Raw genomic sequence first — 66,467 nt, 5'->3', positions numbered from 1 at the left:
GGCAGGCTATGGGGCGGGCTGTAGGGCAGGCTATGGGGCGGGCTGTAGGGCAGGCTATGGGGCGGGCTGTAGGACAGGCTATGGGGCGGGCTGTAGGGCAGGCTATGGGGCGGGCTGTAGGACAGGCTATGGGGCGGGCTGTAGGACAGGCTATGGGGCGGGCTGTAGGACAGGCTATGGGGCGGGCTGTAGGACAGGCTATGGGGCGGGCTGCCCGCGATGCGATGCTCACCTCCTGGGCAGTGCTTCCTCATGCGGCACTTCCGCGTCTCCAGCAGCGCGGGGCAGGCGGCTCCTTCCTCCCGGGCGGCCCCCGACACCTCCCGGACCCGCGTCTCCACGCCCCACTTGCAGCCGCAGGTCCGGCTCTCGTGGGTGCAGGGGCTCCACTCGCTCCAGGGGCCCGGCTCGCACGTTTCTGCGGGGGACAGGGGCGCAGAGCGGGGCCGGTGACCGCGCAGCACCGGGCATCACCCCAGGGACCACGGGGATGGGGTGCGGGTGCTCCTTACCTTGGCACTCGCGGGTGCCGGGCTGCACCGCGGTGCTGGGGGGGCACTGCCGAAAGCACTGGCCCTTGTGCAGGTAGAACTTGTCTTTGCACTTCATGCAGAAGTCTCTGCTGAAGCAGCTCTCGCAGCTCGGAGACCTGCACTCTGTGAGGAGGAGGGATGCTCAGCCGGGAGAGCCCGGAGCCCGCAGCCCCGGTGCCCACCAGGAACCCAGAGCCCTTTGGCAACCTGTGGGGTCTGGGATGGGAAAAGGGGAGGGAGCCCCATGGCCACCGGCTCTGTGCCACCATCCATCACCCCTCCCGGGGCACTGGGACCCGCAGCGGGGCACTGGGAGGACCCCGGGACCTACTCGTGCATCTGTTGACCTCCAGTCCCCGCACGCCGAAGTAGCCGGGGGGGCAGGTGTGGACGCACATCCCGAACTGGCGGATGCCGTCCCTCCAGATGAGCAGGAAGAGCCGGTGGTGGCAGGTGATGCAGCCGTTGTCCTCGGAGCACAGCACGCAGCCCGTGCAGTTCTCCAGCAGGCCGGCGCTCGCTGCGGGGACACACACACACACACGCATGGCATGGCCAAGGTGCCAGGGAGGGTCCCAGCCCCCTGCCATCCCCATGGGGGTGACAGCACTGTCCTGAGCCCCTGCAAACACCTCCCCAAATCCCTGCTGTTTGCCTGTCTGCCAGCATGGGAACGCGCAAATCCATTGCTCCCCACTACTTGGGCATCACCCCCTCCGACACCCCAAGATCCAGGGCTGAGGGTTCACCCACGCCCAGGCTAAGCCCTGTCCCTGCAGCACCAGCCATCCCCAGCCCGTGAGAAGCATCCTAATGGGAGCTAAACAACAGCTCTGGCAGTAGAAACATGCTCTGACCTGGATTAATTGGTTGATGCCTGTTAAGTGTCAGGGGACAAAGGGATTTTGGAAACACTCAAGAGGAGCCGAGATAAGGATCTGTCTGGTTGCTAAAGAGCCTCTGCCGCCTCCTTGGCTGCCTCTGCCGTGCTCCTGACCTGCGTGAGGGCAGCAGGCCCCACGGTGGGCTCTGCTCCCAGCGAGGACGGGTGCCAGCCCCCCCCCCCCCCCAAGCCCGCAGCCCCAGCAGAGCCCATGGAGATCCTGCCAACAGCTCCTCCTGGATCCCAGTGCCGGGGAAATGCGGCCCGGGGAGATGCTCCCGGCATGGATCCAGGTTGCAACTGGGGGCTACTAGCACCCGGGCTCTCTTTGCACCCCCAGGCTGGCTGGGCATCTCTGTAAGAGGCCTGCGAGCTCCTGCACGGGCGGCTGACATCTCTGCTGTGTTGGGAAGGGTTTGCTTGGCTCCAGCACCTTGAGGTCCTCTGGATGCTCCCGAGCAAAGGCTCCTGTTGCACAGCAGTAACAGAGCCAGTGCCAGACTCCATCTGCCAGCACATCTTGGAGCATCAAAATGTTTTTTTTTTTGCGCTTGGTAAAGGTCTAAGGAGGTGTCTGCCCTGGGCAGAGCCCAGAGCCTGCAGCTGGGACAGACAAGGGCTGATGCGGATCCCTGGATCCAAGCTCTAGATGGGACCTGCCCTGGATAACTCTGAGCCAAAGGAGCCAGACATGAGCTTCACCCCCGGGAGCGCTGCCCAGCACTGCTCCTCTCTGACCCCAGGAGCTGACAGCAGCAGGAGCCCCATGGCTGCGGTGCCAGGGCAGGCAGAGGTGGGCGCTGGGGAAGCCAGGAAAGATGCTGGGAGCTGCCTCAATGTCCCTGGCGCAAGCCCCTGGTGCAGTGGTGCCGTGTACCGGTCCCCAGTGAGGCTCACCCCTGTTCCCTCCCCGCAGCACAGGGGCCTGGACAGTGGCAGCGGCCACGAGGCTTCGTTAGTGCCGTGGCTGCTGGGAGCGCGCTAACGAAGCACCTTGGATCCATTAAGTTGTTATGGTCTCCGTTTCATATTTACCAAACGCTGACAACATTTGTGTTCCTGGCTGCAGCCGGAGCCGCTTCCCTGGAGACTTCCCAGGGATTTACGAGCTTCTTTCCCTTCCCTTGCTCTTTCTGAGGACTTTTTCTTTGCCGCTCTCTTTCCAGCCCCCATGTGGGGCAGGGGAGGTGGGAGCCCTCCCAGGCTTTAGAAATAGCCCCGGGATGCAGAGCTTGGGAAGGGTTGGCCAGACAGATCCTGCTCCTTGGCACCATGAGCATCACAGCTACCGGCATGGCACGTGCCACTGTGCCGGGAGCGACACCAGGGAGCTGCTGGATGGCTCTGCCGTATAATGGGATGTGCCACGCACCAAAAACAGGACTAGGGAAATTAGGGTTACCGCTGCCCATCAGTGCCTGCAGAGCCAGTGTGCCAGACATGAGGGACATCACCCATCACTGCCCAGCTCTGCTACCATGGGCTCTGTTGGCACTGCTTGGACCACCCCTCCAGGGCAGCAGAGCTCATGGAGGCAGCTCCTGTTTGCAGTGGGGTAGTGGTGGAGTGCTGCAGCATCCCCTCAGACCTTCCAGACCCTACAGACTGTGCCAGCCCTTCTGCATTGCTTATAGCAGGAGATAGAACGTGTGTTTGAGGTGCAGAGCCATGGTCAGACCCCTGCCGAGTCTCCCGTGCATCCCATAGCATGAGGCTGCTCAGCATCCTGAGCTCCCCTCAGTGCCAGTCAAGCCTCAGCCACTGGCAAGGAGACACGAGCCAGTGCCCAAAGGAGGGTGCGTGTGCCTTGGCACAGCCCTAGCACCAGCAGCAGTTCGGCTGGTGCAGGGGACAGGCAGTGCCTGCAGCGGCTCTCAGCATCCCCCTAAGAGATTTTACTCCCAATGCTTTAAGCAGAGAAATACCAGAAAATCGCCCAGTTCTGCTCTATCCCACCTGGGGCTTGCACAAGCAGCCCCTGTGCCAGTTTCCCCTCTCCCTTGCCCCGAGGGCAGGGCTGGCAATGCCATGGGACAGCACTTCGCCTTCTCCACATGCCTCTGCACCAGCCCCGTGCCATGCACCGGGAGGGGAAGCAGCCGGTGTCCAACGGGCCCCGAGGGGTTGGGTTGGGGAATGCAGATTCCCGGCTCCTTCCAGCTTCACACCTCCAGCACCGGCAGAGGAGGTCACTGCCTCCATTGTCCCCATGTACCTGAGCGGGACGATCCGGCCGCGCACGCACCGTACCTTGCTTCTTCCATCGGTTCTGCGTGAGCATTTCCATGGAGCTGATGAATAACAGCAACATGAATATTATCCACTGCATCTGGGCAGGAGGCGGTTCGGGCAGGGAAGGAATCAAAGCATCCAAGCGGCTGCGGGCTCGTCGCCTCCCTCCGGAGCCAGCCGAGGGGCGCTGGGAAGGAGGGAGCAGAGCGGCTCCGGGCTCACTCCATCCCACCGCGGGGCTGCCGCGCTTTAAGGGAGCGGGAGCCGGGTGGGCAGGGGCTCATGGCGGTGGGACAGCGCCGGCCGCTCCGGGGAGCTCTGCCTTTATACCCGCTGCCAGCCCCCCCTTCTCTATAATAACACCAAGACCCCCCCCTCCAGCAGCGACAGAGCCGCCTGCGGGCGAACCGGCTGCAGAGCCCGCGGCCGGGACCCGTCCCGCTGCCCCACCGCGCTCCGACTGTGCCGCTGCCATCCCAGAGCCAGACCCACGCCGGACCCCTGTGATTTGGGGGGGCGGAGCCAGGCTGTGACGCTGCCTGAGACAGCCCCCCCCCTTCCCCGGGCTGCTGAGCCTGGCCGGGAGCCGTGGTGGGGTCCGGCTCCTCCGGCTCTGGATCTGCTCTTTGCTGTCCCAGGGCTGCAGCTGACTCTGATTTATCCGAGTCAAGAACTCACTTCCCTCAGCTGCTGGAGATGAGCTGAGCCCAGCTGGGCTGAGTGGAGCTGAGCCCGGCTGAGCCACGCTAAGCCGAGCTGCACTGAGCCAAACTGAGCCGTTCTCAGCCCCCCCTTGTCCTTGCCCCATTCAGTGCTCCCCAAAACGCACCCCAGGGAGCTCTCAGTTTGCCCACGGGCTGCAGGACAGGAGGGGAAGGGGGCTTGTCTGCAGCGCCTTGGTCACCAGGTGAGCCCTGGGTGCCCGTCCTGGCAGCTCCATGTGCTCATCCCACCGTGCTGGCATGTGCCAGCCCCAGCGGCCGTGTGGGACAGGGAAATGAAAGGAGCAAGGATTGGATCCCAGCTTTTGGGGTAACCCCAGTGTTGCTCGAGCTGGGCTCAGGTGGCTCTGCCATTACACTGCACCCCATGGAGATGAGTTGGGTTTGGACCTTGGTCCTGATGGTTTCCAGGCAATCAACAGTTTCTGCTTCACTCGTGCAGGTTGCACTGGTTGAACTGGGATTTGCCCTCTACCCCCGTGAATTTCTCCCTCCATCTGCCCCAGCCTCCCTGAACATCTCCCTGCACTGCTCCCATCCAGCACCACCACGTTTCATTCCCAAGGAGTTAACGATTCAGACAACAAAGAAGCCGTTTCACCCCCTTTGGCCTGGCCATAGGAAACCAGCAGCAATAATGGTTGGGATCACTTTAGGTCTGTTTTTTTCTAATGCCAATGAATTGAAATACTCCAAATAAATGCCAAAGAAATTGAAAAAATACCCATAAAATGCAGGTTTCCAGCAGCTGGCTCAGCCTTACTTTCCATAAACAACCGAGCCCTCAACACAGCATTCCCATCATGGATCTGCATGGGCCTGGGGGATCTGTGGGCATGGGCATGGCGCTGCCATCCAGCACAGGAGCTGGGTACGGCAACGGCATTGGAGCTACTTGAGTATGGGCTGCAACGGTGCTTGTGGGTGACTGGCTCCCCAGGAGCTGCTTGGGAATTGTCCTTGTCAGACACGGAAGGGAAACGCAGTGCAAGGGAAGTGCCTTGGCCCCGGCTGCTGGAGCAGGCTTGTGGATGCTGGAGCAGGCTCTAATGAGGTTTCTCTCATTAGCGAGGGCTCCCCGGGGACAGCACGTGGCAGTGTGCTCACACTCATCACCGGCTTTGCCAGGATCCTGGATCCCTGCTGCTGGGTGCCGGGTGTCCCGGAGGGAGCAGGGAAACCCTCTCCTTCGGCTCTCTGTGACTGCTGCTCTGAAGACTGCAGTGGGAAGGAAGGGAGGATGTGCTGTCCGCTGAGTAATCCAGCGTGGATCCCCTCTGTTGTGCCAGGAAGTGCTCTGGGGAGCCCGGATTAATGCTGCCGGGGTGGCAACCACAGTGACTCAGGGTGATGCCGGGGAGCAGCCACAGCCAGCGCACAGGGAATGAAATGTTCCTCCTCTGCCTTCCAAAGCACCAGGAAGCAAGGGTCCAGGAAGATCGTTTGGAAAGTTTGTTTGACACTTGAGCATGCTTTCATCTCTGGAGAAATCTTGGTGATTCTCCAAGGCAGCACTGCCTGCTTCCCAGAGCACCACCCCAGGGGCTGCTTTTGGGATAACAGGGGCTCTGGGTGGGACAGCGTGGTCCTGGCAGGGCCACAGGTTAGTCAGGAATACTGGCACGGGGATGCTGGCAGAGGGATGCAGGCACAGGGATGCTGGCACAAGATGCTGGGGCAGGGATAGAGGCACCAGGGTTGCTGGCACAGGGATGCTGGCACTAGGGATGCTGGCACGGGGATGCAGGCACCAAGGGATGCTGGCACAGGGATACAGGCATAAGGATGCTCCTGCCCAAGGTAACAAAGTGAAAATGAAACAGTTGGAGGTGCCTGGAAGCAGGGGGAAGGAGGCAATGAGGGGCTGCGAGATGGATGGAGCCCCTGGATGAAGGCAGGGTTATCTCCCCACCTGCAATGAGCTTCCCATAGGCTGGATCAGCCGCTGGGAGGGAGATCTCCTCCGGAGCAGGGGCCCTCGTGCATCCAAGGGGTGAATGTGGGTTTGATCAGGGAGGGTTTGAGCGGATGGTAGTGGATAAGGAAGAAAAATATTTGGCATTCCTCTCCCATCATAACAGGGCCAGATGCTTGGACGGTGGCAGGCACTTCCCACAGGAATGGAGTCACAGCCGCTCCCTGCTCCGCAGAGGCCCTTTCCCTTGTGCTTATGAAATGCCGGCTCCACCTAACCCAGCACCGTGGTGCTTGCCAGCATCCCTGGTCACGGTGGCACTGATCGGACCCCCACCCGGGGCAGGCAGAGCCCGGAGCCCAGCGGATGCGCATGGAAACCTGCTGGGAGAGGCCGAGCTGCAGATTTACTGCCCATGTGGGAGCCAGGTGTGGTCGGGCGCTCCAGGAACAACTGGCCTGGCACAGCGTGGTAAGGGAGGAGAGCTCCAGTGATGCTGGTGCCACAGGAGATGCAGTGGGAAGCAGCTCCTGCCTGGCCAGAGCTGGTGGGAGCAGATGGGCTCTGTGTGGCCAGAGGCAGCTCCATCCTTGGTGACAGGATGCTGATGGCTCTCCCAGGCAGGAAGGATGGTGTAAGGATGGCTAAAAGAGGGGAAATGGAGATGAGCTCTTAGGCAGAAGCTCTTCCCTGTGAGGGTGCTGAGGCGCTGGCACAGGGTGCCCAGAGAAGCTGCGGCTGCCCCATCCCTGGCAGTGTTCAAGGCCAGGTTGGACACAGGGGCTTGGAGCAAGCTGCTCCAGTGGAAGGGGTCCCTGCCTGTGGCAGGGATTGGAGCTGGAGGAGCTTTCAGGTCCCTTCCACCCCAAACCAGCCTGCGGTTCTGCGGTTCTATGACACCAGACATCACACACTCATAGCACACTTGCTCTCCTCCTGCCTTCAGCCAGTCCTGGGCCTGCTGAGCCTGGTGCTCTCAGGCGGATGTGGCACCCCAGGAGCTTTAAGTCCTGCCTTACGGTTTAGGACGTGCCTCAAACCCACGCTCCATCCCTCAGGAGCACCGTTGCTCCCCTCCCGCGGCTCCTCTGGCTCGGCTCCGGCTTGGCCGCCGGTGCAGCCGCGCAGCCTCCGAGCGCTCCGGCTGCCAGAACAGAAGCAAAGCCCAAAGACAGATTTGGTGTCGAGCGGCGCCGGAGGCCGAGGGGCAGCGGGAGGAGGAGCCGGAGCCTGGAGCAGGAAGGGGCAGGCGAGCGGCGAGGTTCGGTGCCGAACCCGAGCTGGCGGCGCGTGCCAGGGGCGCGCAGTTCCAGTGTTTATTTGATCTCTTTCCTTGAGCCCCTTTTGAGGCAGAATATATTAAAATGGTTGGACTTTATATAATGGGAATAATTGAAACAATATTCCTGCTTCCCGGCTGCGGTTTGGTTCCAGCCGAGGGTGTCCGGGCCTCCTCGAGGTGCTGGGGCCGCCGCCTGTTCGCTGGTTATTGTTGACACATGTCAGAGCCGTTTCCGTACGGCTGCCGGAGCGGGAAGAGCAGGATCCATGCCCGGCAGCATCGCCCGGTGCCTCCGCTGGGATGGGGCCGGGTTCTGGCTGAGCCAGGGGTTCTTGGGCAGCGCTGGAAGGAAGATGGGAGATGAGGGTGGTGGGATGGGGTGAGGCCGGGGAGGAGAGAGGATGCACTCCTTGGCTGTGTGATCCATCGCGCCTTGGTGTTCACTGGAGAAGGTGGAAGAAGGAGATGGCCATGAAGGTTGAGGGTTGCTGGAGTTCTGTTCAATCCCTCCCCAGCGATGGGAAAAGTCGTGGCAGAAAGACCCCCAAGCCCAGCATCCTCGCCCCAAACACTTCTCCTTGCAGCCAGCTCCATCTGCATCCCACACGTGCCGCTGGAAGTGCCACCTCTGCGTGGACAAATGAGAGCACACACAGTGCTGACACGTCCCCAGCGCTGAGCCGGGCCATAAACCAGCTTCCTGCCCTGCCGCACCACAGCGTTTGTGGGGCAGCTGGTGGAGGTGAAACTAAAAGCTAAAGAAAGGATGGGGAGGTTTTCGGGGAACTGGGACACGTGTGAAATCCGTGTGGAAATCTCTTCCTGTAATTCCCGACAGCTACGTGAGGGCTCCGGGAGAGTTCCTTCGGGAAAAGGCAGGGATGTGGGCTGCACCGTGCAGGGTCAGGAGCCTGGGGCTTGGGGCAGTGGGACCAGGCTTCCAGGTGGCTGGAAACATGGAATTGCAGAGGGTTTCACTGCCAGGGAGCCGGGATTCCCCACTGGAGCTCCGAGACCCAGGCTGTGCCACTCTCCCGGCAAAGCCGGAGCATCGGCAACCTTGGAGCCCCCTCTTCTCTGCCAGGCAGAGCCATCCACTGCCTCCGGCTTTCCTAGCACTGGGAATCATGTGTCTGCTGCTGGAAGGGAGCAAGGCAGTGGTATTTTAGCAGCGGGCCCTCTCCTATTTTCCTAAGAATCATCCATGCCAAATTCCAATAGAATTTCTTTTAATATTTGCGCTATTTGAGGAAAGCGTTGGGAAAGACAGATGGAAGCGTGGCTCAGATGGACGATCCTGGCTCCACGTGAGGCAGTACTCAGAAATCCCGTCCTGTTTCAAATAACTTGAATGTGACTGCATGGTTCCCTCTCACATCATTCCCCAGGAGGGCAGAACCCTCTGACTCCAGTGCATGACTCTCACCGGCTGGAATTCAGCAGAACAAAGGCTTTGGGTAGGATCCTGGTCCTGGATGGGGACGTTCCCCCCCTGGCAGCCGCAGAGCCTCCATGGCTCCGGTACCCATGGCCCTGCATGTGTCTGGCTGCAGCCGTGGCTCCCGGTGCATGTGCCACTGGTGAGGGTGCCTTGAACACTGCTAGGGATGGGGCAGCCACAGCTTCTCTGGGCACCCTGTGCCTCAGCACCCTCACAGGGAAGAGCTTCTGCCTTAGATCTTGCTGGTCTCCACCACGGATCCTACTGAAATCAGACCCCTAACAGCAAATGGACCTGCTGCAGCAGGATGTGATTTGTACCACGACCGAAGCTGATGGTTCCTCTGTCCCTGCTCACCCTGGCCAAAGCTGCAGGGCTGTGCTCATGCTTTGGACAGCAAGCCAGAAGGAAACGGTGTGTCCTAAGGGCTGCCTATGAGCTAGTCCTTTGATGGACCCTTCTGCATGGGCACAGGAATGGGAAAGAACCCAGTGAATGTCCCCAGGCACAGAAGTGCATCCTGCCCCATCCACAGGAACCAGGCCTTTGGGTCTCCTATAGGCACATGGGTCCCTCCTCACCTTCCCAACCTCATGCTCCATCCTCACCCTACTGCCAGCTTCTGGTCCCCATATCCACCAGAACCAGGGCTTTGGGTCTCCTATGGGCACATGGGTCCCTCCTCACCCTCCCAACCTCATGCTCCATCCTTACCCCATTGCCAGCTCCTGGTCCCCATATCCACCAGGCACAGCCCCACATCCCTTCCCTCTGCCCAGCCCGGAGACATGGTGCTGCCAGGGCCCATGTGGACCATGGTGACCAGCCCGGCAGTGGCTGCCATCACCCCAGGGCTGGTGCCTGCCTGTGTCCCAGTGACTTTCAAGGCCTCTCAAGAATTAATACCAGGAGGGACACAACCATTAATATTGCTGAAGTGAAAATAAAGTGATAATTGCGTGGAGCTGGCATTGAGGGAACTCATTACCACCGCTTGCTGCTGACGTCCGGGAGCACCAGAAACCACCCTCCATCTGGAGTACACCATGGAGAAGAACAAGAAGGGAAGAGCAGAGCAGGAATTGGCAAGGGCAAACCTCTGTACTAACCGAACCCCAGGGGTCAGGAGCTGTCCTGTGGGGCTGCACAGGGCCAGCCCCAGGCTGTGTTTGCCATTAGAAGAGTTCAACCAGCGCAGAGGGGATGTGGTGCCCACAGGTTGCTTCCTCCATTGCAGGCAAAGCCGTGGAGAAAAATGTTCCCCTCTCCTTTTGCTGCTTTTTTTTCAGTGTTTTATATCCTGTTTATGTCACTGACAAATTGAATTTTCAGGAGCTGGAACAAGGACAGTCTGAGCTGTTTAAAATGCTGTCGGGTTGCGGGCAGCTCCCCTCTTGAAGTACACAGAGAGGTTCAGCTTTGCCATCACCACCAAACCACAGCAGCGGGAGAAAGAAGAGGTCAGGGTGGGCAAGTGGAGCAGGAGCACTGCCAGGGATGGTGCCAGTGGGACCAAAGCTACCCCGAGCCTCACACCAGCCCCAGAGCATCCCTGCTGCTACAGCCGAAGGAGGGATGCAGGGCTCAGTCCCCGGCCGGCCGCCCGTGCCCACAGCCGGGGATGGAGCTGCTGCGGCAACCTCTGGCTCATGGAAAGAATTCTTCCATGAATTTGAGCGGATTTGAGCAAAAAAAAACCCCAAAAACAATAGATTAAATGAAGGAAATTGATCAAAACAGAGATGGAAAAATGTATGATGTGCCGTGGAAGCAGCAAAAGTGCATTTCCAAATGTCCCCGGCCTGCACGCACCCCGGTGCTCTCCGCTCCCCACAGCATCTGGGGTATTCACAGCTCCTCACCCAAGGGGACAGCTCGGTCCCAGCAGGGAGGGGGCACTGACACGGTGCCTTCAGCTCAACTGCTCCATCCATCCCTGCTCTTCCGGGGCCACCCTCCTGGTGGTGAGGGTCCAGCACCATCCTGCAGGCGGAGGGTCCCTCCTGCCGTGCCCCAGCCTTGGCCATGCCAACAACCTTGAGTTCCAACCCAACCGACTGGACACAGCTGCGACCGCAGACAAACAGGATTTGATTTGCCTTTTGCTTTTACATCTTTCCTTCCAAACAAACAAAGAGAACTCACGTTTCCCGTCCATGTGAATGGCATTTGCAGGGACAGCGATGCTGGGGGGTCCTGTGGCCTGGAGAAGCCAAAGAGGTGACAAGGACCTGGAAGGGTCTGGCAGAGGTGACCTGGCCAAGGAGACTGAGCCCTTGTAAAGGCGGCGGCTCCCTAAGCCGGGATGCTGGGAAGGGGCAGGATGGCACAGCAGGAGCAGGGCTCAATCCAGGGTCTGGCTGCCTCAGCAAAGAGGTCGCGGCTTTTAGCCAAGGCTTCAGGAAGGAATTTCAGAAAGCTCTTGCTCTGGCCTCTCCTTTCCTGAGCTGATCAAGAGCTGGGCTCTGCTCCGCAATCCGCTCCCTTCCTGGGGCCAAGTCCTCCAGTGGGGTCAGAGGAGCTGAACTGAGCTGGACTGAGCTCCACTGGGGCTGTGGAGGGGGTCTGCAGGGGCAGAGGGATGTGGTGGGCAGAGAGATCACCAGGTCAGGACTTGCATCCCTTTATCCACACATACCCAAAGCCCTGCATCTCTGTGTTCCTGCTCCCTGCATCACTGTATTCCCACCTCCCTGCATCTCTGTGTTCCTGCTCCCTGCATCTCTGCATTCCCACCTCCCTGCATCTCTGTGTTCCTGCTCCCTGCATCACTGTATTCCCACCTCCCTGCATCTTTGTGTTCCTGCTCCCTGCATCTCTGCATTCCCACCTCCCTGCATCTCTGTGTTCCTGCTCCCTGCATTACTGTATTCCCACCTCCCTGCATCTCTGTTCCTGCTCCCTGCATCTCTGCATTCCCACCTCCCTGCATCCCAACACCCTAGCATCCTCATATCCCTGCTTCCCTGCATCCCTACGTCTCTGCCTCCCTGCAGCCCTGGAAGGCTGTGCTGTTCCTGACTTATCCAAACACCCTCTGCTCTTCTTTCCAGCTGGATGATGCTGCTGGTTCCCCGGTAGCATCCCACTGCACTGGACACCTTCCCTGTGTGCAGCCCAGGCATCTCCTTGCTCTCGCAGTTACGCATTCACTGAATCCTTCCTTTTCCTTGTTATTAATGGACAAATCCTGTCGCACAATTCCCTTCCACATCAGCTGCCTGTCGGCTCCCATCGAGCTGGAGGAGCCCAGCAGCTCCCACCCTCTGCTGCGCTGTGCCAAGGGGCACCAACCAGCCTCAGCTGCCGATCCCTGCGCCAGGACACAGCGGCTGCACCACGGCCCCTTCCCCAGGGCCCTGTGCATAAGGAAGGGGAGTCCTTGTCCCCGGTCCCTCGAGCCCTGGGATGCTGCTGCCCTGCTTTGAGCTTCCCACAGCCTCCAGCTCCATCCCTGCTGCCGCCGAGCACCCAGAGCCCCTTGGGTCCTGCAATTGCACCGCAACCTTCATCCAGCTCTCACCCAGACCTTCACCAGACGCTTGGCACAGCCCCAGCACCCTGCAGAGGGGAAGCCACATCAGAGGGAGCCGGGAGGCAGCGTGTGAGGGGTCCCGTGATGGCGGTGCCATGGGCATGGGCACGGCAACCCCCGAGGAGCGGTGGCAGGAAGCCATCGGGTGCCATCCCGGTCCTCATCCTCATCCCTAGCGCGGGGCCCTCCGGCAGGGGCAGCCGCCGGGTGGAGCGGAGCAGCAGTGTCCGTACACGGCCAGTTCCCAATCCGCAGCAGCCTGAGACAATGCCGATGACAGTGGTGGGAATAAAGAGATGAGAAATGTGTCTGCGATTTTAATGGGCTGGAAACAGCCAGCGCAGGGCACGGAGGGAGCCTCCCGGCCCCGCATTGCAGTGACGCCCGGCATCCCGGCAGGGAAAGGGGTCCCTAATGCTTCCAAGATGTGGAGCCGTTCGGGGGCCAGCCTGGCTTTCTGCGGCAGCCTCACCTCAGGGATAACTGGGAAGATCATCCCGTTAGAAACGGCTCGCAGGGGAGGGATGCTCCTGGGAGCACGTCCTTGGGCTTTCGCATCTGCACCAAGCAATTGCTCCGGGTTGCAAACACAGGCAGGGGGTTGGTGGAGCTCCACAGCCTCCTGCAAGGGATCTCTGCCCCGATCCATCACTGGGAGCAATGGAAAGGGAAAGGCTGGGCCGTGCGTCTGGTGGGGCAGTCCTGGGCTGGTGACAGGTCCTGCTTTGGCACCGGCTTTGGCACCAGCTCCTGCTTTGGCACTGGCTTTGGCACCAGCTCCTGGTGTGCAGCAGGACCAGGATGGAGCTGGAGGGGATGATCTGCGCCAGACCATCACTGGCGCCTGCGATAACAGAGGCGGCAGCGCCCGGTCCCCTTCCCAGGCCCTTTCTCCTTCATTCCCTGGGATTTTGTCCTACATAATTTTTTTTTCCTTAATTTAAAATTTTTCATAGCCTTTTAAACACTGCAAACATTTAATACAAAGGAAATTAAAAAACCCAGAGGAACGATTTGCAAAATCATTTCACAATCCGTACATATCCCTCAGCAAATTTAATTTGCAGGGAATAAAGAACAAAATATGACAATAAAGGGCTTCTAAATAGCCCCTAATGCTTTACATGTGTAAGTGCAACTGCGGCGCCTGTGTGCAGGCTCCCGGCAGAGGTGGGTGGTGTGGGGCTGGGAACCAGGTTCTGCCACCATCAGCTGGTACCACAGGAATCCCTGCTCCGCTGGGATGGCTTTTGCTGCCCTGAGAACACACCATGGACCCCAGGTGAGCCCCGCTGCCTCGTGTGCCAGCAGTTCCAGCTCCGGTGGCAATGCTGAGAGCGTGTCATAGGATCAGGGAATGGTTTGGGTCGGAAGGGACCTTAAAGCTCCTCCAGTCCCAACCCCTGCCACGGGCAGGGACCCCTTCCACTGGAGCAGCTTGCTCCAAGCCCCTGTGTCCAACCTGGCCTTGAGCACTGCCAGGGATGGGGCAGCCACAGCTTCTCTGGGCCCCCTGTGCCAGCGCCTCAGCACCCTCACAGGGAAGAGCTTCTGCCTCAGAGCTCAGCTCAGTCTCCCCTCTGGCAGGTTCAAGCCGTTCCCCTTGGCCTGTCCCTACAGGCCCTGGTCCAAAGCCCCTCTAAAGGTTTCACAGGAGCCACCAGCACCTTGAGGTCTCAGTGGCACAGGGATAAGGGGGTTCACTGCAGCCCCCCCCACCTTCCTGCTCCCCATCACCATCCAACCCCACAAGGGCATCTCCATCTCCACATGCTCCTTGTCCAGCCTGTGGCCCTGCCTCTCCCTCTTGGCTTTTTTCCCTTTCATTTAATAAACCTGGCACCTGGAGGAGACTTTTCCCATTAAACACCCGGCCCCACAGCAGTGACTTTCATCTTGGGTCTTAATTAACCCACTGGAAAAAAGTCAACTATTACCTACATGGGCATGTGCTACTGCAGGCAGTGGTGGCAGGAGGTGCTCGCCCGGCACCACGAGCACAGTCCTTGTGCCCTCTGGAAGGGTAAATGCCTGGAAGCACAGACTGCAACAGGAGAAAAACCCACCCTGTGATAGGAATTTGTTGCCTCCATCCCCTCCCCAGCAGAGCGTGGGGTCTCTGGGCTGCAGATCACTGCTATCTGTGCACCCCAATGGCTCTTTCCGGGCTGCATCCATGATGCTGAGGCATCGGTGGCCTCACAGCGAGCACTGGAGTGGAACTGTGGAGCTGGAGCAGGGCACAGGCCTGTTTTGGGGTGTAGGATGAGGCTGTGCAGGGTGCGTCACAGGGCAGAGCCCCCCCAACCCTTTGCTAGTGGGCAAATAGAGGATATCTGGGTGGGTTGCACCCAAATGCACCACAGCACTGCTCCAGAAGGATCTGGGCTCTCTCCTTCACCCAGACCCCCCATCCCAAATGGGTAACCACAGCCCAGCCCACCATGTCCAGACCCCCAACTCCCCCCTCGCCAGCCCCATGCAGCACATCAGGTTGGTTGCAAGGGGACTATTTGCCACCAGCTCCTCCGAAGGAAGGCGAGCGCCGGGCAGCCGATCCTCCCCGAGAACACTGCCTCATCCGATCCCTGCGTGCCTGCCACGGGCAGAAACACTGGGGAGCTGCAAGAGACCTCCAGAAACGAATGTACCGCCTGCAGCAGCGCCGGGGCAGCAGCCTGGGGGAAGCGCCTGCCGTGTGTCATGGGAGGAACTGCAGAGGAAAGAGCTGCGTGAGCGCAGAGGGAGCTGCACCGCGGGAGCAGGCTGGGCCATCCCTGCGGCTCCACCGGCTTCGTGCAGCAGCTCAAGTGCTCCAGGACAGGCTCGGGTTGGGACTGGCTCTGCATCCATGGGCGACGCCTCCTCCTCTCCCTCGTCCCGCGGAGGGGATGGTGCTCCCAGCCCAAGGATGCTGTGATGGGATCCCAGATGCGCTCTGCAGCCGAAGTGGCCCCGGGCATCTTGCGCTGTACCTGGAGCAGGGAGCTGCGCTTCATCCCGGCGGGCAGGGAGTGCAGGCAGCAGCTCACGGGCAGGGCGCTGCCGTCTGGGTGCTGGGGCGGCCCCGGCAGCCAGCTGGTCCCTGCTTTGATGTGGAGTCCCTCCGGCTCCGCACAATGCAACCGGCTCGGGCTGCAGACTGCGGCGGGGGTGAAGCAAGCGTGATTGATGGGCTTGTTTTGTTCCTCCACGCCTGCCCCGGACCGTTCACATCTGAGGTCCTCCAAGAGCAAAGGGGGGGACGGCAGCATCCACACAGGCTGCAGGGGTGGTGGTGGTCAGGGGCAATGGGTCCGGGGACCAGGTTTGAGCCCTCTGTGCCTCAGTCTCCCCTCACTCCTGCCCCTTAGGAAGGTGTTGATGCCTGGGTGAAACTTCATGAAACCCATGAAACTACCCCCTGTTGTTCCCAGTCACAGAATGGTTTGGGTTGGAAAGGACCCGAAGATCATCCAGTTCCGACCCCCTGCCATGAGCAGGGGCATCGCACTGGACATCCCCTGACCTAAGGCAGCAAACGGGAGAGCAGGAGCCCCGCCAAGGATGAAACTCGTTGGGACTCGAGGTTTTGACCTCCCAAATATTGCGTCCAGCTCCATGCAGCTGATGAGTCACGGCTGTGTTTGCGCACCGCGCTCCCTGCGAGCAAGGTTTCCACCGCAGAACTAACAGGCTTTTCTGGGAAGCACTGGGGTTCTGCGCTTCCTAATCATTTCAAACCCTACTGGCAGCCTCCCTCCAACAGGGATTATTCCTGCTCGGAGCAGCACTCGAGCGTGTTCGGATCCTGAAAGCGCTAATTGACTTTCCGTTTGGCCTCGCTGCTGGGAGCTTGCTCTTTTCGCAGCCCCGGTCCCTCCTCCTGCTACTGCAGTGAACCCGCCCGCATGTGGTTTGAATTTCTTTCCCAGAGAAAAACCCTCTTTCTCCTGCCTCGGTGTCATCTTTCCCTGGAATTAAATTTGGGAGAAATGAAGAGGAGGCCAAATGCTCATGGAGCGACTGCCTCCCCTCTCAAGGCAGTGGCAGCACCCCAACGCTTGTGAGGGGTGAAGCCCATTCCAGGAGCCACCGATGCTCTGTCCCACCAACGCATGGTGATTTCGGTCAGCCTCAGGTGGCTCCTCACGTGCCAGGAGCCCCAGGCTGCTCAGCAGAGCATGGAGGAAGCTGTCCCAGCTCCAGCTCTCCCTCTCCGCAGTGGGGGATCCCTTCTTTCCATGCGTCTGCGTGTTGGGAATGCGCTGCCTGCACAGAGCGGTGTGGGCAGCCCGGTAGGAAACACCAGGAGGAAACACCTCCAGCATCCAGTGCTGCTCACCCCGGGTGAAGCGGTGCTCGTGGAGTTTCACATCCATGGGGAAGGAGCAGCAGCGAGCTGAGGGGTGATGCTTTCCAACAGCAGCAGCCTGCAGCACCAGGGATTATCCATGGCCCCTCTCTGCCTTCCCTGCCTGCCCCAGGCCATCCAGCACGGCTCGGCACGGCGCTGAGCCGGTTGCCCCGTCCATGCTGGCTGCCATTCCCAGTATGGAGGGTTAGCGGGCTGCCAGCGGGGCGGGCGATTGGGAAATCTGTTTCCTCTTGTGCTCATTACAACACCGCAGTGGGCGCATCCACCGGGAGCAGTGAGGCAGCGGGAAAGTATGAAGGTCAGGGGAGGCTGTGGTTTGCGTGACGGAGGTGACCCCAGCTGAGGCATCCCTCTACCTGCTCCAAGCACCATCGCCCTCCCCTGGGACCTCTCCATGGGATACGTGGCCACACGGATCCTGTTCCTGGGCGAAAGAAGGAGGAAAAGAGCCACGTGCTGCTTCCCCTGTACTCCAATGGGTAGGAGGCTTGGTGCAAGAGCTGGGCACCCATCCCCGTGGACATGTGCAAGGCGCTGGGGCTCTGGTGGCCCTGGGGGCTTCCTCAGCTCCCACAGCATCACTCCTGCTCCGGCTTTGCTCCAGTAGTCCACAAAGAGGACACGGCTGCTCCAACGGCAGCACAAGGTGCCCGGCAGCCGACACGACACTCTTGCCTCACAGAATGAATGAGTTGCAATCCCCACCACCTCCCTAATGACTCGGCCACCGCATCCCAGCCAGGGCTGTGCCCTCCACTGCCTCCCACGTAGCTCGCAGGCCCCTGACTCCCATTGAGGGAGCTGCTTTCATGTGGCCACTGGGTTTCAACACCACCGAGCCACCGGGCGAGCGAGGCGCTGGAACCGGCGGGGAGCAGGCAGTGTGGGCAGTGGGGAGGCAGCTTTGATGCAGCAGCAGCCAGCGCCAGGGCTGCAGGCTCAGGTACAGCAGAGCCCGGCACCCAGGAGAGGCCACGGTGAGGGGATGTGTGGACACATCCTGCCTTACCCCGTGCTGTGCCTTCAGAGGCTCAGGCCAAAATTCACTGCTCTGTGGTCCGGGGCAGTCAGCACAATGTGGGGAAGCGAAGATGAATGAAGGGGTGGTGAGGGCTCAGGACAAGCTGGTGGTTGGATGGGAGCGTGTGGTGATGGGCGAGAGGGTGGGCAGCTTGGGTAGCGGGATGGCAGCAAGCTGGATGGCAAACAGGCTCAGTAAGCGCTTGGCACAGCTTCTGTGTGATTCCTGATGCCTCTCGCCCACGGAGGCTCCCGTGGTCGCCAATCCCAAACATCCACACGCTCCTGCACCTGCAGCAGCCCCGCGGGCAGGAGAAGCCCCTTTGCAGCGCTGGGATGCAGGATTTGGGGCCAGGTCATTCCCCCCCTCCAGGGCCGGGATGTGCCGGGAAAGGGAAACGGGGAACCGTGGATGCCGGCAAAGCTGCAACCGCAGCAGCCGGGAGCGAGCCCTGGGGCGGGCGCCCCGCGTTCCGCTGTGAATCACAAGCTCAGCGCCGGCGGAGCTGGGGCTGCGGCATTTCCTGCTGCTCCCATCGCACATCCCCGTCCGACGCCTCCCGGGCTGAAATCCCGGCCTTGGGAAAGCCAGCGGCACCCGGCGTGCTGCTCCCGGCGTGCTGCTCCCTGCCTGCTGCTCCCTGCCTGCTGCTCCCTGCCTGCTGCTCCCTGCCTCCTGCTCCCTGCCTGCTCATCCCTGCCTGCTGCTCCCTGCCTGCTCATCCCTGCCTCCTGCTCCCTGCCTCCTGATCCCTGCCTGCTCATCCCTGCCTGCTCATCCCTGCCTGCTCATCCCTGCCTCCTGATCCGGGACTGCTCATCCCTGCCTGCTCATCCCTGCCTCCTGATCCGGGACTGCTCATCCCTGCCTGCTCACCCCTGCCTCCTGATCCCTTCCTGCTCATCCCTGCCTGCTGCTCCCTGCCTGCACATCCCTTCCTGCTCATCCCTGCCTGCACATCCCTTCCTGCTCATCCCTGCCTGCTGCTCCCTGCCTGGCTCACTCCGGGTCCCAGCCGCGGCCACCTTCCGTGCTGCCATGGGGCTCTGCCAGGCTGCGGTTCAGCACCAGCGGCTGCTCGAGGGGGGAAACGGGAAGCGCGGCCGTGCGAGTTCATTAATTAACACGTAATGAAGTCAAGACGAGCATCCCCGAGGAGCCGCGTGGGGAAAGCGGCAGACGAGGACGGCGTTACCCAGCCCCAGCGTCCCGCCAGGCCTCTCAGCCTCCGGTGCAGGGAAATGAGCCCCCTTTCAGTGCAATTTAACACGATTTAGGGGTCACAACGCTGCAGCGCAGGGAAAGCAGCGGAAGGGAGGAAACGAACCTATCGCTGGGTGCTTTAGTCCTCATGGTCGCGGGGGGCAGGCTCGCTATGGCCGCACACGCCTTTATAACCTCCAACGCGTTTATAGCTGCGGAGCGAGAGCCGGGGCAGGAGGCAGAGAGCCCGAGCTCCACCGGGGCACCCCCGCTCGGCCCCGGGCCTTGCGCAGCGGACGGGGGCCCTCTAGTGAGGCCCGGCCCGGCCCGGCCCGGCTCCGCCCCGGCCCGCCCCGCTCGCTGCTGCCGCCCGGGCCCGGCGCGGCCATGGCGGGGCTGGAGTTGCTCTACGCCTCGGCCAGAGCCGCCATCTCCAGCCCGCAGGACGCGCTGCTCTGCGGCGTCCACTGGGAGCTGGTCCGGCACGGCTACCGCTGCCTCGGCGCCGGCGACCAGGTAGGGCCGCCCTCCGCTGGGTAGGCCGCGGATGATCCCCGGCCTTTCCTAACGCTGTTCGCCGGCGCCGCGCGGCGGCCGCTGCCGGGGTGGGGGGGGCGTGCGGTGCCGCGGGTGCCGGGAGTACCCGGGCCCCGTGCGGGGTCTGAGGGGCTTCAGTGCTGCTGGGGGCTGAGGGGGTCCCGGTGCTGGAGGTCCTGGAGGTGATGGGGTCAGGGTGGTGCTGGGGCGAGCTTGGTGCTGGGGGGGGAGCCCCATAACCAAAAGGGGGTTCAGTGCAGAGCTGGGGAGGGAATGTGGTACCTGGTGGGGTCCCAGTGCTGGGGGGGGGGTGGTGTCCACCTGCAGTGTGGTGCAGGGTCCTTGTTGCCTTTTCCTGCTCAGCAAAGGTTGGTTCTGTTCCAGCACAGGGAGGCTGGCAGGAAGGCAGGGCCAGCGCATAGGAAACAAAGGCCTGTTCCTGCTGTTAAAACCTGGTGGGCTCTGAAAGATCCCCTCCTGGATCTCTCTGTGCAGCCAAACCAGACCCTCCCTGCCCTGCCCTGTGCTGGGCGCATGGGCAGGGTCCCAGCAGCTCCTGTGTTCTATTGCAGCCAGGTCCTGATGAAAGGAAGTCGGAGCTGTTGCCCGCTGGCTGGGAAGCCAACAAGGAGCTGTATACCCTGCGCTACAAGTCCACGGACGATGCCCGTGAGCTGCTGCTGAAAGCCATCATGGTGGAGGACAGCATGATCCTCAACGCCATGGTGAGCACCCGCACCGGGCCCTGCGGGTTCGGGCTCCTTGGGGAGCAGCGGCTGCAAACAACAGCAGGGTCTGTTCCCGTCATTGTTATTTGCTGTCCCTTGCAGTGGTGTTTGTCCCTTGGGAGGGAGCAGACGCACAGGGTGTTAGGGCTTGATGGTGCAGCAGCGGACGTGGCGCAGTGTGATGCTGGTCAGGCACATCAGGGCAGCGATGCGGTTTGCCTTGCCCAGGAGCTGCTCCTTTTCTGCCCCTTTCCCAGCCCAGGACTCATTCCCAGCTCTGCCAAGCTGCTGACTCTGTGCTTTCCCTGTCTTTTGCTAGGACAAAGGTTCTCAGAAGGTGGCAGATGTGACCTTGGCGGTGGCCGACTACATCGACCCAGAGCACCTGGAGGATTTCCACAGGTAATCTCCCTTCCCTGGTACTGTCTGCAGGAGAAAAGTCCCACAGCGTGGGGAGGGGGGGCAGAGGTAGGGTTAGGAGGAGCCTGGAGGGCTTCTCTCCCCAGTACAAACCCAGGGGCAGGCTGGCCAGCCCTGCAGTGCAGCCAGAGCTCCTTCACTGCCTCCCTCTGTGCTGCTGGCAGGGACAGTGGGACCATGGGCCAGCCCAGCCCAGCTCTTTTGTTTCCGGAGCACTACCAAGCTGTCCTGCCTCCTCCCTGCAGGGTGTACAGGAACACGGAGGAGCTGAGGACAAGGATTGCTTCGGGCATCATCGCTCCCCTCGGGGCCCCCGCAGAAAAGGCCAAGAAGGAGCCTGAGAAGAAGGATCCTGACTCACCGCGGGGTTACGACCCCCTCAGGATCCCTCCCCATCGCCCAGCAGGAATGAGAGCCCCGACCCGGTGAGTGAGGCTGCTGATGGTCCTGTGTTAGGTGGGACATGGTCCTGGCGCAGCTCTGCAGGCCGCCCCTCCGCTCCCTGTTCTGCACATGTGGGGTGAGGAGCATCCAGCTGTTTTCAGCCTTGTTGGCTGAATGCTCCCCCCGCAAGTTGTAGTGAAGTCACAGACACTGGGGTGGCTCTGCCATCTCCTGGGGACCATCCATGGCTTCTTCCTTGCGTGTCAGCTCCTGCTGCTTTAACCCCAGTGCTGTGTGCTGGTTCTCAGGGTGCGGGATGCTGCTTGGGGGGAGGCCTGGGCAGACAGGCTGGAGCTGGGTACGGCTCTGAAACCACAGTATTGGCACATAGGATTGGCAAGGCGAGGTGACAGCTGGCTGCAGGCTCACTGCCCGCTGGCCTCGCGCTCCTGGAAGCAGGACTGGCATTGTGCTTCCAGATGGGATGAGCTGGAGAGCCTGACCTCAGCGCAGCCCAGCCCGGGGAGCCCCTGGCGTGGAAATTCCCAGTGTCCACAGACAGCTGCAGCCTGGAGAAGTGGGAACAGCAGGGCCCCTTCAGCTCAAGCTTCCCACAAGCCTGCCACGCACACCCAGCTGCACCCTGGAGCAGGGAATGCTGTGTCCAGGGCGCGGGGTGGCTCCCAGCGCCTGCTCACGCAGGGTCTTGCTGGTTCCAGTCCCTCCACTAAAGGTCTTGTTGTGTTCTGTGTTTCAGGCCTTCCCCCTTGAGCCCCTTTGCTGTTGGTGGGGAAGATCTGGACCCTTTAGGGTGAGTATGGTTGGGTGAGGTTGTGCTTTGGGTGCCTGGGGAGCTCTGCCCTTGGGGTTTGGAGCCCTCTGGCACAGCTGAAGTCCGCCTGGCTCAGGCATCTGGTGAATTGTCTCTTCAGTGCAGATGGTGATGGGGCAGTTGCTGAGTACAAATTGCAAGGGACCAATTGACGGTTGCTAAAGCTCAATATGGTTCTAATATCGTAATAAGATCCCGTCCCTTGCATGCATGATAGGTTGCAGTCTGTGTCTGTTTAATAATCAGCTTGTATTCATTTAACACGCAGTAATTCCTCCAGTAAATCAAAGCTGAATGCATCATTAAGGGAATGTAAGCCCCTAATTTAAAATGGTACCAGCTGCTGTGTCTACAGCCCAGCAGTCTGGAGAAGGGGAGGCTTAAAGCTGAGCCCACAGGTCCTGATTGTGAGCCTCCTGGCTCTCTGAGGCACTGCACTTCACAGACACATCCCTCAGTCTCTGGTTTGCTCAGGCAAGGAGAGCCTCTCATCTTCCATTCCAGTTAAAAGCACAGAAGCCAGACAAAAAGACAGCCCTTGGAGTTGCTGCAGTGTGTCCCATGGCCCAGGGGTGTCCTTGGAACCCCTCTCCTGTGGGAATGGCATTTTTCCCCTCTTGCAAGACTTGGTTTTCCATGGGTTTGGCTGGGAAGAGCCAGCTGAAAACATCCTGCCTGGAAGGAGAGGCCTGGAGCCTGGGTGGCTGCAGGGAAACCTGAGAGCACAGGGAGGGGGGGTCGGGGGGTGTTTCCCTGCTTCTCTCGCTGCCTCCAGCCCCTCCTCAGAAGTTTTGGTGTAAATAGAAGCAGATTTGGGCACTGGCACCTGCCAGCGCCGCGCTGGAGACCCAGACTGCAGGCAGAGGCTGGTGGGGCCGGGCTGGCCCGGGGGTGCTCTGGGCAGCCAGCCTGGCCTAATGGAACTCATTAGCACCATTGTTAATGACTTGTATGATGGCAGCGGCGTCCAGAGGCTCCAGCTGAGCTTGCACAAAGCCAGCCGTGAGGAATGGCACTCCCAGCATGGGGCAGCTCCGAGCAGACACCGTGGGCAGCAAATGACTTCCAGGCAGCGCTTTGGAGGAGCCCTGGCTCTTGCGACACCGAGCAGGGCAGGATGCGCTGCTCCCCCTGGAGAGCAGAGCGGGCACGGGCACGGGCACATGGGCCAGCAGCAAGGCCTGCAGGGCCGGCACTTCCCATAGGGAACGGTCAGCAGTTCCCCAGGACTCTCCAGCCGTTGCTGATGCCCCAGATGGTTCCTTGCAGGAACTGGGGGGGGAGAGGGAAGCTACCTCACTGCTTCTCTGAGTGTTTTGGCATTGGCTGTGAGGGCTGTTGTTGGCATCTGGGCTTTGGGGTACTCCGGCACCATGGACCTGGGTGTTTGGTGGTACCTTGGCTTGGGTACACGCTCTGCAGACAGACTCCCAGCTTAGTGTGATGATGATGATGATGAGGATTTGCATCCTGCCACTGTCCCAGTGTTGTGGTGTTGTGCAGGCGCATCTGCAAGGCTGTGATAACCCCGGGCAGGAGCAGGGTAGGATGTATTTAGGTCCATGCCTGTCACAGACAGCAGCCTCTGTGGCCCTTGTTGCAGTGGGTTAGGGCTGTTTTCCTTCCCACATGCCATGTGTCAGCTTAACCCCGTGTTGCTGTGCTCAGCATTCCTGCAGCAGAGCTTTGGCACAGGGACACGCTTTGCTCCTATCTCACCGGTGCCCATCTCATCTCTTTCTCTGCCTTTCCTCTCCCCAGACGTCAGAGTGGGGGAATGATCATGGATCCTCTCCGGTCTGGCTTCCCACAGCCCGGCATTGACCCATCATCAGGCATCCCAGGCCGGCTCCCCCCAGGGGCAGTCCCACCCGGAGCCAGATTCGATCCCTTCGGCCCGTTAGGGGCTGGCAGATCCGGGTAGGTACTTGGCTATGCCTGGCATCCCCATCCTGCTCTCTGGGCTGCCCTGGAGCTCCTGGCTCATCCCTGGTGCTGTGGGACCAAGCTCTCACTCTGCTCTGCATTTCTTTCCAGACCAGATCCCGACCACCTTCCCCCTCCAGGCTATGATGACATGTTCATGTGAGGGGTCACCCCTTGGCTCCTCATGGCCGTGGCCAGAGCAGGCTCCTGGGAGGCCGGGGCACTTCCTCCAACTCGCTCCCTGTTTGGTGGATCTTCTCAGCAGCGTTTCCCTTCTCCCCATTTGGAGCTACATTCCCGTGTGTCAGAGCAGCCATAAAGGTTTCCCTGTGTGCAGAACAGAGGAGGAGGCAGTAGATCCATTGCTTTCCCTGCTCCTCACAGGGTGTCCAGCTGAAGCAGTGCTGCCAGCGCTGGGTGCAGTGCTTGAGAAGGGCCTGGGTGCTGTGGGGCTTCTGCTGCTGCTCCTCTGGGGGGGCACTGCTTTTGCTGCTGTGAGTCAGTGCTGAGGGGGGAGCTGGCTTCTTGCTCTGGGGGAGCTGCAGTGGCTTTGCTGAAGGTGGGTTCTCCATGCAGAGATGGTTTCTCTCTTGCTCTATCCAAGTGAAAGGTAAAGCCTGAGCCGTGGGGCTGAGATCAGCTTCCATGTGGCCGTGCCCACAGGTTTCAAAAGAACAAAGCCTTTAGTGTACATGAGAGGAGATAGAATTCCTGGCCCAGAATTGCTCCCTCTCCCCCTACAGCCATGTTTTCCATTCCTGGCATGCAGGTGAAGCCCCCACTGGGCACCACACAGGGCTGGGATAGGAGCAGGAGTGCTCGGTACCCACACAAGTGGCCAGACCCAGTGCTGGTTCTCTTGGCACAGCAGAGCTGAGCCCAGCATCGGGCTGGGTTCTTGCTGGCAACACACCCAGGGGCTCGCTCAGCTGCAGGATTTGCTTTGCAGAAGAGGTTTTAGAGACCATTTCCTCACCAGCAGTCCCATCGTGAGGGGCTGGTGCAGCTCTGCCTGGCTGAGCTCTGCCAGGCAGCTCGTGGAGAAGGGGGGAGCTCTGGGAGGCTCAGGCTCCTCCATGTAGAACCCTCCCCCAGGTCAGCTCAGTTTGGGGCTGCAGCCCTCGGGTTCATGCAGTTTCTTGTGTTTGATCTCTTGTAAGGATGCTCATGAGGCAGAAATAAAAAGCACCAATACACGTGTCAGCTTGTCCCAGTGCTGTGCCCAGCCTGGGCCTGCCCTCCCAGCAGGTTGGGAACCTGCTTTGTGCCTCCCCCTGAGCAGCAGAGCTTTGCCAGGGTGATGTGACTGTGTGAAGAATACAAACTGGAGCCCAGCCCAGCCCAGCCTTGGCTCTGCTGAGCTCCGTGTGGTACCTGCCTCTCTGGGGTGTTGGATGCTGTCACACGCTGTGCTCGGCCGTGCTGGCAGGGATAGAAGGGGAAGTGATCCCTTTGTTGGTCTCTTCTCTTCCCAAAGGCATTTTCCCTTTTACAACCCCTTTGCCTACAAATGCAGCTTCTAAAGCTGTTAATGGCGTGTGCAGCCCTGGGCTGGGCACAGGAGCAGGGAGGACGGGCTGTAGAAATAAGGCACTGAGGGACGCTGGAGCATCCCTTGCATCTACCCAGGGCTTGTGCATGGACCCCTGTTCACAGAAGCTGGTTTTGAGCCCAGTCCCGGCCCTGCTGCACATCCTTGGGGTCTTCAGTGCCCAGCTCAACCCACAGATGGGCAGCAGGCAATGCCCATGACCAGAGCTTGGGTGGGAATGGAAGAGAGACCCAGTGCTCGCTGAGGGCATCGCTCCTGCACATCCCCTCTGGCGTGTGGGGCAGCCTGACCCATCCAATGCTTTGCCCACCCCCAACCTCGTTCAGAGAGGCTTGGGGCGAGGAAACAGCTTTGGCCTTATCAGGGGGCTCCTCTCAGCAGGAGGCGGCTGCTCTCTGCCTGCATTCATCATGTTCTGCCACCTCTGAGGCGGCAGCGGCTCTGATGGGGCCAATTAGAGCAGGCAGAGCGGGGAGCGGCTGCACGGGGCTGATAAACAGCCCTTTGTCTGCAGCCTCGGCCCCAGCGGGGCCCTGATGTGCAGCTGCGGGGCCAGGTGGGGAAGGAGAGGGGCTTCGAGGGGGTAAGTGCCTGGCATTGAGCTGAGCTTGGCATTGAGCTGTGCCCGCTCCAGTGCCTGAGCCTCAGGGCTCCCAGTGCTGCTGCATCCGCTCTCAGGAGAGGGTGGATGTAAGGAGGTGAGGATCCTGCTCTCTGGACCAGAGGGCAGTGGGAACAAGACTGTCCCTGCAACTGGCTCAGCTCACACCAAAAGGCCACTGTGGAGCTGCCCAGAGCATGGCAGAGGTGGCTCTTAGGAGCCCTTGATCCCAAACTAGTTCCTTGCTCCGTTGCAGGGCTGGACACAGACTTCATTCCCCTGCTGTAGGCTCGTACCGTGATGGCTGCAAGGGCCCCATATCCTGGCAGCAGCAGGGACCCTGGCACGGCTGCTGCTAACCCAAGTGGCAGCGGCATTAGCATGCAGGGGAGCACATCCAGCAGCACACACCTCCAGTTATTACTATGGGGAGCACGAGGAGCGGCTGGGGCTGTGTGTGTGCTCCTGGCACAGGCACAAGCCTCCCTCCTCCCGCAGCCCCGGAGAGGCACTTCCAATGTCACGTTTGAAGAAAGACATTGGATTATTGGGAATGGCTTGGGATCCCCGGAGAGCCCTTCAGGCCATCTGCCAGCCCGGCCCGGCGCTCCCAACCGCAGAGCCCTGGAGCTGCTCATTGCCCACAGATGATGCTCCATCCCCGGGATCCTGTGTACCGGAACTGTGTGGATTGCACAGATGGAAAACAAAGCAGCTCCCATTGTACGGGACTGGGAAAGGCGCTGGGATGTTCCCTCTTTGCTCACCAGGGCACAAGCAGAGATAACCCAAACCCCTGGAGCTGAGTGGGGGGACAAGGATATGCTGCGGCCACCCGCCTGCCCTTGTGCTGTACCCCATGGCTGGTGCAGTGGCATTGCCAGCCTGGTGCCTCTCACTGTGGCCATGCTGCCCATCCCCATGGTGTCAGGGTGACCTGTGCCTGCTCTTCCCCAGGGCCCTTCCTGCCTCCTCTGGCAAAACCAGCTTCTCCCAGAGGATCCTGAAGTGGCAAGTATGGGGTTGAGGCACTGTCCCATCAGGGACACTTCTGGGGTACCTTGGAGCTGCCTCTGATGCACCCACCTTATTCCATGGGTGGGTGCAGCCCCGGATGCCCCCGCACTGAGAGGCTGGTGATCCTCATCCCACCCAGGCTGTGCAGCATCAACCTGCTTTTCCCAGCTGGATTTTTCCCACCATCCTGGAGTATATGTGATTGCTTCCTAAATACCCCCCATGCACATGAACCATCACGGGGCAGTGCCTCAAGCTGACTACACTGCTCTTCCCCAGCCACAAAGGGCTGGCCAGGCCAGTGCAGGGAGGATGCACATCGCAGCATCCGTGTCACACCACCGCAGCCACCCTCCCATTCATCCCAGGGGATCTCTCTGCAAAATCACGTCCCAGTTCTGGAGTCTTGATGGGGAACTTCTTTAATGGCACTCCTCGACACAGCTCATTCCCCTTAAACACATCTCCGTCAGCCCAGAGGCTTCCCCCAGGCCTGCAGCTCCTCGAGGGACAGCGCAGCGATGGCAGCTCCCTCCCGCAGCGTGTCCTGAGCGGCCTCCTGCTCTGATCCCTGGGAGCATCTCTTGTGCTCAGCAGCTGTAACCTCTGCCGAGGCTCAGCCTTGCCCCCTGCAGAGACCCTAACACCTTACATGAAGTGACAACATTGAGGGTTTCTCCATCTAACGGCTTTATTGTCTACTCCAGGCTCACAAGAGAGGTGCAGGAGGGAGTTCTGCCTTCCCAGGGCAGCCTCCTGCTGAACACAGGGCTCCCTGGGCAGACTCTGCACAAGAGCCTTCCTCCCCTTCCTCTCCTTCATCCCCTTCCTCACTCCTGTGTCCCCATGCCCCAGGATCACCCCTTAGTGACAACCACGATGGCCTTTGCTCCCCCTGCTCTGCTTGGGCTCTTTATTCGATGCTCCAGCTCTGCTCAAGGGTCCATGGGGAAAGGGGAACACTGGAGCACAGCCACCCACAGCTCACCCCATACATGCCTTAATCCCAGGGAAAGGTGCCTGGGTGCCAGGGCTGCGGGCGTGAGGCTGAGACGGTTTTGCAGGACCCCCCAATAAATGAGGAGCATGGATGGGTGATGTGATGGGGAGAGGGACGTGGGGCCCTTCACTGCAACAGGAGGAATCAGATGTGAAAACATGGGGCAGAGAATGATCCCCCTGACGTAAACCTGGCCCAGACAATTGCACCGCACATAACAGCACCTTTCCCCTCGTGTTGGGCTGCTGGAGAGGTTTGTCTCCACCTGGAAACGTTTGAAGTGAGTAATCTATGGGCTGGATGAAACCCGCGGCTCAGGACAGACACCCCCTTTCGCGGGCCTGCATTTCCTATGGGATAATCATTTCCCTTTCACAGCAACCCGCTCGGGCTGATTTTGCTTTCCACAGAACATTGTGCTTTAATGATGCTTCATGTTTAATTCCCGAGATGCATTTTCCCCTTCACGCTGCAGACAATGGCCCTTGTGATCGGCACAAAGGCTCCTGAATGGGAACAGAACCACCACATCGCTTCCAGGCAGTGGGAATTGTCCTCTCTCCCCCAGGCAGAGCGCTGTGATTTTGAGGAGGCCGTCCTGGGGCTGCTGGTGGGAGTGGGATGCTGGGCACGGTGTGTCTGTGTGTCCTGGCCTTCATCCCACCCTCCGGAATGGGAGGGTGATGGGGTGCTGGTGGTCGCACTTGCTGCCTCCTCTTCTCCTGCCCAGCGCGGTGCAAGCGCCAAATCCACACCACAGAGTTCACAGGAAACTATTGCTAAAAAAGGTCACTGATGGCGGAAAATGGGAAGCTCCATCCCAGAGAGGAGCAGCCAGCGCTGCCCTGGATGCCGGGAAGGAGCCACCTGCGGCTCTGGCTTTGTGTCCAGCCCGTGACCAGCCACGGCACTGAAATCCCACAGGTATCTCGCAGGTGCCGTTGTGCCGATGCTGGTGAGCAGGACCCCATCCAGGAAGGTGCTGGGGAGGCGAGTGGGGTGTCCAAAGGCCACATTGCCAGTGCTGGTGGTGGGGCCATGCACCCAAAACCGCATCGCTCCGATGCTGCCAAGGGGATCCCCGTCCAAGGAGGGTCCGGGAGGTGAGGAAGGCGGCCGGGTGCGGGTGAAGCCTCACCGGAGGGCATCGGGATCGGGGAGCCCCGCTCCTGCCTGCGGCTGGGGGTCCCCGGGGAGCGCCGGGTGCTAAGAGCCCGGCCCCTCGGGGGGCTGCTGCGCGGGGCTGAGCTGTGTCTCCAGCAGCGCCCGCGTCCCCTCGGCCGACACCCGCCGCAGCCGCAGCCGCACGGAGCCGTAGGTGCCCCCGGTGCGACGGGCGGCCCGTGCGCGGCGGCGGGCGGCGGCGGCGGCCAGCAGCAGGGCTGCGAGCAGCAGCCCCCCCAGCGCCAGCAGCGCCAGCCCGGCCACGGTGCAGCGGTCGAGGCGGGCCCGCAGCCGCGCCGCCCGCTCCTCCAGCCGCTCCATCTGCCGCGCCGGTACCGCCGGGTCCGGCCGCGCCGCCCGCGGCACGGCCCCCGCCAGCACCACCAGCGCCGCGCCGCCCAGCGCGCAGCACAGAGCCAGCGCCAGCCCCGGGCCCGCCGGGCCCCCCCCCGCCGCCGCCGCCGCCGCCTCGCCCGGGCTCCGCAGCTCCGCCGCCCGCGGGGCCGCCATGGAGCCGCCGCCGGCCTGCGCGGGCTGAGGTGAGCGGCGGAGCCGCACCGCGATGCTCCTCGGAGCCGGCTGCAAACCGACTCCCGGCCCGCGTTGTTCCCCCCCCCTCCCCCGGGACCCCGCTCCCCCCCCCCCCCGGAACCGGAGCCGGGACACCAGACCCGGCTGCCAACCCACCCGCGGGTCCCCAAACGGCGCTGCCCACCGGATACGGGTCCCTGCTCGCCGCACCCGGGTCTCAGCACCGCGCTGCTCCCCTTCCCTGGACCCGGCACCTGCCTCCCCGAACCGGATCGTCCCTCCCTCGGTCTCTCCCTCCCCGAACCGGGCTCCCACCGAGCAGCCCACCGCCCCGAACCGGGCACCCCGTGTCCCTGGGACCCGCTTCCCTCCTCGCCGGTTGCCCGGAGCGCTCCCAACCTCCCCGGTACCCGCACCCGCCGCTCCCCGCACCGAGCCCCGCTCCCGCTCCTCCGGTCCCGCCTGGCTCTGCCCTCCCCGCCGGTGCCCCCCCCCGCCCCGTGCCGGGCTGCCTACCCCCGGTGCCGGCGCCGCCGGTGCCCCGAGCTGCCGGTCCCCAGGGCTCGCTCCGCCGCCGCCCGCACACGCACACACACACACACACACACACGTACAACGGGCTGCCCCGGGGGGCACTCACACACACACACGCCCGCGGTACCGGCACCGGCTGTGCACACCCTGCCCGCGACAAAGGCACCCCCCGACAGCACCGGGACCCTCCGTGGGGTCCTCGGGGTGGGGGGGATGCGTGGGGAGGGCACGGATGGAGGGGATGGAGCAGCAAGGTGGGCTTTGCATAGGGGAGACCATGGGATGCTCCCAGTGGTGCTGGGTCGGCGCTCCACGACCAGCTGTCCCCACTGGGGACCAAGGGCAGAGCTGGGGACACTGGGACCGTGTCCTGAGCTCCCCCAGCCCTGAATGCAGCAGGGAGAGGTCCAGCCCAGCCAGGAGTCCCTTCAAGGAGCCAGCCTGCCCCAAATCCCTGGGGATCCAGGGCTTGACCTGGGCTTGGACTGTGCATGAGACACTCCAGAGCAGCCCATGGAGGTGCTGGCTGCCCAGAGCCATCCCCACTGTCCCACCATAGTCCCACAGCACAGAGCCCCCATCACCCCACCTCTCACCAACACTGTTTATTCCATTTCTCACACAGCACCGGTGTTGGTACCCGCGGCTCCCAACCCACACCGGACCCAGCCCAAGCCCCACAGCACCCGCTGGCAGCAGCACGTTCTGAGCTGGTTTGTTACCAGGACGTGCTATTCCCACCTTTGGAGCGGTGCCTGCAGATGGTAGATGTAAACCCTGAGAGATTGCTGCTGAGAGCTGTCAGGAAGATTTGTCCATCACATTGACGGCCCCTTCAGCACATTCAGGAGCCTACAGCGCCTTCACAAGCTCACCCGCTATTACCTGGGGTGATGCTGGTGCTGGGTGATGAGCTCGGGGTGCAGGGGGGACCAACCCTCAATGCCTCCAGTCCCTGCACTGCAGCAGGGTAGGGGGCTGTGGGGTGGGCTGGGGTCTCCCATCACCTTGTGCCATGGCAGGGCAGGGATACACGGGATTTGGTTAGTTCTGAACTTGGCAGCGCAGGCTGTGTGTGCTGCTCCCATCCCCTCCCGCTGCCCTGGGTGGAAAGGCGGATGCTTCCCAGCACAGCATCCCTAGGGATGCATCCAGAAGTGGGCCGAGAAAAAAGCAGAATTAAAAATAACTGTGAGTGCATCCCGACACGTTAACCACATTCCGAGATGCTTTGGTGCCAGCCCACTCCGCGGGAAGGCAGGAGATGCTTGCAGACAAGTAGGTCACGGGACACAGATTGTCCCAAATCAGCAGGAAAAGATGGATCTGGAGCAGGCGGGCACATGCATGTGAACACAGAGTGTGCCGGCACTGGGACTACCTATGGCATCACCAAAACCCCTGGGAACAAGAGGAACCCTGCTTAGGGGGCTGTTCCTGCATCCTGATCCCACTTGAGAGGATGCCTGCGATGGATGAAGTGAAGGGATGCATCCTACACATGTTGTTGCCTCTGGGTCCCACATGGGAGAGGGGTGATGACCTCCATCCCAAAGCTTTCCCCAGCCCATTCCTGATCCGGCTGGGGGCTGGCAAAGGCTGCTCCACCCCCAGGGCTCTGGCACGGAGGGAAGGAGAGATGGAGACAACCAAGATTTATGCTGCCAGTGCAGGAGCAAAGAGGAGGGAGAGAGCCAAGGTCAGAGACAGTGCTGCCAAAATTCACAATGAATCTGCAGGAGCCCTGGAGGGGAGAGACTGAGGGCTTGGAAAGACATGGGAACAGGACAGAGGGAGGGAGCCTGGGAAATGGAGCAGTGTGGGGCTGCTGTGCCACTGCTTGGCCAAAAGGATTAAATGGGGATGTGAGAGCCAGCAAATGGGAGCCTCCTACTATGTAAGGACAGTGGGAGCAGGAATGGAAGGGCTCTGGATGTGGCTCCATCCCTTCAGGCCCCTCCAGCACACCCCTATGCAGCACAGCGCAGTTCTGGGGTGTACACGGCTGCTGGTGGTGGTGACCCCGATCCAGCCCCACCATGGGGTGAGGTCTCATTCCTGCCTCCTCAGCACTCACAGCATCCCAAGCAGAGCGAACGCCCGCAGCCAGCACGGCTCAAGGTGACTCAGAGGTCGGGAGCAAGCAGCGGGCAATGCGGGAGCCAGGACCGGAGGGGGCACGGGCAGGCAGTGAGGACCGGAGGGGGCACGGGCAGGCAGTGAGGACCGGAGGGGACACGGGAAGGCACTGAGGACCGGAGGGGGCACGGGAAGGCAGTGAGGACCGGAGGAGCCGGGCTCATTGTGACCTCCCCTCCTGACACTGCTGGTCCCTGCTTGCCTCCCGCTGATCCCAGCTGCAGCTGCCCTGGGAGCAGGCTCAAATCTTCCCTGGTGCTAATTGGGATCTGGTTATCATCACCTAACACCAGCCCGCTGGGAGAAGCCCAGTGCCTCTCGGTACAGCAGCAGTAGCTGCTGCTGCGCTGTGGCTCGGGAGCACCGGGATCCTCACTGCTCTGCCTGAATGGAAAACAAAGCGCAGAGGGGTGAGGAGCCGGTGATGCTCTGGCTGGTGCCATGTAAGTGTGCCGACAGGCTCAGCGGTGGCTGTGACTGATGCAGGCGGGTGGCCGCGCACCTTCACCCTCCTCCCTCTGCACAGAATCGGGTCCGAAGCTCTTCTATTTCCTTTTTTTTTCCTTCCGCAAGCGTGCCTGGAGCCTCTCAGGAGCTGCTCACCCGCAGGGACGGAGTTGGGGTGGTGCTTCCCAAGGGAGCCTTTGAAAGCGCAAGGGGGAAAGAGGCTGGGAGGAGGAAAAAGAGGAGGAAGAGGGTGAAAAAGAGGGAGTGGTGGTGAAGGGAAAAGAGGAGGAGGGAAAGGGTGGAATTGAAGATGGAGGAGGAAAAGGAGGTGGAGGAGGCGATGCAGGTGCCGGTGCTAACTCAGGTGCCCTTCGCTCCCAAGGAGGCGAGCAGCACCCCGCTCCCGCCGATGGGTGCGCGCTCCCTGTGACCGGCAGCGGGAGCGGGGCTCGTTCCCAGCAGCGTTCCCTTGGGAGCGCCGCCGGGGCCGGGGCTGTGACGAGGCGGGCGCCGTGGAGCGGCTCCGGTTGGGTCCGGGCGCACGGAGCGGGTCCCCGGGAGGGTCCCGTCCCCCGCCCCGCTCCCAGGGCGCGCTCCCGCCGCAGCGCGCGTTTTAACCCCCCCCCCCGCTGCCTGGTTTTGGCGAGAGCGCGCAGGAGCCCCTCAGGCCTGAGGAGGGGCGGACACGGCGGACCCTCAGCACCCATAAACCCACCCCAACCCCCCCGGTACCCGTTGGGTGCCCTCAGCACCCATAAACCCACCCCAACCCCCCCGGTACCCGTTGGGTCCCCTCAGCACCCATAAACCCACCCCAACCCCCCCGGTACCCGTTGGGTCCCCTCAGCGCCCATAAACCAACCCCCCCCCCCCGGCACCCGTTGGGTCCCCTTAGCGCCCATAAACCAACCTCCCCCCCCGGTACCCGTTGGGTCCCCTCAGCACCCATAAACCAACCCCCCCCCCCCGGCACCCGTTGGGTCCCCTTAGCGCCCATAAACCAACCCCCCCCCCCCCCGGCACCCGTTGGGTCCCCTCAGCACCCATAAACCCACCCCCAACCCCCCCGGTACCCGTTGGGTCCCCTTAGCGCCCATAAACCAACCTCCCCCCCCGGCACCCGTTGGGTCCCCTCAGCGCCCATAAACCCACCCCCAACCCTTTGTGCCCGCTGGGTCCCCTCAGGTCCCCTCCATTTCCTCAGTGCCCGGTGAGCTCCCTCCATCCCCTCAGGATCCGCTGCCCCATTCCCTCAGAACCCGCCCGTCCCCATCCCCTCAGATACCCCCCCCCCAATCCCCTCAGGATCCCACCAAATCCCCCCCTTGTCCTGATAAATCTCTCCCATCCCCTCACCCCCCCCTTAGATCCCCATTGTCCCCTCAGCACGCAGCTGAGGTGACCTCCGTCCCTCAGGGCCTGCTGAACCCCCTCATCCCCTCAGGGCCTGGCTGGATCCCCCCCATCCCCTCAGGATCCCATCAAACCCCCTTGCCCTGGCCTTTAGGATCCCCCCAAACCCCCCTCAGTGTCCCATTAAATCCCCTCTGTGGCCGCGGCAGGGGCTGCCCTCAGCCCGGGCGCCATGTTCTACATGCACTTGCTGGTGAACAAGCGCGGGCCCTTGGCCAAGATCTGGCTGGCGGCGCACTGGGAGAAGAAGCTCACCAAAGCTCACATCTTTGAGTGCAACCTGGAGGCTACTGTGGAGAAGATCCTCTCGCCAAAGGTGGGGCTGGTCGACCCGGGAAGCTGTGGGGCAGAGGGGTCCATCTGCCGAGGGAGCGGGGCTCGTCACCTCAGGGTGAACCCGTGGCTGTTCCGAAGCCAGCGTGAGGGAAACTGGGGGCGTTTTGTTTAGCTCTCGTTCGAATAAACCCCTGTGACAGGGCAGATATGTGAATAGTGATGGTGCAGCATAGGATCAGGGAATGGTTTGGGTTGGAAAGGACCTGAAGATCATCCAGTTCCAACCCCCTGCCATGGGCAGGGACACCTCACACTAAACCATGGCACCCAAGGCTCTGTCCAACCTGGCCTTGAACACTGCCAGGGATGGAGCATTCACAACCTCCCTGGGCAACCCATTCCAGTGCCTCAGCACCCTCACAGGAAGGAATTTCCTCCTTAGATCCAATCTAAACTTCCCCTGTTTCAAGTTTGAACCCGTTACCCCTTGTCCTGTCACTGCAGTCCCTAATGAAGAGTCCCTCCCCAGCATCCCTATAGGCCCCCTTCAGATACTGGAAGCTGCTCTGAGGTCTCCACGCAGCTTCTCTTCTCCAGGCTGAACAGCCCCAACTTCCTCAGCCTGTCTCCATACAGGAGGTGCTCCAGCCCCTGAGCATCCTCGTGACTGTATGGCAGCTCTGTGAACATTGAGGCTGCAGTAATGCAGTTATGTGAATATTGAAGTGCAGTCACCTTCCTGGAGGGCTGTGGCACACATTTAATGTGCAGCGTAAGCCAGGGTTACCGCGGTGCATTCAGATGGGCTTCTTCACACAGGGACACAGCTCCGGGGCCTGCTCTGTGGGCACCAGGGCTGAGGGGTGTGGGGCAGCACAAGCCCATCACTGCAGTGTGGTAGCCACGTGTAGGACAGCATTTGGGAATGGTGGTGTTTGTGCCTCAGAAAGATGGAGGAGTCGGGTGCTGGCTCATAGCAGGGGGCTCATAAAGAGCCGTGACATGGTACATGGCCCTTTGAGCAGAATGAGTCTGCTGATCTTGTCAAAAGTCATTTATTATTTCTCATAACCACTTTCAGTGGACTTCTTCCAGGTCCCCCATTATAAGCAGGTAAGTACATAATTCAGCATACATAGTGCTTATGAGAGGCCCTATGACCCATCCAGGAGGCTGAAGTCCTCCCCACCTCCCAGATAAGGTGTGACTCAAGCAAACAGATGCAGGTAATCGAGGACCTGTGACTCAGCCCTCGGCCTCTCCATTGCAACCACATCCAAGGGAACGGTGAGGAATGCTTTGCATGGTCACCAGTCAATGGCCCAGGAGATCCAAAGCTTTCAGCTGGTGCAAGCAGACTTTTATTGTTATGTTTTCCCCTATGAAAACAGCTGCTCGATATCTGGCAGCCTGAATCCCACTGTCCTGCGTGGGTTACCATTAACGGAGTGCTGTTAAATTGATATTATATGGAAGTGTTTTCCAAGAGGTATTAGAGGAATGGCCCCTATTTTCCCTTGTCCTGCCTCACAGCAGCACCACCACCCTGAGTGCGCTTGATGCAGGAAGACTTTGCATAAATAAGGGCATATTATGGCCTTTATTTGCATAAATAAGGGCATAGGTATGGTGTCTGCTCAGTTAAATAACCCAAGTGTCAAATACTGGTTTGTGCGCAGCTGCTTGTTGTCTCGGGGTGTGTTACACTCTTTGTTGGCAATTAGTTGAGATGATTTAGATAAAGGAAGAGCTTCAGTTCAGGCCTCACGCTCTGGCACAGCAACCTTTAGCAACAGAGGCAGCTAGAGGTTTCCAGGCTCTGTTTATGGTCCTCTACATCAGCACAAAGCCTTGTTGAATTTCAGAGCTCTGTACTGGTGTCTGATACTGGAACTCTGTCACTGCTGTGTCACAGCTCCATTTGAATGGGAAAACATTTCCGTTTTAATGGTTTTGCCCCAAATCCTACCTCCTGGACAACCTTTTTAAACCATCACAGTTTACAATAGCTCTGCGGACCTCTGGACACTTACTCCTCGGAGTGGTGCGGATTTACCACAGGAAAGCCAAGTACCTCATGGCAGACTGCAGTGAAGCTCTGACAAAAATGAAGACAGCCTTTCGCCCGGGTACGTACAGAGCTCTGCATCTTTCACCCGTGTCCTTTACAGCTCTCATTTTCAAAGGTAATTGTGGGTATTCCTGTTAAATACACATTATTGACCCCAAACCTACCAGTGGCCTACTGCTGATGTTTAATTTAATGCCGTTTCAGGTCTTTCACTCCCTTAAAAGAAGCAATATCTTAAGTGGTCTTATTAGGAGAAGCTTCAATTCGGCCTCCATTGTTGGCTAATTGATTTTAATTTCCGATGACACCAGCAGCATTCTAACCGAGTGTTAGTGCCAGACCTGACAGTGGGTTTTGAACCCTACCCATGAAGCCAGCCAGGAGGGAGCAGACACAGCTGGATCCTTTCCCAGCTGGCTCGATGTTTGTCATTCTTAGGCAGCAAACGAGGAGGCACTGTTGTCTAATAAAAGGCTAACAACAGGACATCAGCATCTATTGTGAGCCCTAATGTGCTTTGTGACCTGGTCTGTTTGCAAATGCCTACCCTACATTATTCTCAAGGACAGGATCATAGGATTGAAGAATTATTTAGGTTGGAAAAGACCTTTGAAATCATTGAGTCCAACTGTTAACCCAGCCCTGCCAAGGCCTCTAAGCACCACATCTACATGTCTTTTAAATACCTCCAGGGTTGGTGACTCTACCACTGCCCTCAGCAGCCTGTTCCAGCGCTTGACAACCCTTTGTGAAGCTTTTTTTCCCCCTTAATATCCAGTCTAAACCTCTCCTGGTGCAGCTTGAGGCTGTTTCCTCCTGTACTATTGCTTGTTACTGCCCAGGGATGCTGTCATTCTCCATCAGAAACAGTCAGAAGTGATCTGACTTAGGAGCTAACCTTGTTCTGAGCAAAAGATTGCATTAAATGACCTTTGGAAATCCCTTCTCACCTGAATTGTTCCTAGATCCTTCCATTAGTGAGTATTTGCACTCTCACTTCATAATTATTTGATGCTGAAGAGCAGTTCTGCAGGCACTGGAGAGGGAAAGAAAACACAATAATTCATCTGGAGTGGTGTGGAAGACTCCAGGCTAAATGTCAGCTGTGAGGATCTTCCAGGGACTTCAAGTAGCTGTTAATAAACCCCATATATTTACTTTATCTCATGTCTTGTAGCAGCAGACTCTGCTGTATCTGTAAAAGAATATAGTGTCTAAAATATATGTAAAGGAAGGATTTTACCTCCACTTTGGAGTCCTGTTGACACAGGGCCTAAGCTTTGCCCTTCTGTTATTAGAAGAGCAGCAGTCCTTCCTGACAGGTTTATAGTTCCAATACACATATGTGGGAGAGCATTACTTTTACCTTATTGATGCTTACTTTGTGCTGATGTCTGTTCTAGGCCTTGTTGACCTTCCCAAGCAGAACTTTGAGGCTACTTATCAAGCCATTACACTACCTGAAGAGTTTCATGATTTTGAAACACCGCTACCTGACGTAAAGTAAATGCTTCCCTCGGTTTTATTCACTATCTTCAGAAGTAAAAGATACCCTCATGTTATCTGACCGAGATTCAGGTGGAATTGTTTGGCTTTGATACCTGGATTCTCCTAAATGCTGAGTCAGCTTTGTGAGGCTGCAGTTGAGCCCCTCAAAGTCTGTTTAATCGACAGCCCTTTACAATGAAATAACGCATGAACTTAAGAGTTCAGGGTTTCAGATTGCCAGAGTGAAGCCTGCAAACCACTCTCTGACCTCAAGAGAAGGTAGTGTAAATCCTGTTGTAAGAGCAAGGGAGCTCTGGTGAGTAACCTCACCACGTTGTACTGCTCCCTTGTGTAACTGCATTTAATTTCTGGCTCTTTGGGGCTGGTGTGTTCTATGAGCAGCAGTCAGCTTGGCTCCTGATGAAAAGCCAGCACATTTCATTGGCTTTCCTGACACAAATCAGCATTAATGTAGAAACACTGATAGAAAACAGGAGGCCAAGACATGTTGCGATAGCTCTGCTGCCCCCAGAGGTCTGGGATAACGGATTTCTCCTGAGGCTTCCTCTCTACCCCCTCATGAATGCAATTTAATGGGGTCTGTTTAGGATTCCCCAGCTGCCTCCTGGCCAGGGCAGGGTCAGTCCCCACTGTGTGATGTACACTGGAGGCTGCACAGAGCTCTGGCCAGCCCAGGTGGTGGCCTCCTGCTTGCTTGGAGGTACCACTGCTAAAAAACACCCAGCACTTGGCTTCCAAATGCTTATTTTTAGCTTTTAGAGGAAATTTAAAGCTGGGAAATTTCTCCATAAAACCCTAACTGGCTCGACTGCAAATAGCCTTGGGGAAAAAATGTTCTCTCCTTGAGGATCAGCCAGGGTGCTTCCAATGCCACGGAAAACAAGCTGTCTTTGGGGGTTTATGATAAAACATCAGATTGGTGGCTGTTTAGAAGGAAGTTTTCACATTCCAGCCTGATGCTCAGTGCCTCTCAGGTCTCCTTTTATTCTGTGTGATGTTTTTTCCATCAGTGCCATTGACGTTGCTGAACACTTCACCTTGAACCAGAGCAGGCCTGAGGACATCACGCTTGCAGAGGATTACGAGAGCAATTTATTTCTTTGTGACAGAAACTTGGGTGAGAGAAGTTGAGAAATCAGGAATATTTCCTAAGGAAAAGTGTGCTTATGCAAAATTTGGTCCAGCCTATGTCCTTTCCACACGTGAAAAGCTGTTCTTTGTGCTGATTGCTCTGTCATACTGTTATATGCTTAAATTTTTTGTGTAGTAACTCCACCTAAGTAGTATAATGTGATAGCAGAGAATCACTCTGCTTTTTACTGAATTAGCTGCAGGTTGCTTTTTGTTCCGTTTGAGGCATTGGGGCAACTTCCAACCTTTTAAAAATTATGTGAAACGTTAGGAACTGGATAGATACGTGTTTCAAAGATCCCTGAAGATGAAGCATGGAATATCCTGTGTTTCTTCAGATGGCAAACCAGAAGCCCTGAGGAAACAAAGCTTCTTTGATGGCAGCATCTTAACAAGCAGCAACAGTCTTGTCGTGGATTGCTCCATGAGTGTGAAAGGGTCTGCTCTGCGAGAGGAGACCTTCTGTTTTGAGTATGACTGCTTTGGAGACGAGGAGGATGCTGCAGATATGATAGGTAGGTTTGACACAGATAAACAGGATCAGTTTCTTTCCAAACATTTTTATTCTGGCAGGAAAACAAACAGGACAGAGTGAAAGCGATTGCTTTCAAAGAGAAGTTCTGTTGTTTCCTTGTTGAATTCATGCTTCCTTTGCATTCTACTTTGCACTGAATCTGATGTACAACTGACATGAGAATCCATGCCAGACATTGCCAAATAAGAACTTTTTAAAGGTTATATTTCAGGCTTTTAGAATTAAAGGCTTTCCAGTTATAGTTAATGTTGAACCATTTAGTTCATGTTTTTGAAGGTGAAGCACTGCAGCAATTTTATCCTTATTGTAAGAGCAAAGGCAGCAAAGGAGCTTCTACATCTTTATGGCTTAGAGTAGTTACATAAACCTCTTTAGATTTATACCTTTTAAACAATATCAATATAATACTTTTCAGAGCAACAGTGGCAACTCAAAGTGAAGAGTAACCATCTCCTCTTTGCACCCCTGAAAGCCACCATTCCACTGTGGGAGCTGAGCGGGTTTTGTTTGCTGAGGATTAGCCTTAAATAAGTCACATAAGTTTGTATCAGGCTATTTCATGGCTGCTAAGGCTTTGAATGATTAAAACGATGTGTTTTATACATAAGAAATCCTGTTGAGGGACGAGAACACAGGCCTGGGTCAAGACATTCTTGGTATGGAGGAAGAAAACCCTTTGTCCCAAGAGCCACTGGAGAACAGCACAGCCGGTGAGTCTGCAGCTCTTCATCCACCTGCTGCCTCCACAGCAGGAGATCACTTCTGGAGGGGAAGGGAAACTGCCCGAGGGTTTGCTGCAACTTTGAACTTCACCTATGAGTATTTCTGGCTTCGTATTTCAACAAGTGACACTTCAGTCAGATCATCCGGTTGTTGTTTGTCTTCTTTTGGTTTGAGACCGAGACGTTGATTTCTGAAGTGTTTCTGGAAATCTTTTGATGTCTTAAATCCTTCTACCCCCCCCCCCCCCCCCCCCCCCAGTTTCTTTAACTGTGCAATTACAGACAAAATCATGGTTCTTTAATTCTGATCTTCTTTGTCTGATATCATTCTGTGGTATGAGAGAAGAAACTTTACAAGATGGAATAATTTCTTAACTTTTGGGTTACTTTCTGGGTTTTCTTATAGTTGAGTCCTGCTGTGCAGACACCACCAATAAGGAAGTCAGTCACCTAGTGAGTGAAACCACACTTGCGTTGAAAGAAGATGATGGATTTGTGCTTGAGCCACTTGATGCTGCAGGTCAGAACGTGACCGGTTTCTTGCTGAATGTTTGCATCAACAAGTTCGTGTTGACACTATTATTTAGCATTCTGGAATTCTCCAGCCTGCCAAAACAATATTGGCCATATAACCAATCCCTGGCTTTCTTTCCTGTTTACTACACACATCTTAATCCAGCTGCTAAAGGATTAAACTGACAAATACAGATATTCATTAGGAGGTAATGAAACCTGGTGAGGACATCAGCAGTTCTTGGAATAATTAACTTCCTGATGGATTAGAGAGAGATTATTCAGTCCTGGTGGCATATCATGTGTCCTCATTAAGGTCTCATGTTCCTGGTTCTTTAGTGCTATAGTCATATGTCTTCTGCCATTAAACGTGTGGAGTTCCTGTACAGGAATACAAGGAGTATATGTACGAATACCTTTGAGGAAGTGGCCCATGTGCTTGTACTTTGGTTTTCAAGTCTGTGTGATGTTTTGGGAGGTCGTCAGCCTGTCCGTTTGAGTCCAGTGCCTCTTCCATACCTGAGGGTTCTGTGAATAGGCATTATTTAGACCTTCTCTCTTTTAGCTGTCACCCAGAGGAAGAAGAATAGAAGGAAGAGGAAGTTGTTTGTGGATGTAGACAAGGAACTCACCTGCTATGCCATGTACAACCAACTGAACAACTGCACAGACATCATGGCCACCTTGGACCTCGCCCCCCCAACCAAAAAAACAATGCTGTGGAAGAAATCCGGAGGTGTGGATAAACTCCTGTCCCACACGACACAGCTGCTGCTTCCTGCTAAGCTGCAAATGGTAAAGAGTCTTGTATCACCAGTTAGGTTAGGAGCTCACCCTGAGAGGTTTTTCAGGCTTGGGTTGCTGTGAACTCCTTCCCATGTGTGCGGCACCACTCAAGTCCTGTTTTGCAGTACAGTTGGGTTGGATACGTGATGGTTATTTCCGTGCTCTCAACTGGAGCAGTTGCTCCGTTAGGAAGCCCATCTGTAGAGCTCAGGGCTTTCATCTCCAGCTCCCCATCACCAAGTGAAAGATGACAAAAAACCCATGAGAAGCTGACATTCCATTTCATAGTCGTACAATCACAGAATGGTTTGGGTTGCAAAGGACCTTAAAGATCAAAGCCTCTCCTGTCCTCACGTAGTATCTGTCAGATTGTTCAAAGAAGCTGGTAGTAAGTTTAGAGCTGGTGATAAGATAAAGAAGAGCTAAAGGTGATAATGAGAGGCCTGGTATAAGCCATGTGCAACAGCCTTACTGCAGTGCCTTGTGCTGTGTGGCTTGGTGAGGGCAGGGCAGCAGGGGCTGCAGGCCAGCAGCAGCACTGCAGGTTCACAGCAGCACAGCTTCACCACTCAGAGTCCAGGGACAGAACTACAGCTCACTCTCCCAGGGATGAATGTTACCCCCACACACAGAGCTGCAGATGTTTCTTTCTTTCGTCCTTCCTTACTGGCTGGCTTCAAGGAAAACCGATCCAAGCTGTCCCTAAGATGTTTCTTCATGGAGTTCACTGCAGTGTTGAAGCTGCAGAAAGCTATTATTAAAAAACAAATACAAACATCCAGGTTTTCAGAACGACCTGATTCAAATACCTAAATTCTGGGTTGCAATAACTGATCCACAGCTCAGCTTGATACCTTTGTGTTGGTACTTGCAAATAGTGTGATGTGGTGCTCTGAACGCAAACCAGTGCAAATAATTGCTTGCAGGTCCTTGCAACATGCTTCAAGAGTCACGGATTTAAGATGAGAAGGAAGGAAATACAGAGGGAGTCTGAAACGGAGGAAACAAGAAAAGAGCAAGAGACCACAGGTAATGTTCTAACTCTGCTGTTGCAGAATTAGCTGTTAGAAAATACTCCCTGTTTTAACTAATGTTTAAGAGAATGGGCGCTATTGTACAAAGCAAAGGCCAAAAAAAGTTTAATGTGGAGGAAATTGGCTATTAATTTATTTTTTGTTTTTATAAGTACTTTGTTGTTCTTTTGTTCCTTAGCTCGGAAATTAAAGTCAAGTCTTTTTCTTCCTTGTGCCATAAGGAGGTATTTTTGGATTCACTTTTGCTTCCTGAATTGTCTACCACACAGCAAATTTGTTTTAAAAAAGAACAAAAGCTTCCCACTTCTTCTGAGTTTAACCAAACCACCCTCCAGATTTCCAAATTCATGTCAATAACATGTATTTGTAACTTGAAGACAGCGGTTGGGTTAATACCAAGCGAGAGGAAATGTCCTATTTCAGATGTGTGGAGGTGATGTATCTGCTTTCACCCCTTTGCTCTGCTAGAAATACAATCTGGGTGTCTGCCTCCGTTCATCGGCACAACCACCTCCTGCAGTCCCTAAAGGTCAACTTCTAGGAAAGGGAAAACTCTCTTGCCAGGTTCTTCTTCTTCCATGGTCTGATTGGGAAGATTTATTCTGTGTTTAGTCCTTCTGGCTCTTGCTCTCAAATATTGCTAATGAGGGTGTGACTGTTGGGTTTCAATGTATTTTTAAGGACAGAGATTGCCAGGAATTGCCTCTTAAACCTTGTTTTTTCATTAATACAGAGATGCTGATAGTAGAAGAGCCAAGTTTCCTGCAGGAGTCAGCTCATTCAGACACTGAGAGAAAAATTAGACATGATTCGTTTATGTTGCCATCAGAGGATAACAGAAATGTAACTGATGATCACTGTGGTGAAACTATAATGAGCAGTTTCCATAAGTTTTAGACACCTAAATGCATTTCTTGGTGGTGTTTTATGCCAGGGTTCCATTCAAAGAATGTGAAGAAGTTCCTACTACTTGTTTGAAGACATGCTAGAGGCAGCTGATAGCTTATTTAGAGGCATAAAAGTTGAAATGTGAAATGTGAAATACAGCCTCTATACTGCAGAGACCAATCTAATCCTTTTTATAAAGGATAAAACTTACCTCTTGTGTCTCATATTGAGGAAATAAGCAACAACAAATCGCCTCTTTCTGCTGTCTTTACTCAGGCTGAGGTACAAGGGCATTCCTTAGGGACTATGAGGCTTGTTAAAGTTGGAAAAGCATGACAAAATTGGATCTAACTGTAGCAGAACACGTAGGGTCTGTGCCTGAAGCAAGCCTGCGGGTGCAGATCAGCTGTAGGATAAACACTAAAGCAAAGTCCTTTCCTAGTGGGATGTAGTAAAAATGGGGACCATTCCATCATCTTGGCAAACATTTCTTGTAATACATTATTGGAGCAGGATTGTGTTGTTGGGATTTGCACTGTACCCATGAGCTGCAACTCCTGTTGATCACTCTCTGTTCTGACAGCAGGGTGCAGTGGTTTTGTCTGAGAGCTCCTCACTGGTGACCAGCATCCTGGGCCAAGAGGCTGAAACGCAGCAAGTTGAGCTAACAAACGTATGTGTGCCCCAGGCTGATTGCTCTGGCCCGTGTCACGCTCTGTTCTTTCTCAGATAGATTAAAATAGCAGTGATGCCATCATGGCCTTGTTTGGCTGCACTCACATCACCTTTAGCCTTCAGAAGTTAAGCCTGAAGCCTAAACCCAGCTTTTTGAGCAGCTTTTTTGGCCCTGACCACAAATGCTGTCACAACCCAGGCATGCAGAGCGGGGCCATCTCCGCAGTGCTACCATGCACCTGAGCTCCTTGGTAGCAGAAAGAACGCAGTTAGCATTCCTTTCTGTTCCACAAAGCCTTGTGTGACCACAGAGGTGTCAGAGGTTCCAGATATCCTGAGTATGACCACCAAAATGCCCAGTTCCAGCTAGGGTTTTCAGTTAGAACTCTTGTCCTTGTTATCATACACATGCTACCTAACCTTCTCTTCTATTTCCTCTCAAGGAGCTCACAAGGAACAGGAAAGACAGTGAAGAAATCAGATGGAACAAAAGAACTCTCCAGTTCCTAAAAGCCTTACAGGTACCAGTGCTGGATTTTATAATTAGATGCCAAACCCTGGGGTTGATTTCAGTTGGACCCTGTCAGAAATCTCTTCCTTATGGAATCCCACACTGGTCTGGGTTGGAAGGGACCTTAAAGGTTCCAACTCCCTGACACAGGCAGGAGCACCTTCCACTAGGGCAGGTTGCCCCAGGCCCTGTCCAACCTGCCCTTGAACACTTGACCCCATTACTGCTGCTGTGTTTCCTTGGGTATTTACTTGGGAAACCAGGATTCTGAGTGCCTGACATGGTCCAACAGAAGTGTCAGACTATCTCCTCCTTGTAGAATCAAGGAATCGTGGAACGGTTTGGGTTTGAAGAGGGACCTTTCATAGAAGTATAGCCATATAACCCCAAGAAATAACACCACTTGCTTAGCTGAGGCACTGCTTGCCTGTGACAGAGGTGATACCCAGCACCCGGAGAACAGGCAGTGATGAGTTCTATTGGTTTGGATGCTGAAAACCATTTCAGATGTGCTTCACCTGAAAAGCCAGCCTGACTATCCCGCTTCCCTCCCGCAGCACCTGAAGAGATCCGGGGTGAGCTCCTTCAGTTTCCGGGATCTCAGTCGGAAAAACAACCGGAAAGAGGCCGCAGCCAAGTTTTACATCCTGCTGGTGCTGAAGAAGCAGTCGATTGTGGAGCTCAGGCAGAGCGTTCCCTTCACCGACATCACAGCCACCACCGGCCCTATGTTTGATGCTCACTGACCTCGGGTCAGAGCCAGATAAGCCACCAAAACTCAATCTGATTGGTGACTGATTGATTGATTGGTGATTTTCCAGCAGATGGATTCCTGGGGGAAAATGACTGAATGTCTTGTTAAACCATGGAGCCACCTCTGAACTGCCGCCTCACAGGCGTGTGCCGTGTGCCATGATGTGCCACCATGGTTACCAACATGTTCCCTAGCTTGGTTAGTTTTAATATAGCTGGTTTGGTGACAAGCAGTTACTTATTCTGTTAATAAAATACATTAGGGAAGGATTTATGTTGTGAGGGATTTTAGGAAAAGCCCTTAAAAATCCTTTCTGGGAGACAGGATTTGAACTAACACACGTGTTAATTCTCACGCCATCGGTAAGAGAAATCTGCTGACCTCCCTGTATCCAAAATCCATCTATTTGCAATGATTCCTTCCAGAGAAGGGCCGGTGTTTGCTATTTCAAGGCCCAGTGAGGCAGTGCCTCCAGTGTTGTTTCCATGTGTTCAGGCAGGGAGAGGTTACCCAGTCCATGAGAGAGTCGCATAAGCATCAGGACAAACCCTCTCCTCTGCAAATCCTCCAATTTCACGTTCCGTGGAGCATGTTCACTTAAGGATGAACCCTTTGATTTATGTGTAGCCCTATTTAAAAATGGCTGTTAAAGGAAACCTTGTCGTTCTTTGCAGTTGCATCTAATTTAGGATGAGTTTTAACACTTGTACTGCCATGTGGTGGTGTTTTCCAGGCACACTGAACCCGTGCAGGTGGCTGTGGGTACATCCCCTCCTGTTACCATGAAATCAATAAAAACCCGAACATGACATCTCCTGTGCTCCTTGGTGTTTGTGCTCAAAGTTCAAACTGGGATCTCCTTCTCAGAGTCAGTGTTTTGGGGGATTTTCTTACAATTTGGAAGGATGGAGGATGTTGGTGTCCAGGTGGTCCCGGTGTATTTGTGAAGAGCCTGTGCTGGGCCTGGGGCTGGGGCTGTTCCACCTGGATTCTTACTTCTATTTGATAAAATAAGCAGTAAGAAGCCTTTGCTTGCCATGGCTTTACCTCTCTGGCTGTAAGGGAGGGAAAAACAACCCTGTTTGGTAAAATTCTTCCCATTTACTGCAAGAGAAATGGCATTTTCCTTTTCTGATGGGAACGGGAGCGCTGCTCTCCAGAAGTGTCAGGCCAAGACTGTGCTTGAGGGTGGCGTGCTCCCCTCTCCTCTTTTGGGACTAGTTTGACTTGGGAATCAGGTACCAACCTGGGCTCAGGGAAGGGTTTGGTTCCCTAAATCTGACTCTCAGTGAGTGCATGGCCAAAGGAGGAGCAAAAACCTCCCCCCTGTTCCCCTGCACCAGCCCCAATCCCCACCAGCAGTGTCCAGTGAGCCCCTGTGACACAGAGGGAGGGGAGGGAAGGAGAAATCCTGTTATTCTCACCCCAAAGCCATCCGAAATGACTCTGCATCTCCCACCGGCATCGCTGCCACGTGGTAAGAGCAGCTCCAGTGGCAGCAGAGGCGATAACACATTCATTTTCCTTTCAGGGAGAGCAGCTCTGTGCTGGATTCACCAGGAAAGAGGGAAACAAAAGGAGGCTGGAGGCGGGCAGGAAGAGATGAGAGGCAGGAGACGTGTACATGGAAACGAGTCGGTGTGTCGGAATAAATGAGGTGCAGACCTTGCAGGAAATAGGTGGGGAACAGAGTGCAGGTGTTCCCAGAGCAGGTTTGTCAGAACTTGGGAATAATGGAGGGGGAGTGAGGGAGTGTCCCTGTGAGGGCAGGGGGAGCACAGGGCCGTGGCCTCGGCTCCAGCCCCAGACGTGGAGCAGGTTCTGCTCTGACCCCACCAGGGTGTGAACTGCTTCCACCCACAAGCATGTACACAGGGTGTTAGGGACACGTGTGTAACGTGGGCACACATATATGTGCACATCACTGCTCTCCCAGGCTGCAGCCACCCCTGGGTCCTTTCAGCTGCAATAACTGCCAGTCTGGACCAGAGCAGTGAGTGTCCCCCTGCACTGGGCACTGGTGAGGCTGCACCTGCAATCCTGGGTTCAGCTCTGGGCCCCTCACTACAGGAGAGACGCTGAGGTGCTGGAGCAGGGCCAGAGATGGCAGCAGAGCTGGTGCAGGGCCTGGAGCACAGGGGTGATGGGGAAGGGCTGAGGGACCTGGGGGGTTCAGTGTGGAGAAGAGAAGGCTCAGGGGGGACCTGATGGCTCCCTACAACTGCCTGACAGGAGCATGGAGCCAGGAGGGGCTGGGCTCTGCTCCCAAGGGATGGGACAAGAGGAAACGGCCTCAAGCTGCCCCAGGGCAGGTTTAGATGGAGCTGAGGAACAATTCCTGCCCCAGAGGTGCTCAGGCATTGGAACAGGCTGCCCAGGGCAGGGCTGCAGGCACCAGCCCCGCTGGTATTAAAAAGACGTGGATGTGGCACTTGGGGCCATGGGTCAGTGGTGGCCTTGGCAGGGCTGGGTTAACAGTTGGACTCCATGATCTTAAAGGTCTTTCCCAACCTGGTTGATTCCGTTCCGCCCGGTGGCTCGAAGCAGCCTCTCCCTGTGCCTGCTCCTTAGTTTGACAGGCTGACCCTCGACAGCCCCAGGAGGAAACACGCGGTGACCACACCGTGCTCGGGACATCGGACGTGCCGCGGCAGCCGCTGCCAGCCGGGGGAAGCTCCGACTTGTGCTCGGTCCCGCTGGTTGTCGGTGGCAGCGGGAGCGGGGCCCTCGGCCGCCGGTAGGGAGCAGGGAGCCGGGATCATCGCTCCGGGATTTATGTGGCTGCGCGCAGTGCGTCACTGGGAGCACACGGATGTCCTGTCCTCCCAGTTGGGCCGGTTAGATGAAAACTGCGGCGCTGGGGGCACTCCAAGGGCCGGGGGGCCGCAGCGTGGGGCTCCCCCTTCCTCCTCCTCCCTTTCCTCCTCCTCCTCCGGGGTTACTCGGGGAGAGGAGCGGAGCGCCGGGACCCGCGGGGCTCCGCTGCGGGGAAGGGACCCCCAAAACCGGCTTTTCCTTAAAATTCAGGGTTGTGCATCCCGGCAAAGGGGTGTTGCCATAGAAACGGGGGGGGAGGGGGGGAAACCCGGCGGGGGGGGGCGGTGCCGGCGCCGCCGTCGCTTTAAGAGCGCAGAGGAGGGAGGCAAATTACGCAGCTGCAAGGCTCATCCCTCCCTCCATCCCTCCCTCCCCGCTTCCATCCCTCCCTCCCCGCTTCCATCCCTCCTTCCCTCCATCCATCCCGCCGCACCCATGGAGGCCGGCGCAGGTGATGGAGGTGGGGGGGGTACCGGGATGGCGGCGGGGGGGGGGGGGGGGGGGGGGGGGTCACCGGTCCGTGCCCCGCTCCGCCGCTCACCGCCAGCTCTTCTCTCCCTTCCCGGCAGGTCGCTGACCCCCCCCGCCGGCGCTGCCGCCCCGGACATCGGCAGCGGGGCCCGCGCAGGTGAGCGGGGAGCGGGGCGGGGGGGTCCCGCGGGACTCGGCCCCTGCTGGGTGCGGAGCGGGGAGGGGGACCCGGGGGGGGGGGGGGCACGGTCTGGGGGTGCTCGGGGCGGGTCGCGCATCGGGCCCGCAGCGCACCCGCATTGCATGCACGGGGCACGCCCACCGGCCCCGCAGTGCATGCACTGGCCCCCATGGCATGCACCGGGCCCGTATCACACTCGCCAGACCCACATCTCATGTACCTGCACCTGCACCATGCACACCGGTCCTGCATCACAGGCACAGGACCCATATTGCAGGCATTAGACCCTCACAGCAGGCACTGGACGTACAGGATGCTCACCAGACCTGCAGAGCACTCGCCAGACCCTCCCTGCATGCTCCAGACCCCCATCCCATGCGCCAGACCCTCCCTGCATGTGCCAGACTCGCATCACATGCCCCAGTCTATCAACCCCTGTAGGACCAGACCCTCCCTGCATGCACCAGACTTTCCCTGCATGCGCCAGACCTCCATCACAGGCATCAGACTCTTCCTGCATGTACCACATCTCCATCACATGCACCAGAGCCTCCCTGCATGTGCCAGACTCTCCCTGCATGCACCAGACCCACATCTGCTCATGCAGCATCCAGGCATCCCTCCCGGCACCATGGGGCGTTGCAGGAGCCGGAGCTGCTGTGCCATTGAGGTTTCATGATTTAATGGCTTAGTGCTCCATCTCGGAAGGGACCAGGGGAACACACGAGCTGCCTGATGCACCAGGAGCTCGTTTCTCTCCTCCCCGCAAGGTCAGTGCTGCTGCTCCTGGTTGTTGCACCCAAACCTGCCGCCGCGCACTCGTGGGGCTTATCCCACACCGGGGTCCCTCATTGTGTGACCCCATGTGTGCACTGGGGATGTGGGGCTGCAGAGGTACCTGTGGGGAGGGGTCAGGAGGGGCAATGCCTGTGCCTGAGACGGGAGGTTTGGTGGGGTGACAAAGTAGGCCCAGTGGTGCAGGGAGCCAGGGCTGAGCCACCGTGACCACCGTCATTCCCAGCTCAAGGTGGGTGCTGAGGAGGGAGGCTGCTTCTGCTGCACTGAGACCATGCAAGGGTGCGGAGGGGAGGAGTAACTGCTGTGCTGGGAGCTGAGTTTAGCTCCCATGTTTTTGCCGTCATATCCTGGAGGAGTGGGCTCTTCCTTCTCCTTTACCAGCCCTCAGCTCGGCTCTGCAGCAGAGCACCGGCACGGGGATGGGCTGTGTGGTGTGATCTCATGTGTACCCCCAACCTGGGGTGGGACCGTGGCATCCGCACCCCGGGCATCCTGCTCCTGCTCTGCTGGCAACTGCTGCAGCGCTTGCCATGGAGCTCTGTTCCCTTTGCCTGCAGGGACCAACCTGTTCCCTCTGCTCCAGGTGCTTATTTTTAGCTGCTGAGGGCCAGGAATCGCCACCTCCCACCCTGCGCCACGGCCAGGTCAGCTGGAAAAGCGATGAGCTGCAGAACCCGATCTGTTGGAATGGGCTCTGCTTTCCTGCAAGCTCTGGGTGTCAACTCAGCGCTCTGTAACAAACGAGGGGATAAAGGAGAGGCTCCTGCGGCCCGTTACGTGATGCAACAACTCTGAGCAGCATTGATCTTTCTGGGGCTGTTGCATAAACGTCCTGCGTGGTTTGTCCCTGCCCTGAGCACTCTGCCCTGGTGCGAACTGGAGCATCTCCCTCTGTCCAGGACCCGGGTGAAGCCCTGCTTTGGGATGAGCCCATCCCTGCTGGAGCAGGGAGCAGAGTGCCCGGCTCCTGGGGATTTCGCTGCTCCACTGGAAACTCCCAAGCAGGAGCAAAGCAGCTCCTGTCTCCCAAAATATCCCCTGTGGCAGGAGGAGGAGCCCAGACATCATCACTGTGCACCCGGCAGCGCTCGCCTCCTGCCTCGGATGGTGCCTGTGGTGCCGATGCCCTCCGTCACTGCACCCCGGCTGCTGGATCCTGCTCCTTCCCGCCCCCCAGCTGCATCCCAGCCCCATTCCAAGCACACACCGACCCCGGCACTGCTGGTTTTGCTCTGTCCCAAATGAGGTTGCTGCTCGGTTGCCGCGTTGGGCGCTTTGCTTATTTTTAGTGTGGAGGAAAAGCAATGGGAAGGGCAGGAAGGGCTTTTTGTTCCCTGGGAAAGCGAAGCTGTGGTTTCCCTCCCCCTGTTGCTCTCTGCTTTTAACCTTGTTAGTGCTGGAAGGCTGGATATATCCCACCCAGTGGGGGGGATCTGCAGGGAATGCGCCCTTCTTCTCCCGAGCTTTCTGCACCATTGGTGAAGCTGCTTTCAGACGCTTGGGCTCGGTGCCACCGCTGCAAAGTGTTCCTAGCACAGGATGTGTCATGTCATAGAATAGAATCATGGAATGGTTCGGGTTGGAAAGGACCTGAAGATCATCCAGTTCCAACCCCTGCCATGGCCAGGGACACCTCACACTAAACCATCTCACCCAAGGCTCTGTCCAGCCTGGCCTTGAACGCTGCCAGGGATGGAGCATTCACAACCTCCCTGGGCAACCCATTCCAGTGTCTCACCACCCTCACGGGAATGAATTTCCTCCTTAGATCCAATCCAAGGTAAAGGAGAGCAAGCAATCCAAGGAAGTGCAGTGGCTGCTGCTCTGGGTCAGGGCTGACAGAGGGTTCCGTGTGCTCCTCACTGTCCTCTGTGCTCCCCGTGGGTATGGGATGAGCCCTGAACCCTGCAGAGATTGAGCAAAACAAGATGCTTTGGAAGCTCCAGAGCCTGGAGTTGTGAAAGCCTTGAGGAACAAGCTGAGGACCCATCAGAGGTGATGGCGAGGGGGTCCCCTGGCCCTGTGTCCCATGCAGGGGCAATGCCTGCCTGTCCCTGTGTGACCGCAGCAGGCACAGAGTGCTCGGAGTGGTTACAACCAATGTCCCAGTGCAGGGCACGGGGACCTCCTCTCCTTGGGGCGAGAGGCTCTGGTGCTCGGTTGTGCTCCATCCCACCCCATTGTGGGTATCAGCTCTTCGTGCTGTAGCTCCATCTGTTTCCTTATCAAGGTCCATCGCTTTTATTTAGCGTGAATCCCCCAGGCTCATTCTGCACAGAATAAGCCCCATTTTGTGCTGCTGTTTTCAAAGGGGCCTCTCTGTGAGCCAGGAGATACACAGGGAATTTTGCTGCCCTTCCCTGTGAGGGTGCTGAGGCGCTGGCACAGGGTGCCCAGAGAAGCTGTGGCTTCCCCATCCCTGGCAGTGCTCAAGGGCAGGTTGGACACAGGGGCTTGGAGCAAGCTGCTCCAGTGGAAGGGGTCCCTGCCCGTGGCAGGGGTTGGAGCTGGAGGAGCTTTAAGGTCCCTTCCACCCCAAACTCCTCTGGGATCCTGGTGGATGGTTTTCAGATGTTAGTGACCTGCTCTTGGTTACCTCCCTGCTTCCTGCCCCTCGGGGCTGCTGTTGTCTTCCTTGCTGGAGAGCGGGCAGCGTGCTCAGGGATGCAGTTGTTCCTCTTGGAATGCTTTCTATTTCCTTTCCATTTGTTTTTCCTGATCCCTGATCAGTGAACAGCCCCCCCTGCCCATCACCAGGAAAGCAGAGCTCTTCCTCCCTTGATAAGATAACCTTGGATTTCCTCTTGCTCCCTTCGCCCTGCAGCTGCTCATCCCCGTATGTGCCGTAGTGGTCGTTTTAAGGGCAGAGAAGTGATTCCCTCTGTTGTTAGATGCCAGTTAACTGTGTCCCATGTGGAAGGTGCGTTTTCAGTCTGCCCCACTTGCCTGTCCTCAGCAGCCCCAGGCTTTTGGGGAGGCTGAAATGGCCCTTTCATTCTCGAGGAATAAAGACAGTGATGATTTATTTATTACCAGTGGTTAAATTCAAGCTGCCCTGGGGCAGCCTGGGCAGAGCCGGTACCCAGGGAGGTGATGCACAGCTCAGCATCGTTGCGAGAGGGGGACCCGGGCAGGGTGCAGGATGGTGCTGAGCCCTCCATGGGATCTTGGTACCCGCTGGCAGCAGCACGGGGCTGCTCGGGGCTTCCCACCCTAAATCTGGTGCCGCGCGAGGCATCGAGCGTGGGCTCGGGCGCGTCTGCAGCAGTGGGAGGAGGAGGAACTGAGCTCAGCAGGCGTGAGGCCGAATCCTGCTTCCCCACGGAGCTCTTCCCGGCTGCGGATGCTGATGCGGGCGCCTGGGGGGCAGTGTGGGAGCCCCCGGCGTGGTACCAGCCCCTGTGGTGGATGCACGGGTGCTCTTTGGGTGCTGGCGCTGACCTGGTGTTAATGGAGCAGAGGAGGGAAGGACCCCTTGGCGTGGGGGTGATTGCTGTGACCAGGGAAGGGCAGGAGGCAGCGGGGTACCACGGGGCTTGCGGCTGTGAGAGGAGTTAACCTCCATGGCCGTGAATGTCCTTAAAGCCCTCCTGGGAGCAGGAAAAGCAAGGCAGAGGCTGGCCCTGCTGTGCTGTGCTGCAGCCCTGCGTGGAGCTGCTGGAGGATGCTCCGGGGCCAGCTCAGCTCTGGATGCTGATTCACGCTGCTGCATTAACAGAGCCCGCAGCCGCCCAGCCGTGCACGCCACGGACCCGGCAGCAGTTGTCTGACAGGGCAGAGCTGTCACCCCCCGGCAAATCCATCCCAGAGAGGAGCAACAGGACCCCCACATCCTGGTGCTGGCACCCCCCCAGTGTGGGGCACTGGGTATGGCAGGGCTGGGCTTCTGTGCTCTGCATCGCTGGGCTCTTCGTGGTTTTGGGGTCAGGGAGTAGTGAATCCTGGGCAGAGGAGAGGCCTGGGCTGGCTCCTCTGGGCTTTGGGCATTAGGCAGGAGGTAGCTGGAGAAAACAGCCCTGGGCTGACAAATGCAAAAGGCTGCGTTGGGGACAGCTCTCTGTGCTCCTCTGCTCCTGTCCCTCTTGTCCTGCCCCTTGTGCTCCCCTGGAGCAGGGCCCAGCAGCACTTGGTGTTTCCCATTGCCCCTCAGTTATGAGCTGGCCGGTCCCACTGCCCGCATTGCTTTGGGCTGGAGCTGCCAGGATGTGGGATAAATACCAGCATTGTGAATGGGATGGGGATGGCAAGAGCTCAGTGGCATCCTGGCCATCCCTGTGAGCACAGCGGTGCCATGGGATGCTCAGCGGGATGGACGTGCTGAGGGGACGCTTTCTGTAGCTCCCCTCTGCTGCAGCATCCACATCCCACCCCATCCCATCCCATCCCATCCCAAGGTGCTGCCTCTTCAAGCAGCTCCAGCTGGTTGCTGCGAGCCTCTGGATGTGGCCTATTTATTTACAGCAAAGGGGCTCTGTGCTTCCCAAGGGATTATCTGCTGCTGCTGCCGCATCACGCCGGATCTGGGCTTCCTCACCCGGTTTCACTGGAGCACGCCTGATTCTGACTCACTTTAGAACAAGCAGGTCCCAGGCTGCTGCAGGGCCCCTGCCTGGGCCAGAGCTGGGGGTCACAGCCCCTCTCCCATCTCTGCTCCGAGAGGTGTCAGCCCTGAGGCACCCTGCATCCCGGATCTCCCTTTGCCTGCAGGGAAAGGGACCTGGGCCAATGGAAAGCTTATCCCGTGCCTGGAGACTGTGGGGAAAGGGGCTCAGACCATGGGTAGGGACCCGTTATGCTTCTGTTTGGCCCTATAAAGTGCTCAGCCTGTGCCCACAGCATCCCCTGCAGGATAGGACCTTGGGCATGCACTATCCCGGCACTACTGCGCCACGGGAGTCAGGCACAGCCCAGATGTGCAGGGGATGCATTCACATCTGTACAGGAGGCTTTGGGGACTAAGCTGGTGCCGTGGTGCAGGGGCCCACCTCTGCTTGGCCCCCGGCTCCCCAGGGCCATTCTTTGCCTTCAGCTCCTCTCTCTGTTGCCTTTCCCCCACAGCTCCCCGTGCCCAGGACCCGCGGTGCCGTGGCCATGTCCCTGCCGGGGAGCCGACGCTCGTCCACGGGATCCCGAAGGTGAATATGGCTCAGGCTCCGGGCGCAGGGAGGGGACGAGCCGATCCCCGCCTCACCACCAGCGGCCACGCTGCAGCACGAGCCCAGCCTGGCTTTGGCACTTCCCTGTGTGTGCACGCAGCCCCCCCGAGCGCTGCATCCCTCCCTGTGCATCCCTGCCGCAGCCGGGCAATGGCAGGCGGTGGCAGAGGGCCCCGGCAGCGGTGCAGGCACTGGGTGAGGCTGGGAGCGGGGTCAGCCCTTGGGCAGCCTCTCCTTGAGCTGCGCTGAGCAAGGACAAGAGGGGGGAAAAAGCTTTTATTCCTCTCCAAGCGTCTCCGTGACCTGGGCTGCTGCTGTTCAGGCACTGGGTGCCACCAGCAGCGCTGGCAGGGAGCAAAGGCAGCTCTGCCCACGTGTAGGTGCTGCCCTGCAGCAGCACTTGGGTGCCTTCAGCTCTGCCAGGCTCCCAGGGCCCTCCCGAGGGGCTCCTGCTGTGCTGGGGATGCTGCGCCAGCATCCAAGGGATCGATCCCACACTGGGAGCGGGGAAGCGGGTGGGCATCCCCCCCTCCCCTCAGCCCTGCCTCGTGCCCGTCGCCATGTCCGTGCCATTTTGATCCCTGCTGTTTGTTTTGTCCTCTTGTCTTGTGTGTTCTCGGTGTGGTGGTTGGCAGTCGCGGGGTTTATGGACGGAGTGGCTTTGCCTCCTTCTTTAAGTCTTCAGCGCCCTCAGCCACTCGGCCTGAGACACAGCCTCTTCTCCCTGCCTCCAGGCGCCCCTCGCCCCCCGGGAGGGACACCTACGGCACCTCCTCGCTGAGCAGCAGCAGCAATTCTGGCTCCTGCAAGGGCAGCGACAGCAGCCCCACCCCAAGGTAACCCCATCACCCGCGGCCCCCGGGCCGGGGCAGCAGCGCCCGTGCTACCGGTGCCGCTGGGACAGGAGCGCAGGGGCCGGTGGAGCGAGGCTGTGCCAGGGCGGCTGCGGGAGCCGGAGCCGCTGCTGTGTCCCCGTGACCCCCTCATCCTCCTCCAAACCCCTCTGCTGTCATTGTGGTGTCTGCTCCCTCCCTGTCCCCCCGCCTGGCAGCTCAGCACCCGTCCCTTGCTCCTGCCCTGGCTGTGGCTTGCGCGCTGCACGTGTCCCTCCTGCGCTCTGGGGAGCACCCTGGGGCCTTTAGGATCGAAGCCGCGATGGGCAAGAGCTTCGTTTCCATCCCGTCGTGCTCCCGGTGTGCTCCGGGCATGAACAGCCTGGCTCCGAGCTGTGGGATGGGCACTGGCTTGTCCCTGGGCTCTGCTGCTCCTGCCAAGAACCTCCCAGCTCTGAGACGGCATCAAATGTGGGGGGACGTGAGGGGCCTGAGGGTGACCTGGTGACCGGAGCCCACGTGCGCTGCAGCAGGGAGCAGTGGCCATCCTGCTGCCATGGGGTGCTGCAGGGCCAGGGTCCTGCCTGGCTGCTCCTAACGTGATGCTTATGTCTGTGGATGAAGGCTGCCGCCATGCGCAGGGCTTGGGCTGTCCTGCTCTGTGCACAGCGTCCCCACCACCCCGCTGCCATGCACAGGGGCTTTGGGCTACCCTGCAGCAGTGCAGGAGCATCCTGTGCCCAGCCCTCTGCATCTCCCCAGCCCAGTTGTGCAGCCCTCTCCTGGGCTTCAGGCCACAGGCATCACCTCATCCACCCTGGCAGTGGCAAGAGGAGGGTCCAGATGTGCTGCTGGCCCAACCTGGGCAGATGCAGGATGCCCTGACTTGCTGTCCACGGGCAGGACAGCAGCCAGCTCCAGACCTGCTCCATCCCAGCCCCACGACCCACCTTCCACCTCCACCCCTGCCAGGGCAGATCCCATCCATCAGCATCCACCATTCCTGGAAAGCTCATTTTGGGCACAGAGACCTCGGTGCTCGCCTGCTCCTGGCTCTCCTCATGCGCCCGCATGAAGCCTGCAGCTCGGCAGCCATGGGCAGCACCAGCGTGGTGGGAGACACCCACCCTGCCCCTCCTGCCCGCAGGGCTCCGTTGGGATGCTCCCAGCACCCCAAGAGCAGGCATCTCCCTTGGGACCCCCGCGTGAGCCCACGCCGGCACCGGCAGTGGGTGACTCGTGTGTCCCCGCAGGCGCTCGGCCAAGTACAACCTCTGCAGCGACAACCATGGGATAAAGCCGCCGACGCCGGAGCAGTACCTGACCCCGCTGCAGCAGAAGGAGGTGTGCATCCGGCACCTGAAAGCGCGCCTGAAGGACACGCAGGAGCGCCTGCAGGACAGGTGAGGACGGGAGCAGTGGACACGGGTGCCCTGGCACGGGTCCTGGCATTGCCGCCTCCACCAGCAGCTCCTGCATGGCACCGGGACGTTGATGCTTCTGGGCATTCCCAGTTCCCAGCACTGCAGCTTGGCCTTGGGCTCACCGTGGCGCTGCAGGGACGTGGGCGTCCCCATCCAACTGGGATTTGGGGGCCGCAGAGCGCTTAGCTCCCACCTGCAGTGGTTGCTCTGCCCCGTGCCCCTGGTTAAGTCTCTGCTGTATCTGAATGTCAGCATCAGAGGGTGGTTAATCCCCATCTGCTCCTCTCGGGCTTAGGCACGTCCTCGCTGGCGTGCCAGCTGCCATGCACCCACCCGGGGCACCTACCAGAGCATTGCTCCCAAGGGTCCCCGAGCCACTGGATCCATCCCTGGGTCCCAGTGCTGAGCGTTACTGGGTTGACGTGGTTCCAACTCAGTGCCGAGCTTGTGAGGCCAGGGCTGGCCCCGCAGCCCGCTCAGCACCACGGCCGTGCCCTCCCCATCTCCCACAGGGATGCCGAGATCGAGGACCTGAAGACGCAGCTCTCGCGGATGCAGGAGGACTGGATCGAGGAGGAATGCCACCGCGTGGAGGCCCAGCTGGCGCTGAAGGAGGCCCGCAAGGAGATCAAGCAGCTGAAGCAGGTCATCGACACGGTGAAGAACAACCTGCTGGAGAAGGACAAAGGGCTCCAGAAGTACTTCGTGGACATCAACATCCAGAACAAGAAGCTGGAGACGCTGCTGCACAGCATGGAGGTGGCGCAGAACGGGGCGCTGAAGGAGGAGGGGGCCGGCGAGTCGGCCGGGGGGTCCCCAGCGCGGTCCCTCACCCGCAGCTCCACGTACACCAAGCTGAGCGACCAGGGGGCCGGGGACCGCAACGTGGGGGGCTCACAAACCATCTCGGTGGACGAGGGGGCCGACAGCGGCTTCATGGGCATGGAGGATGCTCCGGGACACACGGACCCGCTGGAGATGGGGGCTGAGCCCGGCCCCCGCCTGCCCCCCAGCTCCACCTACGAGAAGCTGCTGCGGGGCAGCGCGGAGGCCGGGGTGCAGGCGAGCTGCATGCAGGAACGGGCCATCCAGACGGACTTCGTGCCCTGCCAGCCCGACCTGGACGCCATCCTGGAGAAGGTGATCAAGTCCCAAGCCTGCAGCTTGGGCAGCCCCACCTCGGCCTGGGTGTCCGAGATGGAAGACACGATGCCCGTCCCCGAGCTCTCCAACCCCACCACGGACCTGCTGGTGGCCGAGCCCGACGCCGCGGTGATGGGTGCCGGCGGCGAGGGGGGGCCCGTCCCCTGCCCCAACCCGGCCGTGCGCCAGCCCCCCAGCGCCTCGGTGGCCATCGCCTGCGCGGCGGAGGAGGAGCCCTCGGAGGTGCCCGGCTGCGAGGGGCCCCCGTCCAAGAGCTACTGGAGCCGCCACTTCATCGTGGATCTGCTGGCCGTGGTGGTGCCGGCCGTGCCCACGGTGGCCTGGCTGTGCCGCTCGCAGCGCCGGCAGGGCCAGCCCATCTACAACATCAGCTCCCTGCTGCGCGGCTGCTGCACCGTCGCCCTCCACTCCATCCGCAGGATGGGCTGTCGCCCCGTCGCCAGCCCCGGCGGCAGCGCCCAGCCCTGATCCAACCCCCCCCAGAACCCCCCGACCGCCCCCAAGGACCCGACCGCTGATTGTAAAGCCCCAGCGTGTCCCTGCTCCCTGCAGGGATGCGGCCCTGGGGGTGGGAAGGGGATGGGGGGGAGTCTGTGGGTGCATTGGGGTGCGCTGTCAACCCCCCCCCACCACCAGCCCGCATCCTTTGTCCTGGATGGGGGAAGGATGGTGCTGGGACAGAGGTGCCAAGTGGCTCTGCGGGATGTGGCGCCCACATCACCCTGCCCTATGGACCCTCTGCTGCTGGCTGGGGGAGGCTGCACCCATGGGTGGGCTCTCCCATCGCTGCACGTGCTTTTCGGTTGTCCTTGCCCTGCCCCAGGCTGGGCGATGGCAGCGAACCCGAGGGGTGTCTGGGGGGTGCGGTGGGACCCTCCGGGTGCATTTCCTGCTCCAGATGCAGGTCGCACCACGACAGCGAAGTCTGGCTGTGGGCAGGAGGCTGGGGGGGACCTGCCCGGACACAGAGACCAGCGCTGGAGGTGGTGGAGCCCATGGGGCACCTTCACCCGGGCCTGGTGTCCATCCTCCTCCCCTGGCCGGGACGGGGCTCCCCTATTGCATCCCTGACCCAGGGGGAGCCCGGCTCCCTCCCTCCCCCTGCTTTGCACTACATTCACTTTGGTTTGGGTACAGACTGGAGCCCAGGGGCTGGGCTCTGCCCTCCGTGGAGCTGGACCAGAGGGCTCCGGTGGTTTTGGCACTGGTGATCCCCGTGCTGGAGCTGGGGCTGCACTGAGGGATGCGGGCAGGGGCCGAGCGCCTTTGCCTGCTCCAGCCCCATCCCCGCTTTGCTGGTGGGCTCTGGAACAACAAAATGCCTTGTCTTTCCCTTTGGAGCGGCGGCGATTGCTCAGCGGGGGCCGGCGGGACGCGAGACTTGGGCTCCCCCCCATGAATGTCAGTGGGTTCTTCGTGACTTGAACTAACAGTGTTCCCCCCCCGCCCCAAACCCCACTCCACTGCCCATGGAGCAGCGATGCCCCGACAGCGGCGCTCCCACGGGACACAGGCCCCGTCCCGTGCTCCCTGTGCTCCCCATGGCCCCGCTGTGGCTCTGCCGCGGTGGGGATGCAGCTCCCGGTGCCGGGTGATGGATGGGGGAGCCGGGGGCGGGCGCTGGGGCATGGGCCTCTCGTGCAATGTGTTTGTGGCTGTGTGTTCGCGTCTGTCCGACTGCCCAAAGCTTTGCCAAGAAATAAATGTAATGATTATATTTGAAAGACAAATCTATATTATATATTTTTTAAATACAGAACTGACAAAGCTGTAACACCCCCCCCCCCGTTCTTGTTGCTCCCCCCCCCCCATCCTGTACTCGCTCTCTGTTGGTGGATGTAATAAACGTCGCTGGGTCTGTGTCTGCTTTGGCTGGAGCCAGCCTTTGGCGTCTGCCCCAGGACATGGGGATGTGCATTCCCCATCCCTGCCGATGTGAGGGAGGAGAGGACGGCACGGGCTGGAGGTGCCACCGGTGGCTGCAGGGATGAGGGACTCCTTTGGGGATGCTGTGGGGTACCTTCAGCAGCCCATGAGGCTTCCAGCAGCGAAGTCCTCACAGGTCAGGGATGGAGTGGTCCATGCTCGACTTCACCACCCCTGGTGAGAGCCTGGGCACAGGGAATGGGTACTTAGTAGGGAGAGGCACCCTTGGGCACCCCAGTGGGGTTGGGGCGGGCACCATGGCCCCATGGCCTCACCGTTTCACCATGTGCTCGTAGATCACAGTGGGGATGATGGTCAGCGTGACCACGTTCCCGGCCCCCGCCAGCACCTCCATGAGCTGCTTATCCTGCAGGAGAGAGCGGTGGCTCCATGGGGTGCCCCCATCCCATGGGATGCTCCTGACGGCACCGTGGCTGTGCAGCCCCTACCTTCATGCCGATGACATTCTGGCCGTTCACCTCGCAGATGTAGTGATGGGTCAGGAGCCCGTTGCGAGCAGCGGAGCTGTCCTTGGCCAGGGACACGATTTTCCCCTTCTTCACCACGATGCCGACGTGGCCGGTGCTGTCCTTGTGCACTGTGACCGTGCGCTGGAACGGCCTGCAGGGAGAACCGGGATCAGCACCGGGATCATCACCGGGATCAGCGCCTCCGGCACCAGCACTCACCGGTCCCGCACCACCATCACGATCTTCTCGGGGTTCGCCTTCTTCAGCGCCCGCTGCGCCTTGGCACTGCTCCAGCCCGCGCAGCTCCTGCCGTCCATCTGCAGGATCTGGTCCCCGAAGCGCAGCCCCACCAGCGCCGCTGGCGAGTTGGCCTTCACCAGCTGCACGAAGATGCCCTGGGGACAGGGGGGGAGTGATGGCACCACGCTGGCAGGTACCGTGCCATGGCCCACGCCGGGCTGGGCTGCACCGGGCTGGCACAGGGTGCCCAGAGAAGCTGTGGCTGCCCCATCCCTGGCAGTGTTCAAGGCCAGGTTGGACACAGGGGCTTGCTGTGGAAGGGGTCCCTGCCCGTGGCAGGGATTGGAGCTGGAGGAGCTTCAAGCTCCCTTCAACCCAACCCATTCTGTGATGCTGCGGTTCTATGCTGTGCCATTTACCAGCACACATTGCCACGCCATGGTGCACTGGGCCCTGTCACATCCACCGTGCCGGGATGCCCCATCCCGTGCCCAGCCCTCACCTGGTCGACGTTCTTGAGCTGCAGCCCTGTCTTGCCCCGCTCGTCCTTGCAGAGGTGAAGCTCCCGCACGCCCGGTTTGATCTCCGCTCGCCGCAGCCCCGCGCTGCTCCCGCTCAGGGGGGCCACCACCTGCCCCGGGGGGGGCCCGCTGGGGGTCAGGGCCTGCGATGGAGCCGGGGGTCAAGGGTGGGAGCAGCCCTCGGGGGATGCCGCATCCCAGCCGGGGCCGGATGAGCTGCAGCGGGGGGGGGGAGCGCTCAGCAGCGATGCTGCGGCACGGGGGCACCTACGGAGCCGCTGCCTTCCGGGAGCAGGTTCTTCTGGATCTCCTCGCTGCACAGGGCCAGCCCCATGTAGTTCTCCAGCTCGGCCAGGTTCGGGTACAGCACGGGCGGCGCTGCGGGGGCACGGGGGGGGGGCCTCAGGGAGGGTGGTTCCCACCCCACGGCCATTGCCTCCCTGCCTGGAACCCCCCCCAGCCTCCATCCCCTGCCCATGCAGTGGGATGTGAGGGGTCTCAGCTGAGCCCCCCCCCCCCATAGTAACCATTGTGTTCCCCCCCCCGGGCAGGGAGAGCCGGTCCCAACCCGCGTTACCGGGGTCTGAGCTGAGCTTTGGCTTCTCCGTGACCACGGTCGTGGGGGGGGTCCTCACCCCGGCTGCTGCCTGCGCCTGCAGAGAGATGGGGCTTGCTTGAGGCGCTGCCCTCCCACCCCACCCGGGGACCCTCCGAGAGGAGGGGGGCACCCATCGGGGCCAGCTCCCCCCCCCCCAACGCTGCTGCGCCAGCACTGACCTGCAGGAGCTGGTGGCCCTTCATGTCCTCGAGGGAGGGGTAAAGCGTGGCCATGGCTGCCGGGGCCGTGCCTGGGGATGGGGACGCAGGGATCAGGGATGGGGACGCAGGGATCAGGGGTGGGGACGCAGGGATCAGGGATGGGGACGCAGGGATCAGGGATGGGGATGCAGGGATCAGGGGTGGGAGCCTCTGCCCCGCCTGGCTCCGTGTGCCCGGTCCCGTGCGCCGGACACGGGCTCTCAGCCGCAGCCTCCGCAGTGACTCAGAGCCGGTTCACCGGGGCCACCGGATCCACCACTTCCTGGTGGCTGGGACACGGGCACCGGCACCATGGGCTCTGCTTGGCTGCCAGCGGGTCCTGCTCCCCACATCCCCCCGTCCAATGGGGCCATTCCAGCATCACCCAGACCCAGCAGTGGGGTACCCCATGGAAACAGCCCCCTGACCCCCCCATCAGTCCCCTCTGCCCCCCCACCCCGTGCACCTCACACCGTGCCCACGGCAAGGCGGTGCCTCAAAGCACAGCACCCAAACCCAGGGTGGGGGGGCTGAATCCTGACCCAGCTCTGAGCACTGCAGAGCCCAGCTGGCTCTGGGCACACACAGCACAGGGCCCACAGCAGCAGCCCCCCAAACCCCAGCCTGGCAGCCCCGGACTCACCTGCAGCAGCTCCTGGCTCCCTCTGCCACCCTGTGCCCAGCCCCGGGCACTTATAGCTGTGCCCAGCCCAGGGAGGGGCCCGGGCACTCAGCTGACTGGCACCCCAGGTAGGGCACAGGGGAGGAAGAGGAAGGTGAAGGCAACGCTGTGCAGGGATGGGAACAGGGATGGGGATGGTTTTCAGTGGGTTTGGGCATCCTGGGGGAGCAGGGATGGGGCTGTGGAACCCCATTCCCATTGCATCACCCATCCTGCCCACAGCAACACACGGCCCCATCAGAGCTCAGTGCCTCAGACCAAGGAACAAGGGTGATGTTGGGGTGTGAAGTGGGGTCCCAAGGGCGATGATACCAGGGGGTGAAAGGGGGGTCCCCACCATGAGCATCCCTGAGCAGGGGCTGGCTCCTTGCTCCTGGGCACATGGTGCTGACGCAGCTGTGATGTGGCACCGTGTCCCGCACCCTTCCATCCATCACGTGCTGGGTGTGACGGCCCCGTGGCAGTCCTGATGGAGCAACCGAGTGAGTGTGGAGCTCATGGGATGCACACGGGCATCCCGCTGCCATGGGACATCACCCATGGGATCCAGCCCTCGGCATCCCGCTGCCATGGGACATCACTGCATCACCTTGGGGTCCAGCCCTCGGCATCCCGCTGCCATGGGACATCACTGCATCACTTTCAGGTCCAGCCCTCGGCATCCTGCTGCCATGGGACATCACTGCATCACTTTCAGGTCCAGCCCTCGGCATCCTGCTGCCATGGGACATCACTGCATCACTTTCAGGTCCAGCCCTCGGCATCCCGCTGCCATGGGACATCACTGCATCACCTTGAGGTCCAGCCCTCAGCATCCCGCTGCCAGCACCAGGGATGCCACTGACCACGCTGTCCTCAGGAGCTGGGTCCCACAGGCATCCAGCCAGGCTCAGCACCAGTGGCACCAGCCCAGGACGTGCCAGCAAGGCGCCAGTCCCCCCATGGAGCAGCAGCCAGGCGCATCCCAGCTCCGCTGCTGCGTGCCGGCCCTGGAGGAAGTGCTCCATTTACTGCTGTTATATTTAGCCCAGGACAGGAGCAGCCCCAGCGCCACAGCCCAGAGCAGGGAGAGCTCCTGCAGCAGCCGAAGCAGGGGGGTTCCTGTCCCCCCAACCCCTCATCCCCATTGAAACGGAGCTGGAAGGACCCCAAGGGCACTGGGGGCTGATTCCCAGCCGGAGCCATGGCACTGCCTGGCACCAGTTCATACTCAAAGCTTTGCCAGAAGAGAAACCCAGCCTGGCTGCGAGCTTCCACCCAGCAGTGGTTGCAGTGAAGGGCACGGTGCTGGTGCCCCCCCAGCTCCTGTGCTGCTGACCCGAGCAGCAAGGAAGGGCAGTGTCCCGGCTGCATGGCCCCCATCCCTCGTGTCGCTGTTCGAGCACCGCTGCTCCCGGCTCCAATCCGGCTTTTCCACCCTTAAACACAAACTTTGCTCCCGACAAAGCCGCTCCGGAGGTGCTGTTATTGATCGTGGCCAATGGAGCAAAGGCCGTGTGGGGAGGGGCCGGGAGCTGGCACCCAGCAGCACCCCCATTGGGAGACACAGAACCGCCACCAGCAGCCGGGGAGCAGCGCAGAGCACAGGAGCCCCACGGATGGGGAGGCCGTGGGGAAAGGCACCAAAATAACCCCTGAGAGGCTTCCCTGGCCTGCAGGTCCCGGCTGCCGGGGGTTCCGTGTCCCCCATTGCCGTGTCCAGCCCCCCGAAAGGACCAAAGTGAATGCCCAGGGCTGGATCCATGTGCTGCTCCGGAGCTGGACGGACCCTGGAGCATCGTCATCCACACTCCATGCACTCCATGCTCCGGCACGGGCTGAGTCACAGCCGCGAGGGCGACAGGCTGCGTGGATAGGTTGTGGTGAAGCAATTGATGGCTCAGATTCCAAGAGGCCTCCATCACCTCCCCATTGAGCCCAGTGAGCCCCGGGCACCGCTTGGTGCTCCCAGGGCTGAGCACCGGAGCCTCACACCAAAGCCATCCAGCACAGCCAGAGGCAGAGCCCTTCCTGCTGCCATGGCACTGGGTGAGCCCAGCACGGCACCCCCACCACCGGGAGCCCACCATGGAGCCCTGGTACATGCACTGCACCCTGTAAGCCTGGCATGGAACTCTGGGATGGCACCCACAGCATCCGTGAGCCCAGCACAGCACCCACGAACCCAGCACAGCACCCATGAGCCCAGCACAGCACCCACAGCATCCTGTGAGCCCAGCATGGCACCCATGATCCTGCCATGAACCCTAGTACAGCATCCACAGCACCCACGAACCCAGCACAGCACCCACAGCATCCTGTGAGCCCAGCATGGACCCACGAACCTTCCATGAACCCTAGCACAGCACCAACAGCACCCATGAGCACAGCATCCACAGCATCCTGTGAGCCCAGCACGGCACCCACGAAACTGCCATGAACCCTAGCACAGCACCCACGAGCCCAGCATGGCACCCATGAACCTGCCATGAACCCTAGTACAGCATCCACAGCACCCACGAGCGCAGCACAGAACCCACAGCATCCTGTGAGCCCAGCATGGCACCCACGAATCTGCCATGAACCCTAGCACAGCACCCACGAGCCCAGCACAGCACCCACAGCACCCACGAGGCCAGCATGGCACCCACGAACCTGCCATGAACCCTAGTACAGCATCCACAGCACCCACGAGCACAGCACAGAACCCACAGCATCCACGAGCCCAGCATGGCACCCACGAAACTGCCATGAACCCTAGCACAGCACCCACGAGCCTCGCACAGCACCCACGAGCCCAGCACAGCACCCACAGCACCCACGAGCCCAGCACAGCACCCACAGCACCCCACGAACCTGCCATGAACCCTAGCACAGCACCCAGAGCATCTCCTCCGCGTGGCACGGAACAGCAGCCGCAGCACGCCGCGGCCCCACTGCGCTGAGCGGCGGCAGAGGCGAGGGAAGGACCCGCAGGACACGGCGCTCAGAAAAGCCAGCAGAAAGCGGTTTTATTGCAAGAATCCAAGTGGGCACCGCCGCGGGCAGCGGGCAGCGGGCACGGCTCCCAGCGCATCACCGGGCAGGGGCAGGAGCGGAGCAGCGGGAAGCTTCGCATCGCATGGGAGCAGGCAAGCGGCGATGAGCAGCATCAGGCGGAGAACGGCCCCAGCGTGCTCAGAGCGGGCACCACCGGGGCTGGGGGGACGGGACACACACACAGAGGGTTCGGGGCGTCCCCACCACCTCCCCT

At 59.3% G+C, this 66,467-nt stretch overlaps 5 protein-coding genes across 10 annotated transcripts in view; 3 read left to right on the top strand and 2 right to left on the bottom strand.

Annotated features, from left to right (window-relative positions):
• The window catches only part of RSPO4 (R-spondin 4), a 7,082-nt gene extending 2,938 nt beyond the window's left edge, over positions 1-4,144 (bottom strand). Inside the window, exons 1-5 of one of the 2 annotated variants that reach the window (XM_057416586.1) lie at positions 4,057-4,144; positions 3,667-3,707; positions 865-1,053; positions 513-656; positions 233-418 (exon numbers count right to left, since the gene is read on the bottom strand). In XM_057416586.1, the coding sequence (XP_057272569.1) occupies positions 233-418; positions 513-656; positions 865-1,053; positions 3,667-3,703 (556 nt within the window). In that variant the 5' untranslated portion in view covers positions 3,704-3,707; positions 4,057-4,144. Of the gene's footprint in view, positions 1-232; positions 419-512; positions 657-864; positions 1,054-3,666; positions 3,989-4,056 lie in introns of those variants that run through there. The other variant, XM_057416585.1, reaches the window with a different exon arrangement.
• Positions 4,145-19,470: 15,326 nt separating this feature from the next.
• Positions 19,471-24,295, top strand: PSMF1 (proteasome inhibitor subunit 1). The gene is made up of 7 exons (XM_057416584.1): positions 19,471-19,640; positions 20,234-20,386; positions 20,709-20,791; positions 21,055-21,234; positions 21,951-22,004; positions 23,787-23,945; positions 24,063-24,295. Exons 1-7 carry the CDS (start codon positions 19,512-19,514, stop codon positions 24,112-24,114), a joined length of 810 nt encoding a protein of 269 aa, XP_057272567.1. The 5' UTR covers positions 19,471-19,511; the 3' UTR covers positions 24,115-24,295.
• A 10,204-nt stretch (positions 24,296-34,499) lies between these two features.
• Positions 34,500-46,560, top strand: RAD21L1 (RAD21 cohesin complex component like 1). Of its 3 annotated transcripts, XM_057416565.1 has the most exons (13): positions 34,500-34,665; positions 36,625-36,754; positions 38,100-38,199; positions 39,216-39,322; positions 39,675-39,851; positions 40,480-40,581; positions 41,000-41,113; positions 41,672-41,901; positions 42,819-42,921; positions 43,660-43,806; positions 44,408-44,487; positions 44,933-45,010; positions 45,558-45,784. In XM_057416565.1, the coding sequence occupies exons 1-13, from the start codon at positions 34,522-34,524 to the stop codon at positions 45,744-45,746; spliced, it is 1,701 nt and encodes a 566-aa protein (XP_057272548.1). In that variant the 5' UTR covers positions 34,500-34,521; the 3' UTR covers positions 45,747-45,784. The 3 variants fall into 3 exon arrangements, with proteins under 3 accessions (XP_057272548.1, XP_057272546.1, XP_057272545.1); XM_057416563.1 differs by lacking the exons at positions 42,819-42,921; positions 43,660-43,806 and adding an exon at positions 46,488-46,560 and having other exon boundaries at positions 44,398-44,487; positions 45,558-45,752; XM_057416562.1 differs by lacking the exons at positions 42,819-42,921; positions 43,660-43,806 and having other exon boundaries at positions 44,398-44,487.
• Positions 46,561-48,930: 2,370 nt separating this feature from the next.
• Positions 48,931-59,171, top strand: SNPH (syntaphilin). 3 transcript variants are annotated; one of them, XM_057416559.1, is made up of 6 exons: positions 48,931-49,022; positions 49,141-49,199; positions 55,080-55,156; positions 55,912-56,013; positions 57,264-57,413; positions 57,947-59,171. In XM_057416559.1, exons 3-6 carry the CDS (start codon positions 55,113-55,115, stop codon positions 59,064-59,066), a joined length of 1,416 nt encoding a protein of 471 aa, XP_057272542.1. In that variant the 5' UTR covers positions 48,931-49,022; positions 49,141-49,199; positions 55,080-55,112; the 3' UTR covers positions 59,067-59,171. The 3 variants fall into 3 exon arrangements, with proteins under 3 accessions (XP_057272542.1, XP_057272541.1, XP_057272543.1); XM_057416558.1 differs by having other exon boundaries at positions 55,813-56,013; XM_057416560.1 differs by lacking the exon at positions 55,912-56,013.
• A 1,230-nt stretch (positions 59,172-60,401) lies between these two features.
• Positions 60,402-62,622, bottom strand: SDCBP2 (syndecan binding protein 2). Its single transcript, XM_057416579.1, has 8 exons — positions 62,533-62,622; positions 62,333-62,408; positions 62,027-62,133; positions 61,737-61,898; positions 61,214-61,389; positions 60,974-61,145; positions 60,800-60,891; positions 60,402-60,709 (listed from the first exon to the last, which is right to left on the bottom strand). Exons 1-8 carry the CDS (start codon positions 62,584-62,586, stop codon positions 60,655-60,657), a joined length of 894 nt encoding a protein of 297 aa, XP_057272562.1. The 5' UTR covers positions 62,587-62,622; the 3' UTR covers positions 60,402-60,654.
• Between the last annotated feature and the right edge of the window lie 3,845 nt (positions 62,623-66,467).

Source organism: Pezoporus wallicus, unplaced genomic scaffold (genome assembly GCF_028554395.1).
Source record: "Pezoporus wallicus isolate ANWC-B61680 ecotype Strahan unplaced genomic scaffold, APGP_CSIRO_Pwel_v1 contig_13399, whole genome shotgun sequence".
Taxonomy (NCBI): Eukaryota; Metazoa; Chordata; class Aves; order Psittaciformes; family Psittacidae; genus Pezoporus; species Pezoporus wallicus.
The sequence above is the reverse complement of the archived record's forward strand: the minus strand, read 5'-3'. Positions and strand labels throughout refer to the sequence as shown.

Bases quoted from the DNA above. Each gene is read 5' to 3' on its own strand.
- PSMF1 (XM_057416584.1), top strand. From the start codon at position 19,512: ATGGCGGGGCTGGAGTTGCTCTACGCCTCGGCCAGAGCCGCCATCTCC. The intron at 22,005-23,786 runs GTGAGTATGGTT...TCCTCTCCCCAG, and splicing joins GAAGATCTGGACCCTTTAGG to ACGTCAGAGTGGGGGAATGA. The intron at 23,946-24,062 runs GTAGGTACTTGG...ATTTCTTTCCAG, and splicing joins TTAGGGGCTGGCAGATCCGG to ACCAGATCCCGACCACCTTC.
- RAD21L1 (XM_057416565.1), top strand. From the start codon at position 34,522: ATGTTCTACATGCACTTGCTGGTGAACAAGCGCGGGCCCTTGGCCAAG. The intron at 43,807-44,407 runs GTTTCCATAAGT...AGCAGGGTGCAG, and splicing joins TGGTGAAACTATAATGAGCA to TGGTTTTGTCTGAGAGCTCC. The intron at 45,011-45,557 runs GTACCAGTGCTG...TCCCTCCCGCAG, and splicing joins AGTTCCTAAAAGCCTTACAG to CACCTGAAGAGATCCGGGGT.
- SNPH (XM_057416558.1), top strand. From the start codon at position 55,113: ATGTCCCTGCCGGGGAGCCGACGCTCGTCCACGGGATCCCGAAG. The intron at 56,014-57,263 runs GTAACCCCATCA...GTGTCCCCGCAG, and splicing joins GACAGCAGCCCCACCCCAAG to GCGCTCGGCCAAGTACAACC. The intron at 57,414-57,946 runs GTGAGGACGGGA...CATCTCCCACAG, and splicing joins CAGGAGCGCCTGCAGGACAG to GGATGCCGAGATCGAGGACC.
- SDCBP2 (XM_057416579.1), bottom strand. From the start codon at position 62,586: ATGGCCACGCTTTACCCCTCCCTCGAGGACATGAAGGGCCACCAGCTC. The intron at 62,409-62,532 runs GTCAGTGCTGGC...ATCTCTCTGCAG, and splicing joins AGGGCCACCAGCTCCTGCAG to GCGCAGGCAGCAGCCGGGGT. The intron at 60,710-60,799 runs GTGAGGCCATGG...CCCTGTGCCCAG, and splicing joins TACGAGCACATGGTGAAACG to GCTCTCACCAGGGGTGGTGA.